The sequence below is a fragment of the Oncorhynchus mykiss genome, chromosome 20 (assembly GCF_057628025.1).
Source record: "Oncorhynchus mykiss isolate SJ-2025 chromosome 20, ASM5762802v1, whole genome shotgun sequence".
In the NCBI taxonomy this organism is placed as follows: domain Eukaryota; kingdom Metazoa; phylum Chordata; class Actinopteri; order Salmoniformes; family Salmonidae; genus Oncorhynchus; species Oncorhynchus mykiss.
The window spans coordinates 22,431,219-22,503,307 of record NC_143041.1 but is presented as its reverse complement, the minus strand read 5'-3'; positions in this window follow the sequence as shown (position 1 = coordinate 22,503,307).

Genomic DNA, 72,089 nt, shown 5'->3' with positions numbered 1-72,089 from the left:
TGACCTCTCTGCAGGTTGCCGATGGCCTCGTTGTAGTTCTCCAGCTCCAGGTGACACTGGCACAGGAAGAAGTGGGCTTTGACAGAATGGGGGTCCAGTTCCAGCGCGTGCTTGCAGTCCGCCAGGGCTTTGTCGTTCTGCTTGCAGCTTCACTTGGCACAGAGTACGGTTGGTGTAGTACACCGCCACTGAGGGGTTACGGTTCTGTTGGCAAGATGTATACACACACACAGGTGCAACCACGCACGTTAGGCCTACATATTGCACAAGCTATTTTTGTAAGAGTGCATCAGACCAAGCTACTTCTATTCTGACATCTATTCAGAGTAGGTGAATAGGACAGTGTCAATATCTCATATCATATAGACTTTCAGTCATCTGAAAAGGTGTAGACATTTTACATCATCATTCCCCTTAAGAGCAGTAGCTTGCTACTCACTATGGTTTTGCTGTAGCAGGTGGCAGCTTCCTGGTACTTGCGGCAGAGGAACAGTCGGTTGCCCTGCTCCTTCAGCTCCTGTGCTGTGGAACTCTTCTCTGGGCTGCTAGCCATCTTCTCTGGTGGCTCTGCAGCGCCCGCTGCGCACTGTTTCCCTATCCTGTTCCCCGTCTCTCCGGCTGGCTAGCTGTCAGGTGAAAGAATGGCCCTGTTCTTTGTCTTCTCACAAACTAGAAAAGAAAGATAGGCAGCATCAGCAACAGTTGCTGCTGCGTGTGGTGAGGTGCTGTTGCAACTCATACATTGAGCCCTCACATTTCACTGGCTAGCTAGTTATGCATCAACATATGGTTGTGCAACTAAGATGCTGAAGTCAATGGTTGAGACTCATTATCGGGCACACCACCTGGCCATGACCACACTGAAAGGACTGTATGTCAAAACTACGCTAACTAGCTAATGGCTGACGTTGCGCCCTCCCTCAGTCCCTGTGTCACTACACAAAACAAGGTAGCTAGCTAGCTAGTTGCGTTGGTAAAGACCGTGGACTTTCCCCATTGGTTTGCTGATATGGTTTACTGAGTCAAACGTCTGCTACAATGCAACGTCCAAATCCCACAGCTAAGCAACGATGCTAACGCTAGCCCAATAGTGGAGTAAACTTAGCCTAGCGTTACTCCTTTGTCCAATGACCTTAGGTACATGTTATATTTAAAGGGAGAATTAGCTCTGGAAGCCATCTAAACGTGAATCGATTCTCAGTTGCAGTAACGTTACGGTTCTTGAAATAAATCCCTCTAGGTTCATATCACATCAAAATAATTTCACTAATGCAAACGGTCTTAACCGGTTAACACAGAACAGTATTTTTCAGTAACAACACGTTTGTGGCGTCTGTCTTCACACAGCAGGCGTATTCGGAGAAACAGATTGCTAATTAGCTCAGGTAGTCCACTCTGTCTTCCGTAAATAAGCGCTGTGAGATGGAAATATGGTCGTGTGGGAACCCCAGCCCTATAAAGCTGTGTATCAATTAAAATTTTAGTTTTTTGAAAATGGGTTATCACGGATATGAAAGATAAGGTCATCACGCCTCCAAAAACATATCGCTAGCGATGCTTGTTTAATGTTCAGAACTCCCCCTCCAGAATACGCCTCTTCACCCAATGATTTAGCCACATGTATGTCTAATGTAACGTTATCTCATGATGACAAAGTCAAGCGTTAGCTAACAGCTAGCCTAGCTCAAATTTTGGTTATTAAACTAACGTTACCTAGCTACCGATTAGTGGTGAACTACACACAAAAACAAACATCTTTAACCTCACCCTTTCAAATGAATTTCATATACAGACGATTGATGTGCCAGTATATTTCAATTTCAAGTCTTAATTGATTTGCTTTTCCCATTGAACTGTAACTATACTATAACAGAGAGCTAAGAGCTAGCTAGTTTGTTGTCATGCTGACGTCGGATATACGACGGAGCACCGCGAGGTAAGATTCAATAACAAAAAAGTTACCAATACCCCAAAACCAATCCTTACCATTAGTAGTTTTGTGGTAGAAATTGCCTCAAGGTCATATTACATCATGTTAACAAGTGTTTGAAATATTTTGGAAATGATGTTTTGCTGATAAAATACTGTAACGACCTTGCGTTTATAAGCGCGGAAATCGACTCTGCCGCACGATCACCTCGGCGCGCTATCCAAACATGCAATTTCACTAGAGGCACGCATTTCCCAAAGTGTTTGAAATATTTTGGAAATGATGCTTTGCCTGTTAAAATACGTAAAATTGATTTCCTCAAATATTATAAAATATCTCCGAGGTTGAAATTCTCCAAATGGCACTTCATTTCTGTTGTGTTGTAATTTTATGATAGAAATTGCCTAATGTTAATCACCAATGTCACTGACTAAAATGCATACAATTATTTCTATTATTATTGAAAAAGATCTCATGGTTGAAATTCTACAAATTATACCTCCATTCTGTCCTTTAGTAGTGTTTCTGTAGAAATTGCCACAAAAGTCATATTAAATCATGTTAATCACCAATGTTGGAAATCTGACTAAAAGGATATTTTCTGAGTAAAGTACACAAAATCGTGTAGTAGTTTTATGGTAGAAATATTCTCATGTTCACGAAAAGTGGTTGAAAACCTTTGGAAGTTATGTTGTTTTTTACCCCCCTTTTCCCCCATGAACTGTAAATCAGTCATTTCTCCCAACAGATGTCAAAGAAAAGCTCTCTCTCACACACACACACACACAGCAAGGATGGAGTGACAAAGTGCGGTGCTTAAAGACACACACAGCCTGCAATGTCATTTCCATATTCTCTAGGCCGTTCCGAGTTCAAGGAGATGCCCCGCTTGACCGTAGCTCGCTCTGAGTGCAGCGACCGTGAAAAAAGTAGGCCCAAAATGAAGCCTGGCCCTAAATGTCATTTGCTTTTGGGTGACAGTGAGAGAACCGTTAGGGTGAGAAGCACAATTCGACCTCAGGTACGTTCCTGAGGTCCTCCCGATCTGTGCAAGCCTAACCTTGACCGCGTGGCATTAACCCTTAACAGTAAAACAGTTTTTTTTTTTGATCTCACAGATTACAATGACATCTCTCCCCATAGGAATACATTGCCTGCTCCTCTAAAGTCAACCTGAAGCCTATGTGGGTTATGAATGCCTTATGAACCTGTCTTCAATGACAGTCCATCAGGATACTATGAGGTCTACCTGTGTCGATTCTAAGCTTCCTGAAGCAACCGGAAGTGGTTAAAATCACCCTAAACGTGTTTTTCCATACCCAACCAGCAGCTTGTGATAAATAGTGCATTCAACCCTGTGTAAATCGGTCAGTTCTTAACATAAACACTTAAAACTCAGGATTCTGTAAAGGCATACCCCAATGAGGATATGTGTTTACCTATAGCTTCCTGTGCCAACCGGAAGTGCCATAATTGGTGTCACAGGGGATGTTTCAAAGGGTTAAAAAAGTCAGATCTTTCCAAAACTTCATGTGTGTGATTAGGCAACCCCCATGAACTGTAAATCAGTCATTTTTCCCATAAAATTTCAAAGAAAAACTAAATCACACACAAGCACAGCTTGGAAGGAGGGACACATTGGGGTGCGTAGAGACATACACTGAGATATACATTAGTTAGCTTTGTTCGAGCTAAAAAAGAACCGTCAGAACTAGAGTTACGAAACTTTAGAAACCTGTTCTAGACCCCAGGTCGATAGTGCGTGGTGAGGTACGTGGCTCTAGAAGGTTCTCGGACCGAAAAAGTTGTGGGAAAATGGCGTAAGGACAACAAAGTCAAGGTATTGGAGTTGTCATCACAGAGCCCTGACCTCAATCCTATAGAAAATGTGTGGGCAGAACTGAAAAAGCGTGTGCGAGCAAAGAGGCCGACAAACCTGACTCCGTTACACCAGCTGTCAGGTGGAATGGGCCAAAATGTAGGAATATCAGTGCAGACATTTTGCCCAAAAGCCTAGCTCCCGGTCCCTCCCTCACCTCTCCTTCTCTGCTAGGATAAGTTTGGTGAGATATGCATGCAGCTTGTTCTCCTGGTTGATGCGCTTCTCCTCAATGCTATTCCAGCGCTTCTTCTTAGCGACCCGCAGGGCACTCGGGATGTCGTCTCCAAAGTTCAGTCTCTGCTCCTTGACCAGATTGTAAGCTGCCGACAGAAAAGGTCCAGACATGAATGTAATACTGCCTCAGAGATGCCTAGTACTGGGTATAGTTAGAATGTTGACAGCATTATAAATTGCACTCGACCCAATACTGCACATCTACAGTGCATTCAGAAAGTATTCAGACCCCTTCACTTTTTCCACATTGTTATGTTACAGCGTAACTAACAATATATTAATACATTTTTCCCCTCAATCTACACACAACACCCCATAATGACACAACAAAAACAGGTTTAGAAATGTTTGCAAAAACAGAAATACCTTATTTACATAAGTATTCAGACCATTTGCTATGATACTGGAAATTGAGCTGTGCATCATGTTTCCATTGATCATCCTTGAGGTAGTTCTACAACTTGAAGGCCTCTCAGACATGAGAAACAATATTTTCTGGGCTGATGAAACCAAGATTACACACTGGGACATGCCGTGCCATTATGCAGAATTTTATTGTACGGCCTTTTAACTTGCAGGGATGGACACTCCTGAATGTCTTAATTATAGGCTACCCCGACTTTGTCTCCTATTTCTATCATGTTAAATATTAACCACTATCAGTATCGACTGTGAGTAGGCATAATAATAACACTTATTCAACTGCCAATTTACTATTAGTTCCCTTCAATAACCTAACCTAAGTTTGGTTTACCTTTATTTGCTTCCTCTGTAAACGCCGTCACGGCCATGTGGCTATTGCTAAGGATCATTAGTAACAATTGATAACATAATAAAAGGCTAATTAAATCGTTTATGGAGCGGAACACTGATTAAGACAGCAGTTTGAACCCGATGTATGGCACCATACTTGGCTGTGTCATCACCCAGTTCCATGGTTGGTGCAGGCAATAGATGTTGTACACTATTCTCTATGTACACAAATATTCCAACATTACCACAGGTTAAATAAGTGAGTGTGGCAATTTTTAGAATGAATCAAACCACTGTTTACTTTCTTTCATGCCGAAAGGTTCTCCAAGTTATTTTTTTATGATTCATAAATACTTTCCTAACCCTAAATTTAAAAAAAATACTCTGATCTTGTAGGTTACAAGATCAGAGTATTTAAAAAAAATCTAAATCAAATCAAATTTTATTTGTCACATACACATGGTTAGCAGATGTTAATGCGAGTGTAGCGAAATGCTTGTGCTTCTAGTTCCGACAATGCAGTAATAACAAGTAATCTAACTAACAATTCCAAAACTACTGTCTTGTACACAGTGTAAGGGGATAAAGAATATGTACATAAGGATATATGAATTGATGGTACAGAGCAGCATAGGCAAGATACAGTAGATGGTATCGAGTACAGTATGTACAAATGAGATGAGTATGTAAACAAAGTGGCATAGTTTAAAGTGGCTAGTGATACATGTATTACATAAGGATACAGTCGATGATATAGAGTACAGTATATACGTATGCATATGAGATGAATAATGTAGGGTAAGTAACATTATATAAGGTAGCATTGTTTAAAGTGGCTAGTGATATATTTACATAATTTCCCATCAATTCCCATTATTAAAGTGGCTGGAGTTGAGTCAGTGTCAGTGTGTTGGCAGCAGCCACTCAGTGTTAGTGGTGGCTGTTTAACAGTCTGATGGCCTTGAGATAGAAGCTGTTTTTCAGTCTCTCGGTCCCAGCTTTGATGCACCTGTACTGACCTCGCCTTCTGGATGATAGCGGGGTGAACAGGCAGTGGCTCGGGTGGTTGATGTCCTTGATGATCTTTATGGCCTTCCTGTGACATCGGGTGGTGTAGGTGTCCTGGAGGGCAGGTAGTTTGCCCCCGGTGATGCGTTGTGCAGACCTCACTACCCTCTGGAGAGCCTTACGGTTGAGGGCGGTGCAGTTGCCATACCAGGCGGTGATACAGCCTGCCAGGATGCTCTCGATTGTGCATCTGTAGAAGTTTGTGAGTGCTTTTGGTGACAAGCCGAATTTCTTCAGCCTCCTGAGGTTGAAGAGGCGCTGCTGCGCCTTCTTCACGATGCTGTCTGTGTGAGCGGACCAATTCAGTTTGTCTGTGATGTGTATGCCGAGGAACTTAAAACTTGCTACCCTCTCCACTACTGTTCCATCGATGTGGATAGGGGGGTGTTCCCTCTGTTGTTTCCTGAAGTCCACAATCATCTCCTTAGTTTTGTTGACGTTGAGTGTGAGGTTATTTTCCTGACACCACACTCCGAGGGCCCTCACCTCCTCCCTGTAGGCCGTCTCGTCGTTGTTGGTAATCAAGCCTACCACTGTTGTGTCGTCCGCAAACTTGATGATTGAGTTGGAGGCGTGCGTGGCCACGCAGTCGTGGGTGAACAGGGAGTACAGGAGAGGGCTCAGAACGCACCCTTGTGGGGCCCCAGTGTTGAGGATCAGCGGGGAGGAGATGTTGTTGCCTACCCTCACCACCTGGGGGCGGCCCGTCAGGAAGTCCAGTACCCAGTTGCACAGGGCGGGGTCGAGACCCAGGGTCTCGAGCTTGATGACGAGCTTGGAGGGTACTATGGTGTTGAATGCCGAGCTGTAGTCGATGAACAGCATTCTCACATAGGTATTCCTCTTGTCCAGATGGGTTAGGGCAGTGTGCAGTATGGTTGAGATTGTATCGTCTGTGGACCTATTTGGGCGGTAAGCAAATTGGAGTGGGTCTAGGGTGTCAGGTAGGGTGGAGGTGATATGGTCCTTGACTAGTCTCTCCAAGCACTTCATGATGACGGATGTGAGTGCTACGGGGCGGTAGTCGTTTAGCTCAGTTACCTTAGCTTTCTTGGGAACAGGAACAATGGTGGCCCTCTTGAAGCATGTGGGAACAGCAGACTGGTATAGGGATTGATTGAATATGTCCGTAAACACACCGGCCAGCTGGTCTGCGCATGCTCTGAGGGCGCGGCTGGGGATGCCGTCTGGGCCTGCAGCCTTGCGAGGGTTAACACGTTTAAATGTCTTACTCACCTCGGCTGCAGTGAAGGAGAGACCGCATGTTTTCGTAGCAGGCCGTGTCAGTGGCACTGTATTGTCCTCAAAGCGGGCAAAAAAGTCATTTAGTCTGCCTGGGAGCAAGACATCCAACTGGTGTTGAAACGGAGACAAATATGCATATATTTAGATATCTTTCCTTCATTGATCCATAATATTCTGAACCCGTTCTCTCAATATATTCTATTGAGTCTGTTGACAAAAACCAAAGTGAAAAGGTGTACTGTATTTAAAGGGATGACTTATTAAGACAAATGTACTGAAAACCCTATTGAATAAAAACTCCACGAGAACATCTGTTGGCCAGCCAGTGGGAAGGTTTCTAGCAGTTCAATTACACTTATTTGGCGTGCGCAAGTGAACCACGCCTACAAAGCCTGTTACGCACCTTAATAAGGTTACTCTGAATACCAACTACTAAAAAGTATATAGGAAAGGCGTAATTTCCTAAATCGGACCCTTAGTGAATACAGGCCCAAACTTAATCTGTGTCTAGGAAACTGGCCTTGAGGGTTGGTCCTGACCTCTCTGCAGGTTGCCGATGGCCTCGTTGTAGTTCTCCAGCTCCAGGTGACACTGGCACAGGAAGAAGTGGGCTTTGACAGAATGGAGGTCCAGTTCCAGCGCGTGCTTGCAGTCCGCCAGGGCTTTGTCGTTCTGCTTGCAGCTTCACTTGGCACAGAGTACGGTTGGTGTAGTACACCGCCACTGAGGGGTTACGGTTCTGTTGGCAAGATGTATACACACACACAGGTGCAACCACGCATGTTAGGCCTACATATTGCACAAGCTATTTTTGTAAGAGTGCATCAGACCAAGCTACTTCTATTCTGACATCTATTCAGAGTAGGTGAATAGGACAGTGTCAATATCTCATATCATATAGACTTTCAGTCATCTGAAAAGGTGTAGACATTTTACATCATCATTCCCCTTAAGAGCAGTAGCTTGCTACTCACTATGGTTTTGCTGTAGCAGGTGGCAGCTTCCTGGTACTTGCGGCAGAGGAACAGTCGGTTGCCCTGCTCCTTCAGCTCCTGTGCTGTGGAACTCTTCTCTGGGCTGCTAGCCATCTTCTCTGGTGGCTCTGCAGCGCCCGCTGCGCACTGTTTCCCTATCCTGTTCCCCGTCTCTCCGGCTGGCTAGCTGTCAGGTGAAAGAATGGCCCTGTTCTTTGTCTTCTCACAAACTAGAAAAGAAAGATAGGCAGCATCAGCAACAGTTGCTGCTGCGTGTGGTGAGGTGCTGTTGCAACTCATACATTGAGCCCTCACATTTCACTGGCTAGCTAGTTATGCATCAACATATGGTTGTGCAACTAAGATGCTGAAGTCAATGGTTGAGACGGATTAAAACCAGTCATTATCGGGCACACCACCTGGCCATGACCACACTGAAAGGACTGTATGTCAAAACTACGCTAACTAGCTAATGGCTGAAGTTGCGCCCTCCCTCAGTCCCTGTGTCACTACACAAAACAAGGTAGCTAGCTAGCTAGTTGCGTTGGTAAAGACCGTGGACTTTCCCCATTGGTTTGCTGATATGGTTTACTGAGTCAAACGTCTGCTACAATGCAACGTCCAAATCCCACAGCTAAGCAACGATGCTAACGTTAGCCCAATAGTGGAATTAAACTTAGCCTAGCGTTACTCCTTTGTCCAATGACCTTAGGTACATGTTATATTTAAAGGGAGAATTAGCTCTGGAAGCCATCTAAACGTGAATCGATTCTCAGTTGCAGTAACGTTACGGTTCTTGAAATAAATCCCTCTAGGTTCATATCACATCAAAATAATTTCACTAATGCAAACGGTCTTAACCGGTTAACACAGAACAGTATTTTTCAGTAACAACACGTTTGTGGCGTCTGTCTTCACACAGCAGGCGTATTCGGAGAAACAGATTGCTAATTAGCTCAGGTAGTCCACTCTGTCTTCCGTAAATAAGCGCTGTGAGATGGAAATATGGTCGTGTGGGAACCCCAGCCCTATAAAGCTGTGTATCAATTAAAATTTTAGTTTTTTGAAAATGGGTTATCACGGATATGAAAGATAAGGTCATCACGCCTCCAAAAACATATCGCTAGCGATGCTTGTTTAATGTTCAGAACTCCCCCTCCAGAATACGCCTCTTCACCCAATGATTTAGCCACATGTATGTCTAATGTAACGTTATCTCATGATGACAAAGTCAAGCGTTAGCTAACAGCTAGCCTAGCTCAAATTTTGGTTATTAAACTAACGTTACCTAGCTACCGATTAGTGGTGAACTACACACAAAAACAAACATCTTTAACCTCACCCTTTCAAATGAATTTCATATACAGACGATTGATGTGCCAGTATATTTCAATTTCAAGTCTTAATTGATTTGCTTTTCCCATTGAACTGTAACTATACTATAACAGAGAGCTAAGAGCTAGCTAGTTTGTTGTCATGCTGACGTCGGATATACGACGGAGCACCGCGAGGTAAGATTCAATAACAAAAAAGTTACCAATACCCCAAAACCAATCCTTACCATTAGTAGTTTTGTGGTAGAAATTGCCTCAAGGTCATATTACATCATGTTAACAAGTGTTTGAAATATTTTGGAAATGATGTTTTGCTGATAAAATACTGTAACGACCTTGCGTTTATAAGCGCGGAAATCGACTCTGCCGCACGATCACCTCGGCGCGCTATCCAAACATGCAATTTCACTAGAGGCACGCATTTCCCAAAGTGTTTGAAATATTTTGGAAATGATGCTTTGCCTGTTAAAATACGTAAAATTGATTTCCTCAAATATTATAAAATATCTCCGAGGTTGAAATTCTCCAAATGGCACTTCATTTCTGTTGTGTTGTAATTTTATGATAGAAATTGCCTAATGTTAATCACCAATGTCACTGACTAAAATGCATACAATTATTTCTATTATTATTGAAAAAGATCTCATGGTTGAAATTCTACAAATTATACCTCCATTCTGTCCTTTAGTAGTGTTTCTGTAGAAATTGCCACAAAAGTCATATTAAATCATGTTAATCACCAATGTTGGAAATCTGACTAAAAGGATATTTTCTGAGTAAAGTACACAAAATCGTGTAGTAGTTTTATGGTAGAAATATTCTCATGTTCACGAAAAGTGGTTGAAAACCTTTGGAAGTTGTGTTGTTTTTTACCCCCCTTTTCCCCCATGAACTGTAAATCAGTCATTTCTCCCAACAGATGTCAAAGAAAAGCTCTCTCTCACACACACACACACACAGCAAGGATGGAGTGACAAAGTGCGGTGCTTAAAGACACACACAGCCTGCAATGTCATTTCCATATTCTCTAGGCCGTTCCGAGTTCAAGGAGATGCCCCGCTTGACCGTAGCTCGCTCTGAGTGCAGCGACCGTGAAAAAAGTAGGCCCAAAATGAAGCCTGGCCCTAAATGTCATTTGCTTTTGGGTGACAGTGAGAGAACCGTTAGGGTGAGAAGCACAATTCGACCTCAGGTACGTTCCTGAGGTCCTCCCGATCTGTGCAAGCCTAACCTTGACCGCGTGGCATTAACCCTTAACAGTAAAACAGTTTTTTTTTTTGATCTCACAGATTACAATGACATCTCTCCCCATAGGAATACATTGCCTGCTCCTCTAAAGTCAACCTGAAGCCTATGTGGGTTATGAATGCCTTATGAACCTGTCTTCAATGACAGTCCATCAGGATACTATGAGGTCTACCTGTGTCGATTCTAAGCTTCCTGAAGCAACCGGAAGTGGTTAAAATCACCCTAAACGTGTTTTTCCATACCCAACCAGCAGCTTGTGATAAATAGTGCATTCAACCCTGTGTAAATCGGTCAGTTCTTAACATAAACACTTAAAACTCAGGATTCTGTAAAGGCATACCCCAATGAGGATATGTGTTTACCTATAGCTTCCTGTGCCAACCGGAAGTGCCATAATTGGTGTCACAGGGGATGTTTCAAAGGGTTAAAAAAGTCAGATCTTTCCAAAACTTCATGTGTGTGATTAGGCAACCCCCATGAACTGTAAATCAGTCATTTTTCCCATAAAATTTCAAAGAAAAACTAAATCACACACAAGCACAGCTTGGAAGGAGGGACACATTGGGGTGCGTAGAGACATACACTGAGATATACATTAGTTAGCTTTGTTCGAGCTAAAAAAGAACCGTCAGAACTAGAGTTACGAAACTTTAGAAACCTGTTCTAGACCCCAGGTCGATAGTGCGTGGTGAGGTACGTGGCTCTAGAAGGTTCTCGGACCGAAAAAGTTGTGGGAAAATGGCGTAAGGACAACAAAGTCAAGGTATTGGAGTTGTCATCACAGAGCCCTGACCTCAATCCTATAGAAAATGTGTGGGCAGAACTGAAAAAGCGTGTGCGAGCAAAGAGGCCGACAAACCTGACTCCGTTACACCAGCTGTCAGGTGGAATGGGCCAAAATGTAGGAATATCAGTGCAGACATTTTGCCCAAAAGCCTAGCTCCCGGTCCCTCCCTCACCTCTCCTTCTCTGCTAGGATAAGTTTGGTGAGATATGCATGCAGCTTGTTCTCCTGGTTGATGCGCTTCTCCTCAATGCTATTCCAGCGCTTCTTCTTAGCGACCCGCAGGGCACTCGGGATGTCGTCTCCAAAGTTCAGTCTCTGCTCCTTGACCAGATTGTAAGCTGCCGACAGAAAAGGTCCAGACATGAATGTAATACTGCCTCAGAGATGCCTAGTACTGGGTATAGTTAGAATGTTGACAGCATTATAAATTGCACTCGACCCAATACTGCACATCTACAGTGCATTCAGAAAGTATTCAGACCCCTTCACTTTTTCCACATTGTTATGTTACAGCGTAACTAACAATATATTAATACATTTTTCCCCTCAATCTACACACAACACCCCATAATGACACAACAAAAACAGGTTTAGAAATGTTTGCAAAAACAGAAATACCTTATTTACATAAGTATTCAGACCATTTGCTATGATACTGGAAATTGAGCTGTGCATCATGTTTCCATTGATCATCCTTGAGGTAGTTCTACAACTTGAAGGCCTCTCAGACATGAGAAACAATATTTTCTGGGCTGATGAAACCAAGATTACACACTGGGACATGCCGTGCCATTATGCAGAATTTTATTGTACGGCCTTTTAACTTGCAGGGATGGACACTCCTGAATGTCTTAATTATAGGCTACCCCGACTTTGTCTCCTATTTCTATCATGTTAAATATTAACCACTATCAGTATCGACTGTGAGTAGGCATAATAATAACACTTATTCAACTGCCAATTTACTATTAGTTCCCTTCAATAACCTAACCTAAGTTTGGTTTACCTTTATTTGCTTCCTCTGTAAACGCCGTCACGGCCATGTGGCTATTGCTAAGGATCATTAGTAACAATTGATAACATAATAAAAGGCTAATTAAATCGTTTATGGAGCGGAACACTGATTAAGACAGCAGTTTGAACCCGATGTATGGCACCATACTTGGCTGTGTCATCACCCAGTTCCATGGTTGGTGCAGGCAATAGATGTTGTACACTATTCTCTATGTACACAAATATTCCAACATTACCACAGGTTAAATAAGTGAGTGTGGCAATTTTTAGAATGAATCAAACCACTGTTTACTTTCTTTCATGCCGAAAGGTTCTCCAAGTTATTTTTTTATGATTCATAAATACTTTCCTAACCCTAAATTTAAAAAAAATACTCTGATCTTGTAGGTTACAAGATCAGAGTATTTAAAAAAAATCTAAATCAAATCAAATTTTATTTGTCACATACACATGGTTAGCAGATGTTAATGCGAGTGTAGCGAAATGCTTGTGCTTCTAGTTCCGACAATGCAGTAATAACAAGTAATCTAACTAACAATTCCAAAACTACTGTCTTGTACACAGTGTAAGGGGATAAAGAATATGTACATAAGGATATATGAATTGATGGTACAGAGCAGCATAGGCAAGATACAGTAGATGGTATCGAGTACAGTATGTACAAATGAGATGAGTATGTAAACAAAGTGGCATAGTTTAAAGTGGCTAGTGATACATGTATTACATAAGGATACAGTCGATGATATAGAGTACAGTATATACGTATGCATATGAGATGAATAATGTAGGGTAAGTAACATTATATAAGGTAGCATTGTTTAAAGTGGCTAGTGATATATTTACATAATTTCCCATCAATTCCCATTATTAAAGTGGCTGGAGTTGAGTCAGTGTCAGTGTGTTGGCAGCAGCCACTCAGTGTTAGTGGTGGCTGTTTAACAGTCTGATGGCCTTGAGATAGAAGCTGTTTTTCAGTCTCTCGGTCCCAGCTTTGATGCACCTGTACTGACCTCGCCTTCTGGATGATAGCGGGGTGAACAGGCAGTGGCTCGGGTGGTTGATGTCCTTGATGATCTTTATGGCCTTCCTGTGACATCGGGTGGTGTAGGTGTCCTGGAGGGCAGGTAGTTTGCCCCCGGTGATGCGTTGTGCAGACCTCACTACCCTCTGGAGAGCCTTACGGTTGAGGGCGGTGCAGTTGCCATACCAGGCGGTGATACAGCCTGCCAGGATGCTCTCGATTGTGCATCTGTAGAAGTTTGTGAGTGCTTTTGGTGACAAGCCGAATTTCTTCAGCCTCCTGAGGTTGAAGAGGCGCTGCTGCGCCTTCTTCACGATGCTGTCTGTGTGAGCGGACCAATTCAGTTTGTCTGTGATGTGTATGCCGAGGAACTTAAAACTTGCTACCCTCTCCACTACTGTTCCATCGATGTGGATAGGGGGGTGTTCCCTCTGTTGTTTCCTGAAGTCCACAATCATCTCCTTAGTTTTGTTGACGTTGAGTGTGAGGTTATTTTCCTGACACCACACTCCGAGGGCCCTCACCTCCTCCCTGTAGGCCGTCTCGTCGTTGTTGGTAATCAAGCCTACCACTGTTGTGTCGTCCGCAAACTTGATGATTGAGTTGGAGGCGTGCGTGGCCACGCAGTCGTGGGTGAACAGGGAGTACAGGAGAGGGCTCAGAACGCACCCTTGTGGGGCCCCAGTGTTGAGGATCAGCGGGGAGGAGATGTTGTTGCCTACCCTCACCACCTGGGGGCGGCCCGTCAGGAAGTCCAGTACCCAGTTGCACAGGGCGGGGTCGAGACCCAGGGTCTCGAGCTTGATGACGAGCTTGGAGGGTACTATGGTGTTGAATGCCGAGCTGTAGTCGATGAACAGCATTCTCACATAGGTATTCCTCTTGTCCAGATGGGTTAGGGCAGTGTGCAGTATGGTTGAGATTGTATCGTCTGTGGACCTATTTGGGCGGTAAGCAAATTGGAGTGGGTCTAGGGTGTCAGGTAGGGTGGAGGTGATATGGTCCTTGACTAGTCTCTCCAAGCACTTCATGATGACGGATGTGAGTGCTACGGGGCGGTAGTCGTTTAGCTCAGTTACCTTAGCTTTCTTGGGAACAGGAACAATGGTGGCCCTCTTGAAGCATGTGGGAACAGCAGACTGGTATAGGGATTGATTGAATATGTCCGTAAACACACCGGCCAGCTGGTCTGCGCATGCTCTGAGGGCGCGGCTGGGGATGCCGTCTGGGCCTGCAGCCTTGCGAGGGTTAACACGTTTAAATGTCTTACTCACCTCGGCTGCAGTGAAGGAGAGACCGCATGTTTTCGTAGCAGGCCGTGTCAGTGGCACTGTATTGTCCTCAAAGCGGGCAAAAAAGTCATTTAGTCTGCCTGGGAGCAAGACATCCAACTGGTGTTGAAACGGAGACAAATATGCATATATTTAGATATCTTTCCTTCATTGATCCATAATATTCTGAACCCGTTCTCTCAATATATTCTATTGAGTCTGTTGACAAAAACCAAAGTGAAAAGGTGTACTGTATTTAAAGGGATGACTTATTAAGACAAATGTACTGAAAACCCTATTGAATAAAAACTCCACGAGAACATCTGTTGGCCAGCCAGTGGGAAGGTTTCTAGCAGTTCAATTACACTTATTTGGCGTGCGCAAGTGAACCACGCCTACAAAGCCTGTTACGCACCTTAATAAGGTTACTCTGAATACCAACTACTAAAAAGTATATAGGAAAGGCGTAATTTCCTAAATCGGACCCTTAGTGAATACAGGCCCAAACTTAATCTGTGTCTAGGAAACTGGCCTTGAGGGTTGGTCCTGACCTCTCTGCAGGTTGCCGATGGCCTCGTTGTAGTTCTCCAGCTCCAGGTGACACTGGCACAGGAAGAAGTGGGCTTTGACAGAATGGAGGTCCAGTTCCAGCGCGTGCTTGCAGTCCGCCAGGGCTTTGTCGTTCTGCTTGCAGCTTCACTTGGCACAGAGTACGGTTGGTGTAGTACACCGCCACTGAGGGGTTACGGTTCTGTTGGCAAGATGTATACACACACACAGGTGCAACCACGCATGTTAGGCCTACATATTGCACAAGCTATTTTTGTAAGAGTGCATCAGACCAAGCTACTTCTATTCTGACATCTATTCAGAGTAGGTGAATAGGACAGTGTCAATATCTCATATCATATAGACTTTCAGTCATCTGAAAAGGTGTAGACATTTTACATCATCATTCCCCTTAAGAGCAGTAGCTTGCTACTCACTATGGTTTTGCTGTAGCAGGTGGCAGCTTCCTGGTACTTGCGGCAGAGGAACAGTCGGTTGCCCTGCTCCTTCAGCTCCTGTGCTGTGGAACTCTTCTCTGGGCTGCTAGCCATCTTCTCTGGTGGCTCTGCAGCGCCCGCTGCGCACTGTTTCCCTATCCTGTTCCCCGTCTCTCCGGCTGGCTAGCTGTCAGGTGAAAGAATGGCCCTGTTCTTTGTCTTCTCACAAACTAGAAAAGAAAGATAGGCAGCATCAGCAACAGTTGCTGCTGCGTGTGGTGAGGTGCTGTTGCAACTCATACATTGAGCCCTCACATTTCACTGGCTAGCTAGTTATGCATCAACATATGGTTGTGCAACTAAGATGCTGAAGTCAATGGTTGAGACGGATTAAAACCAGTCATTATCGGGCACACCACCTGGCCATGACCACACTGAAAGGACTGTATGTCAAAACTACGCTAACTAGCTAATGGCTGAAGTTGCGCCCTCCCTCAGTCCCTGTGTCACTACACAAAACAAGGTAGCTAGCTAGCTAGTTGCGTTGGTAAAGACCGTGGACTTTCCCCATTGGTTTGCTGATATGGTTTACTGAGTCAAACGTCTGCTACAATGCAACGTCCAAATCCCACAGCTAAGCAACGATGCTAACGTTAGCCCAATAGTGGAATTAAACTTAGCCTAGCGTTACTCCTTTGTCCAATGACCTTAGGTACATGTTATATTTAAAGGGAGAATTAGCTCTGGAAGCCATCTAAACGTGAATCGATTCTCAGTTGCAGTAACGTTACGGTTCTTGAAATAAATCCCTCTAGGTTCATATCACATCAAAATAATTTCACTAATGCAAACGGTCTTAACCGGTTAACACAGAACAGTATTTTTCAGTAACAACACGTTTGTGGCGTCTGTCTTCACACAGCAGGCGTATTCGGAGAAACAGATTGCTAATTAGCTCAGGTAGTCCACTCTGTCTTCCGTAAATAAGCGCTGTGAGATGGAAATATGGTCGTGTGGGAACCCCAGCCCTATAAAGCTGTGTATCAATTAAAATTTTAGTTTTTTGAAAATGGGTTATCACGGATATGAAAGATAAGGTCATCACGCCTCCAAAAACATATCGCTAGCGATGCTTGTTTAATGTTCAGAACTCCCCCTCCAGAATACGCCTCTTCACCCAATGATTTAGCCACATGTATGTCTAATGTAACGTTATCTCATGATGACAAAGTCAAGCGTTAGCTAACAGCTAGCCTAGCTCAAATTTTGGTTATTAAACTAACGTTACCTAGCTACCGATTAGTGGTGAACTACACACAAAAACAAACATCTTTAACCTCACCCTTTCAAATGAATTTCATATACAGACGATTGATGTGCCAGTATATTTCAATTTCAAGTCTTAATTGATTTGCTTTTCCCATTGAACTGTAACTATACTATAACAGAGAGCTAAGAGCTAGCTAGTTTGTTGTCATGCTGACGTCGGATATACGACGGAGCACCGCGAGGTAAGATTCAATAACAAAAAAGTTACCAATACCCCAAAACCAATCCTTACCATTAGTAGTTTTGTGGTAGAAATTGCCTCAAGGTCATATTACATCATGTTAACAAGTGTTTGAAATATTTTGGAAATGATGTTTTGCTGATAAAATACTGTAACGACCTTGCGTTTATAAGCGCGGAATCGACTCTGCCGCACGATCACCTCGGCGCGCTATCCAAACATGCAATTTCACTAGAGGCACGCATTTCCCAAAGTGTTTGAAATCTTTTGGAAATGATGCTTTGCCTGTTAAAATACGTAAAATTGATTTCCTCAAATATTATAAAATATCTCCGAGGTTGAAATTCTCCAAATGGCACTTCATTTCTGTTGTGTTGTAATTTTATGATAGAAATTGCCTAATGTTAATCACCAATGTCACTGACTAAAATGCATACAATTATTTATATTATTATTGAAAAAGATCTCATGGTTGAAATTCTACAAATTATACCTCCATTCTGTCCTTTAGTAGTGTTTCTGTAGAAATTGCCACAAAAGTCATATTAAATCATGTTAATCACCAATGTTGGAAATCTGACTAAAAGGATATTTTCTGAGTAAAGTACACAAAATCGTGTAGTAGTTTTATGGTAGAAATATTCTCATGTTCACGAAAAGTGGTTGAAAACCTTTGGAAGTTATGTTGTTTTTTACCCCCCTTTTCCCCCATGAACTGTAAATCAGTCATTTCTCCCAACAGATGTCAAAGAAAAGCTCTCTCACACACACACACACACACAGCAAGGATGGAGTGACAAAGTGCGGTGCTTAAAGACACACACAGCCTGCAATGTCATTTCCATATTCTCTAGGCCGTTCCGAGTTCAAGGAGATGCCCCGCTTGACCGTAGCTCGCTCTGAGTGCAGCGACCGTGAAAAAAGTAGGCCCAAAATGAAGCCTGGCCCTAAATGTCATTTGCTTTTGGGTGACAGTGAGAGAACCGTTAGGGTGAGAAGCACAATTCGACCTCAGGTACGTTCCTGAGGTCCTCCCGATCTGTGCAAGCCTAACCTTGACCGCGTGGCATTAACCCTTAACAGTAAAACAGTTTTTTTTTGATCTCACAGATTACAATGACATCTCTCCCCATAGGAATACATTGCCTGCTCCTCTAAAGTCAACCTGAAGCCTATGTGGGTTATGAATGCCTTATGAACCTGTCTTCAATGACAGTCCATCAGGATACTATGTGGTCTACCTGTGTCGATTCTAAGCTTCCTGAAGCAACCGGAAGTGGTTAAAATCACCCTAAACGTGTTTTTCCATACCCAACCAGCAGCTTGTGATAAATAGTGCATTCAACCCTGTGTAAATCGGTCAGTTCTTAACATAAACACTTAAAACTCAGGATTCTGTAAAGGCATACCCCAATGAGGATATGTGTTTACCTATAGCTTCCTGTGCCAACCGGAAGTGCCATAATTGGTGTCACAGGGGATGTTTCAAAGGGTTAAAAAAGTCAGATCTTTCCAAAACTTCATGTGTGTGATTAGGCAACCCCCATGAACTGTAAATCAGTCATTTTTCCCATAAAATTTCAAAGAAAAACTAAATCACACACAAGCACAGCTTGGAAGGAGGGACACATTGGGGTGCGTAGAGACATACACTGAGATATACATTAGTTAGCTTTGTTCGAGCTAAAAAAGAACCGTCAGAACTAGAGTTACGAAACTTTAGAAACCTGTTCTAGACCCCAGGTCGATAGTGCGTGGTGAGGTACGTGGCTCTAGAAGGTTCTCGGACCGAAAAAGTTGTGGGAAAATGGCGTAAGGACAACAAAGTCAAGGTATTGGAGTTGTCATCACAGAGCCCTGACCTCAATCCTATAGAAAATGTGTGGGCAGAACTGAAAAAGCGTGTGCGAGCAAAGAGGCCGACAAACCTGACTCCGTTACACCAGCTGTCAGGTGGAATGGGCCAAAATGTAGGAATATCAGTGCAGACATTTTGCTCATACACTAGTATGACTATCTGCCCAAAAGCCTAGCTCCCGGTCCCTCCCTCACCTCTCCTTCTCTGCTAGGATAAGTTTGGTGAGATATGCATGCAGCTTGTTCTCCTGGTTGATGCGCTTCTCCTCAATGCTATTCCAGCGCTTCTTCTTAGCGACCCGCAGGGCACTCGGGATGTCGTCTCCAAAGTTCAGTCTCTGCTCCTTGACCAGATTGTAAGCTGCCGACAGAAAAGGTCCAGACATGAATGTAATACTGCCTCAGAGATGCCTAGTACTGGGTATAGTTAGAATGTTGACAGCATTATAAATTGCACTCGACCCAATACTGCACATCTACAGTGCATTCAGAAAGTATTCAGACCCCTTCACTTTTTCCACATTGTTATGTTACAGCGTAACTAACAATATATTAATACATTTTTCCCCTCAATCTACACACAACACCCCATAATGACACAACAAAAACAGGTTTAGAAATGTTTGCAAAAACAGAAATACCTTATTTACATAAGTATTCAGACCATTTGCTATGATACTGGAAATTGAGCTGAGGTGCATCATGTTTCCATTGATCATCCTTGAGGTAGTTCTACAACTTGAAGGCCTCTCAGACATGAGAAACAATATTTTCTGGGCTGATGAAACCAAGATTACACACTGGGACATGCCGTGCCATTATGCAGAATTTTATTGTACGGCCTTTTAACTTGCAGGGATGGACACTCCTGAATGTCTTAATTATAGGCTACCCCGACTTTGTCTCCTATTTCTATCATGTTAAATATTAACCACTATCAGTATCGACTGTGAGTAGGCATAATAATAACACTTATTCAACTGCCAATTTACTATTAGTTCCCTTCAATAACCTAACCTAAGTTTGGTTTACCTTTATTTGCTTCCTCTGTAAACGCCGTCACGGCCATGTGGCTATTGCTAAGGATCATTAGTAACAATTGATAACATAATAAAAGGCTAATTAAATCGTTTATGGAGCGGAACACTGATTAAGACAGCAGTTTGAACCCGATGTATGGCACCATACTTGGCTGTGTCATCACCCAGTTCCATGGTTGGTGCAGGCAATAGATGTTGTACACTATTCTCTATGTACACAAATATTCCAACATTACCACAGGTTAAATAAGTGAGTGTGGCAATTTTTAGAATGAATCAAACCACTGTTTACTTTCTTTCATGCCGAAAGGTTCTCCAAGTTATTTTTTTATGATTCATAAATACTTTCCTAACCCTAAATTTAAAAAAAATACTCTGATCTTGTAGGTTACAAGATCAGAGTATTTAAAAAAAATCTAAATCAAATCAAATTTTATTTGTCACATACACATGGTTAGCAGATGTTAATGCGAGTGTAGCGAAATGCTTGTGCTTCTAGTTCCGACAATGCAGTAATAACAAGTAATCTAACTAACAATTCCAAAACTACTGTCTTGTACACAGTGTAAGGGGATAAAGAATATGTACATAAGGATATATGAATTGATGGTACAGAGCAGCATAGGCAAGATACAGTAGATGGTATCGAGTACAGTATGTACAAATGAGATGAGTATGTAAACAAAGTGGCATAGTTTAAAGTGGCTAGTGATACATGTATTACATAAGGATACAGTCGATGATATAGAGTACAGTATATACGTATGCATATGAGATGAATAATGTAGGGTAAGTAACATTATATAAGGTAGCATTGTTTAAAGTGGCTAGTGATATATTTACATAATTTCCCATCAATTCCCATTATTAAAGTGGCTGGAGTTGAGTCAGTGTCAGTGTGTTGGCAGCAGCCACTCAGTGTTAGTGGTGGCTGTTTAACAGTCTGATGGCCTTGAGATAGAAGCTGTTTTTCAGTCTCTCGGTCCCAGCTTTGATGCACCTGTACTGACCTCGCCTTCTGGATGATAGCGGGGTGAACAGGCAGTGGCTCGGGTGGTTGATGTCCTTGATGATCTTTATGGCCTTCCTGTGACATCGGGTGGTGTAGGTGTCCTGGAGGGCAGGTAGTTTGCCCCCGGTGATGCGTTGTGCAGACCTCACTACCCTCTGGAGAGCCTTACGGTTGAGGGCGGTGCAGTTGCCATACCAGGCGGTGATACAGCCCGCCAGGATGCTCTCGATTGTGCATCTGTAGAAGTTTGTGAGTGCTTTTGGTGACAAGCCGAATTTCTTCAGCCTCCTGAGGTTGAAGAGGCGCTGCTGCGCCTTCTTCACGATGCTGTCTGTGTGAGCGGACCAATTCAGTTTGTCTGTGATGTGTATGCCGAGGAACTTAAAACTTGCTACCCTCTCCACTACTGTTCCATCGATGTGGATAGGGGGGTGTTCCCTCTGTTGTTTCCTGAAGTCCACAATCATCTCCTTAGTTTTGTTGACGTTGAGTGTGAGGTTATTTTCCTGACACCACACTCCGAGGGCCCTCACCTCCTCCCTGTAGGCCGTCTCGTCGTTGTTGGTAATCAAGCCTACCACTGTTGTGTCGTCCGCAAACTTGATGATTGAGTTGGAGGCGTGCGTGGCCACGCAGTCGTGGGTGAACAGGGAGTACAGGAGAGGGCTCAGAACGCACCCTTGTGGGGCCCCAGTGTTGAGGATCAGCGGGGAGGAGATGTTGTTGCCTACCCTCACCACCTGGGGGCGGCCCGTCAGGAAGTCCAGTACCCAGTTGCACAGGGCGGGGTCGAGACCCAGGGTCTCGAGCTTGATGACGAGCTTGGAGGGTACTATGGTGTTGAATGCCGAGCTGTAGTCGATGAACAGCATTCTCACATAGGTATTCCTCTTGTCCAGATGGGTTAGGGCAGTGTGCAGTATGGTTGAGATTGCATCGTCTGTGGACCTATTTGGGCGGTAAGCAAATTGGAGTGGGTCTAGGGTGTCAGGTAGGGTGGAGGTGATATGGTCCTTGACTAGTCTCTCCAAGCACTTCATGATGACGGATGTGAGTGCTACGGGGCGGTAGTCGTTTAGCTCAGTTACCTTAGCTTTCTTGGGAACAGGAACAATGGTGGCCCTCTTGAAGCATGTGGGAACAGCAGACTGGTATAGGGATTGATTGAATATGTCCGTAAACACACCGGCCAGCTGGTCTGCGCATGCTCTGAGGGCGCGGCTGGGGATGCCGTCTGGGCCTGCAGCCTTGCGAGGGTTAACACGTTTAAATGTCTTACTCACCTCGGCTGCAGTGAAGGAGAGACCGCATGTTTTCGTAGCAGGCCGTGTCAGTGGCACTGTATTGTCCTCAAAGCGGGCAAAAAAGTCATTTAGTCTGCCTGGGAGCAAGACATCCAACTGGTGTTGAAACGGAGACAAATATGCATATATTTAGATATCTTTCCTTCATTGATCCATAATATTCTGAACCCGTTCTCTCAATATATTCTATTGAGTCTGTTGACAAAAACCAAAGTGAAAAGGTGTACTGTATTTAAAGGGATGACTTATTAAGACAAATGTACTGAAAACCCTATTGAATAAAAACTCCACGAGAACATCTGTTGGCCAGCCAGTGGGAAGGTTTCTAGCAGTTCAATTACACTTATTTGGCGTGCGCAAGTGAACCACGCCTACAAAGCCTGTTACGCACCTTAATAAGGTTACTCTGAATACCAACTACTAAAAAGTATATAGGAAAGGCGTAATTTCCTAAATCGGACCCTTAGTGAATACAGGCCCAAACTTAATCTGTGTCTAGGAAACTGGCCTTGAGGGTTGGTCCTGACCTCTCTGCAGGTTGCCGATGGCCTCGTTGTAGTTCTCCAGCTCCAGGTGACACTGGCACAGGAAGAAGTGGGCTTTGACAGAATGGAGGTCCAGTTCCAGCGCGTGCTTGCAGTCCGCCAGGGCTTTGTCGTTCTGCTTGCAGCTTCACTTGGCACAGAGTACGGTTGGTGTAGTACACCGCCACTGAGGGGTTACGGTTCTGTTGGCAAGATGTATACACACACACAGGTGCAACCACGCATGTTAGGCCTACATATTGCACAAGCTATTTTTGTAAGAGTGCATCAGACCAAGCTACTTCTATTCTGCCATCTATTCAGAGTAGGTGAATAGGACAGTGTCAATATCTCATATCATATAGACTTTCAGTCATCTGAAAAGGTGTAGACATTTTACATCATCATTCCCCTTAAGAGCAGTAGCTTGCTACTCACTATGGTTTTGCTGTAGCAGGTGGCAGCTTCCTGGTACTTGCGGCAGAGGAACAGTCGGTTGCCCTGCTCCTTCAGCTCCTGTGCTGTGGAACTCTTCTCTGGGCTGCTAGCCATCTTCTCTGGTGGCTCTGCAGCGCCCGCTGCGCACTGTTTCCCTATCCTGTTCCCCGTCTCTCCGGCTGGCTAGCTGTCAGGTGAAAGAATGGCCCTGTTCTTTGTCTTCTCACAAACTAGAAAAGAAAGATAGGCAGCATCAGCAACAGTTGCTGCTGCGTGTGGTGAGGTGCTGTTGCAACTCATACATTGAGCCCTCACATTTCACTGGCTAGCTAGTTATGCATCAACATATGGTTGTGCAACTAAGATGCTGAAGTCAATGGTTGAGACGGATTAAAACCAGTCATTATCGGGCACACCACCTGGCCATGACCACACTGAAAGGACTGTATGTCAAAACTACGCTAACTAGCTAATGGCTGAAGTTGCGCCCTCCCTCAGTCCCTGTGTCACTACACAAAACAAGGTAGCTAGCTAGCTAGTTGCGTTGGTAAAGACCGTGGACTTTCCCCATTGGTTTGCTGATATGGTTTACTGAGTCAAACGTCTGCTACAATGCAACGTCCAAATCCCACAGCTAAGCAACGATGCTAACGTTAGCCCAATAGTGGAATTAAACTTAGCCTAGCGTTACTCCTTTGTCCAATGACCTTAGGTACATGTTATATTTAAAGGGAGAATTAGCTCTGGAAGCCATCTAAACGTGAATCGATTCTCAGTTGCAGTAACGTTACGGTTCTTGAAAAAAATCCCTCTAGGTTCATATCACATCAAAATAATTTCACTAATGCAAAAAAATACACACCTACTGTACACGGTCTTAACCGGTTAACACAGAACAGTATTTTTCAGTAACAACACGTTTGTGGCGTCTGTCTTCACACAGCAGGCGTATTCGGAGAAACAGATTGCTAATTAGCTCAGGTAGTCCACTCTGTCTTCCGTAAATAAGTGCTGTGAGATGGAAATATGGTCGTGTGGGAACCCCAGCCCTATAAAGCTGTGTATCAATTTAAATTTTAGTTTTTTGAAAATGGGTTATCACGGATATGAAAGATAAGGTCATTACGCCTCCAAAAACATATCGCTAGCGATGCTTGTTTAATGTTCAGAACGAACGTCACGGCTCCTAACAGAACTCCCCCTCCAGAATACGCCTCTTCACCCAATGATTTAGCCACATGTATGTCTAATGTAACGTTATCTCATGATGACAAAGTCAAGCGTTAGCTAACAGCTAGCCTAGCTCAAATTTCGGTTATTAAACTAACGTTACCTAGCTACCGATTAGTGGTGAACTACACACAAAAACAAACATCTTTAACCTCACCCTTTCAAATGAATTTCATATACAGACGATTGATGTGCCAGTATATTTCAATTTCAAGTCTTAATTGATTTGCTTTTCCCATTGAACTGTAACTATACTATAACTATACTATAACAGAGAGCTAAGAGCTAGCTAGTTTGTTGTCATGCTGACGTCGGATATACGACGGAGCACCGCGAGGTAAGATTCAATAACAAAAAAGTTACCAATACCCCAAAACCAATCCTTACCATTAGTAGTTTTGTGGTAGAAATTGCCTCAAGGTCATATTACATCATGTTAACAAGTGTTTGAAATATTTTGGAAATGATGTTTTGCTGATAAAATACTGTAACGACGTTGCGTTTATAAGCGCGGAAATCGACTCTGCCGCACGATCACCTCCGCGCGCTATGCAAACATGCAATTTCACTAGAGGCACGCATTTCCCAAAGTGTTTGAAATCTTTTGGAAATTATGCTTTGCCTGTTAAAATACGTAAAATTGATTTCCTCAAATATTATAAAATATCTCCGAGGTTGAAATTCTCCAAATGGCACTTCACTTCTGTTGTGTTGTAATTTTATGATAGAAATTGCCTAATGTTAATCACCAATGTCACTGACTAAAATGCATACAATTATTTATATTATTATTGAAAAAGATCTCATGGTTGAAATTCTACAAATTATACCTCCATTCTGTCCTTTAGTAGTGTTTCTGTAGAAATTGCCACAAAAGTCATATTAAATCATGTTAATCACCAATGTTGGAAATCTGACTAAAAGGATATTTTCTGAGTAAAGTACACAAAATCGTGTAGTAGTTTTATGGTAGAAATATTCTCATGTTCACGAAAAGTGGTTAAAAACCTTTGGAAGTTATGTTGTTTTTTCCCCCCTTTTCCCCCATGAACTGTAAATCAGTCATTTCTCCCAACAGATGTCAAAGAAAAGCTCTCTCACACACACACACACACACACACACAGCAAGGATAGAGTGACAAAGTGCGGTGCTTAAAGACACACAGAGCCTGCAATGGCATTTCCATATTCTCTAGGCCGTTCCGAGTTCAAGGAGATGCCCCGCTTGACCGTAGCTCGCTCTGAGTGCAGCGACCGTGAAAAAAGTAGGCCCAAAATGAAGCCTGGCCCTAAATGTCATTTGCTTTTGGGTGACAGTGAGAGAACCGTTAGGGTGAGAAGCACAATTCGACCTCAGGTACGTTCCTGAGGTCCTCCCGATCTGTGCAAGCCTAACCTTGACCGCGTGGCTTTAACCCTTAACAGTAAAACAGTTTTTTTTTGATCTCACAGATTACAACGACATCTCTCCCCATAGGAATACATTGCCTGCTCCTCTAAAGTCAACCTGAAGCCTATGTGGGTTATGAATGCCTTATGAACCTGTCTTCAATGGCAGTCCATCAGGACACTATGAGGTCTACCTGTGTCGATTCTAAGCTTCCTGAAGCAACCGGAAGTGGTTAAAATCACCCTAAACGTGTTTTTCCATACCCAACCAGCAGTTTGTGATAAATAGTGCATTCAACCCTGTGTAAATCGGTCAGTTCTTAACATAAACACTTAAAACTCAGGATTCTGTAAAGGCATACCCCAATGAGGATATGTGTTTACCTATAGCTTCCTGTGCCAACCGGAAGTGCCATAATTGGTGTCAGAGGGGCTGTTTCAAAGGGTTAAAAAAAGTCAGATCTTTCCAAAACTTCATTTGTGTGATTAGGCAACCCCCATGAACTGTAAATCAGTCATTTCTCCCAACAGATGTCAAAGAAAAGCTCTCACACACACAGATTACGACACCTCTCCCCTCATTCCTGAGGTCCTCCCGATCTGTGCAAGCCTAACCTTGACCGTGTGGCATTAACCCTTAACAGTAAAACAGTTTTTTTTGATCTCACAGATTACAACGACATCTCTCCCCATAGGAATACATTGCCTGCTCCTCTAAAGTCAGAGGACGCATGGCTTTCGACCTTCGTCTCTCCCGAGCCCGTATGGGAGTTGTAGCGATGAGACAAGATAGTAACTACTAACAATTGGATACCATGAAATTGGGGGAAAAAAGGGGGGAAAAAACAACATAACTTCCAAAGGTTTTCAACCACTTTTCGTGAACATGAGAATATTTTTACCATAAAACTACTACACGATTTTGTGTACTTTACTCAGAAAATATCCTTTTAGTCAGATTTCCAACATTGGTGATTAACATGATTTAATATGACTTTTGTGGCAATTTCTACAGAAACACTACTAAAGGACAGAATGGAGGTATAATTTGTAGAATTTCAACCATGAGATCTTTTTCAATAATAATATAAATAATTGTATGCATTTTAGTCAGTGACATTGGTGATTAACATTAGGCAATTTCTATCATAAAATTACAACACAACAGAAATGAAGTGCCATTTGGAGAATTTCAACCTCGGAGATATTTTATAATATTTGAGGAAATCAATTTTACGTATTTTAACAGGCAAAGCAGGCAAAGCATAACAGGCAAAGCATAATTTCCAAAAGATTTCAAACACTTTGGGAAATGCGTGCCTCTAGTGAAATTGCATGTTTGGATAGCGCGCCGAGGTGATCGTGCGGCAGAGTCGATTTCCGCGCTTATAAACGCAGGGTCGTTACAGTATTTTATCAGCAAAACATAATTTCCTAAATATTTCAAACACTTGATGTTAACATGATGTAATATGACCTTGAGGCAATTTCTACCATAAAACTACTAATGGTAAGGATTGGTTTTGGGGTATTGGTAACTTTTTTGTTATTGAATCTTACCTCGCGGTGCTCCGTCGTATATCCGACGTCAGCATGACAACAAACTAGCTAGCTCTTAGCTCTCTGTTATAGTATAGTTACAGTTCAATGGGAAAAGCAAATCAATTAAGACTTGAAATTGAAATATACTGGCACATCAATCGTCTGTATATGAAATTCTTTCGAACGGGTGAGGTTAAAGATGTTTGTTTTTGTGTGTAGTTCACCACTAATCGGTAGCTAGGTAACGTTAGTTTAATAACCGACATTTGAGCTAGGCTAGCTGTTAGCTAACGCTTGACTTTGTCATCATGAGATAACGTTACATTAGACATACATGTGGCTAAATCATTGGGTGAAGAGGCGTATTCTGGAGGGGGAGTTCTGAACATTAAACAAGCATCGCTAGCGATATGTTTTTGGAGGCGTAATGACCTTTCATATCCGTGAGAACCCATTTTCAAAAAACTAAAATTTAAATTGATACACAGCTTTATAGGGCTGGGGTTCCCACACGACCATATTTCCATCTCACAGCGCTTATTTACGGAAGACAGAGTGGACTACCTGAGCTAATTAGCAATCTGTTTCTCCGAATACGCCTGCTGTGTGAAGACAGACGCCACAAACGTGTTGTTACTGAAAAATACTGTTCTGTGTTAACCGGTTAAGACCGTGTACAGTAGGTGTATTTTTTTGCATTAGTGAAATTATTTTGATGTGATATGAACCTAGAGGGATTTATTTCAAGAACCGTAACGTTACTGCAACTGAGAATCGATTCACGTTTAGATGGCTTCCAGAGCTAATTCTCCCTTTAAATATAACATGTACCTAAGGTCATTGGACAAAGGAGTAACGCTAGGCTAAGTTTAATTCCACTATTGGGCTAACGTTAGCATCGTTGCTTAGCTGTGGGATTTGGACGTTGCATTGTAGCAGACGTTTGACTCAGTAAACCATATCAGCAAACCAATGGGGAAAGTCCACGGTCTTTACCAACGCAACTAGCTAGCTAGCTACCTTGTTTTGTGTAGTGACACAGGGACTGAGGGAGGGCGCAACTTCAGCCATTAGCTAGTTAGCGTAGTTTTGACATACAGTCCTTTCAGTGTGGTCATGGCCAGGTGGTGTGCCCGATAATGACTGGTTTTAATCCGTCTCAACCATTGACTTCAGCATCTTAGTTGCACAACCATATGTTGATGCATAACTAGCTAGCCAGTGAAATGTGAGGGCTCAATGTATGAGTTGCAACAGCACCTCACCACACGCAGCAGCAACTGTTGCTGATGCTGCCTATCTTTCTTTTCTAGTTTGTGAGAAGACAAAGAACAGGGCCATTCTTTCACCTGACAGCTAGCCAGCCGGAGAGACGGGGAACAGGATAGGGAAACAGTGCGCTGCAGAGCCACCAGAGAAGATGGCTAGCAGCCCAGAGAAGAGTTCCACAGCACAGGAGCTGAAGGAGCAGGGCAACCAACTGTTCCTCTGCCGCAAGTACCAGGAAGCTGCCACCTGCTACAGCAAAACCATAGTGAGTAGCAAGCTACTGCTCTTAAGGGGAATGATGATGTAAAATGTCTACACCTTTTCAGATGACTGAAAGTCTATATGATATGAGATATTGACACTGTCCTATTCACCTACTCTGAATAGATGTCAGAATAGAAGTAGCTTGGTCTGATGCACTCTTACAAAAATAGCTTGTGCAATATGTAACGTGCGTGGTTGCACCTGTGTGTGTGTGTATACATCTTGCCAACAGAACCGTAACCCCTCAGTGGCGGTGTACTACACCAACCGTACTCTGTGCCAAGTGAAGCTGCAAGCAGAACGACAAAGCCCTGGCGGACTGCAAGCACGCGCTGGAACTGGACCCCCATTCTGTCAAAGCCCACTTCTTCCTGTGCCAGTGTCACCTGGAGCTGGAGAACTACAACGAGGCCATCGGCAACCTGCAGAGAGGTCAGGACCAACCCTCAAGGCCAGTTTCCTAGACACAGATTAAGTTTGGGCCTGTATTCACTAAGGGTCCGATTTAGGAAATTACGCCTTTCCTATATACTTTTTAGTAGTTGGTATTCAGAGTAACCTTATTAAGGTGCGTAACAGGCTTTGTAGGCGTGGTTCACTTGCGCACGCCAAATAAGTGTAATTGAACTGCTAGAAACCTTCCCACTGGCTGGCCAACAGATGTTCTCGTGGAGTTTTTATTCAATAGGGTTTTCAGTACATTTGTCTTAATAAGTCATCCCTTTAAATACAGTACACCTTTTCACTTTGGTTTTTGTCAACAGACTCAATAGAATATATTGAGAGAACGGGTTCAGAATATTATGGATCAATGAAGGAAAGATATCTAAATATATGCATATTTGTCTCCGTTTCAACACCAGTTGGATGTCTTGCTCCCAGGCAGACTAAATGACTTTTTTGCCCGCTTTGAGGACAATACAGTGCCACTGACACGGCCTGCTACGAAAACATGCGGTCTCTCCTTCACTGCAGCCGAGGTGAGTAAGACATTTAAACGTGTTAACCCTCGCAAGGCTGCAGGCCCAGACGGCATCCCCAGCCGCGCCCTCAGAGCATGCGCAGACCAGCTGGCCGGTGTGTTTACGGACATATTCAATCAATCCCTATACCAGTCTGCTGTTCCCACATGCTTCAAGAGGGCCACCATTGTTCCTGTTCCCAAGAAAGCTAAGGTAACTGAGCTAAACGACTACCGCCCCGTAGCACTCACATCCGTCATCATGAAGTGCTTGGAGAGACTAGTCAAGGACCATATCACTTCCACCCTACCTGACACCCTAGACCCACTCCAATTTGCTTACCGCCCAAATAGGTCCACAGACGATACAATCTCAACCATACTGCACACTGCCCTAACCCATCTGGACAAGAGGAATACCTATGTGAGAATGCTGTTCATCGACTACAGCTCGGCATTCAACACCATAGTACCCTCCAAGCTCGTCATCAAGCTCGAGACCCTGGGTCTCGACCCCGCCCTGTGCAACTGGGTACTGGACTTCCTGACGGGCCGCCCCCAGGTGGTGAGGGTAGGCAACAACATCTCCTCCCCGCTGATCCTCAACACTGGGGCCCCACAAGGGTGCGTTCTGAGCCCTCTCCTGTACTCCCTGTTCACCCACGACTGCGTGGCCACGCACGCCTCCAACTCAATCATCAAGTTTGCGGACGACACAACAGTGGTAGGCTTGATTACCAACAACGACGAGACGGCCTACAGGGAGGAGGTGAGGGCCCTCGGAGTGTGGTGTCAGGAAAATAACCTCACACTCAACGTCAACAAAACTAAGGAGATGATTGTGGACTTCAGGAAACAACAGAGGGAACACCCCCCTATCCACATCGATGGAACAGTAGTGGAGAGGGTAGCAAGTTTTAAGTTCCTCGGCATACACATCACAGACAAACTGAATTGGTCCGCTCACACAGACAGCATCGTGAAGAAGGCGCAGCAGCGCCTCTTCAACCTCAGGAGGCTGAAGAAATTCGGCTTGTCACCAAAAGCACTCACAAACTTCTACAGATGCACAATCGAGAGCATCCTGGCGGGCTGTATCACCGCCTGGTATGGCAACTGCACCGCCCTCAACCGTAAGGCTGTCCAGAGGGTAGTGAGGTCTGCACAACGCATCACCGGGGGCAAACTACCTGCCCTCCAGGACACCTACACCACCCGATGTCACAGGAAGGCCATAAAGATCATCAAGGACATCAACCACCCGAGCCACTGCCTGTTCACCCCGCTATCATCCAGAAGGCGAGGTCAGTACAGGTGCATCAAAGCTGGGACCGAGAGACTGAAAAACAGCTTCTATCTCAAGGCCATCAGACTGTTAAACAGCCACCACTAACACTGAGTGGCTGCTGCCAACACACTGACACTGACTCAACTCCAGCCACTTTAATAATGGGAATTGATGGGAAATTATGTAAATATATCACTAGCCACTTTAAACAATGCTACCTTATATAATGTTACTTACCCTACATTATTCATCTCATATGCATACGTATATACTGTACTCTATATCATCGACTGTATCCTTATGTAATACATGTATCACTAGCCACTTTAAACTATGCCACTTTGTTTACATACTCATCTAATTTGTACATACTGTACTCGATACCATCTACTGTATCTTGCCTATGCTGCTCTGTACCATCAATTCATATATCCTTATGTACATATTCTTTATCCCCTTACACTGTGTACAAGACAGTAGTTTTGGAATTGTTAGTTAGATTACTTGTTATTACTGCATTGTCGGAACTAGAAGCACAAGCATTTCGCTACACTCGCATTAACATCTGCTAACCATGTGTATGTGACAAATAAAATTTGATTTGATTTAGATTTTTTTTAAATACTCTGATCTTGTAACCTACAAGATCAGAGTATTTTTTTTAAATTTAGGGTTAGGAAAGTATTTATGAATCATAAAAAAATAACTTGGAGAACCTTTCGGCATGAAAGAAAGTAAACAGTGGTTTGATTCATTCTAAAAATTGCCACACTCACTTATTTAACCTGTGGTAATGTTGGAATATTTGTGTACATAGAGAATAGTGTACAACATCTATTGCCTGCACCAACCATGGAACTGGGTGATGACACAGCCAAGTATGGTGCCATACATCGGGTTCAAACTGCTGTCTTAATCAGTGTTCCGCTCCATAAACGATTTAATTAGCCTTTTATTATGTTATCAATTGTTACTAATGATCCTTAGCAATAGCCACATGGCCGTGACGGCGTTTACAGAGGAAGCAAATAAAGGTAAACCAAACTTAGGTTAGGTTATTGAAGGGAACTAATAGTAAATTGGCAGTTGAATAAGTGTTATTATTATGCCTACTCACAGTCGATACTGATAGTGGTTAATATTTAACATGATAGAAATAGGAGAAAGTCGGGGTAGCCTATAATTAAGACATTCAGGAGTGTCCATCCCTGCAAGTTAAAAGGCCGTACAATAAAATTCTGCATAATGGCACGGCATGTCCCAGTGTGTAATCTTGGTTTCATCAGCCCAGAAAATATTGTTTCTCATGTCTGAGAGGCCTTCAAGTTGTAGAACTACCTCAAGGATGATCAATGGAAACAGGATGCACCTCAGCTCAATTTCGAGTATCATAGCAAATGGTCTGAATACTTATGTAAATAAGGTATTTCTGTTTTTGCAAACATTTCTAAACCTGTTTTTGTTGTGTCATTATGGGGTGTTGTGTGTAGATTGAGGGGAAAAATGTATTAATATATTGTTAGTTACGCTGTAACATAACAATGTGGAAAAAGTGAAGGGGTCTGAATACTTTCTGAATGCACTGTAGATGTGCAGTATTGGGTCGAGTGCAATTTATAATGCTGTCAACATTCTAACTATACCCAGTACTAGGCATCTCTGAGGCAGTATTACATTCATGTCTGGACCTTTTCTGTCGGCAGCTTACAATCTGGTCAAGGAGCAGAGACTGAACTTTGGAGACGACATCCCGAGTGCCCTGCGGGTCACTAAGAAGAAGCGCTGGAATAGCATTGAGGAGAAGCGCATCAACCAGGAGAACAAGCTGCATGCATATCTCACCAAACTTATCCTAGCAGAGAAGGAGAGGTGAGGGAGGGACCGGGAGCTAGGCTTTTGGGCAGATAATCATACTAGTGTATGAGCAAAATGTCTGCACTGATATTCCTACATTTTGGCCCATTCCACCTGACAGCTGGTATAACGGAGTCAGGTTTGTCGGCCTCTTTGCTCGCACACGCTTTTTCAGTTCTGCCCACACATTTTCTATAGGATTGAGGTCAGGGCTCTGTGATGACAACTCCAATACCTTGACTTTGTTGTCCTTACGCCATTTTCCCACAACTTTTTCGGTCCGAGAACCTTCTAGAGCCACGTACCTCACCACGCACTATCGACCTGGGGTCTAGAACAGGTTTCTAAAGTTTCGTAACTCTAGTTCTGACGGTTCTTTTTTAGCTCGAACAAAGCTAACTAATGTATATCTCAGTGTATGTCTCTACGCACCCCAATGTGTCCCTCCTTCCAAGCTGTGCTTGTGTGTGATTTAGTTTTTCTTTGAAATTTTATGGGAAAAATGACTGATTTACAGTTCATGGGGGTTGCCTAATCACACACATGAAGTTTTGGAAAGATCTGACTTTTTTAACCCTTTGAAACATCCCCTGTGACACCAATTATGGCACTTCCGGTTGGCACAGGAAGCTATAGGTAAACACATATCCTCATTGGGGTATGCCTTTACAGAATCCTGAGTTTTAAGTGTTTATGTTAAGAACTGACCGTTTTACACAGGGTTGAATGCACTATTTATCACAAGCTGCTGGTTGGGTATGGAAAAACACGTTTAGGGTGATTTTAACCACTTCCGGTTGCTTCAGGAAGCTTAGAATCGACACAGGTAGACCTCATAGTATCCTGATGGACTGTCATTGAAGACAGGTTCATAAGGCATTCATAACCCACATAGGCTTCAGGTTGACTTTAGAGGAGCAGGCAATGTATTCCTATGGGGAGAGATGTCATTGTAATCTGTGAGATAAAAAAAAAACTGTTTTACTGTTAAGGGTTAATGCCACGCGGTCAAGGTTAGGCTTGCACAGATCGGGAGGACCTCAGGAACGTACCTGAGGTCGAATTGTGCTTCTCACCCTAACGGTTCTCTCACTGTCACCCAAAAGCAAATGACATTTAGGGCCAGGCTTCATTTTGGGCCTACTTTTTTCACGGTCGCTGCACTCAGAGCGAGCTACGGTCAAGCGGGGCATCTCCTTGAACTCGGAACGGCCTAGAGAATATGGAAATGACATTGCAGGCTGTGTGTGTCTTTAAGCACCGCACTTTGTCACTCCATCCTTGCTGTGTGTGTGTGTGTGTGTGTGTGTGAGAGAGCTTTTCTTTGACATCTGTTGGGAGAAATGACTGATTTACAGTTCATGGGGGAAAAGGGGGGGAAAAAACAACATAACTTCCAAAGGTTTTCAACCACTTTTCGTGAACATGAGAATATTTCTACCATAAAACTACTACACGATTTTGTGTACTTTACTCAGAAAATATCCTTTTAGTCAGATTTCCAACATTGGTGATTAACATGATTTAATATGACTTTTGTGGCAATTTCTACAGAAACACTACTAAAGGACAGAATGGAGGTATAATTTGTAGAATTTCAACCATGAGATCTTTTTCAATAATAATATAAATAATTGTATGCATTTTAGTCAGTGACATTGGTGATTAACATTAGGCAATTTCTATCATAAAATTACAACACAACAGAAATGAAGTGCCATTTGGAGAATTTCAACCTCGGAGATATTTTATAATATTTGAGGAAATCAATGTTACGTATTTTAACAGGCAAAGCAGGCAAAGCATAACAGGCAAAGCATAATTTCCAAAAGATTTCAAACACTTTGGGAAATGCGTGCCTCTAGTGAAATTGCATGTTTGGATAGCGCGCCGAGGTGATCGTGCGGCAGAGTCGATTTCCGCGCTTATAAACGCAGGGTCGTTACAGTATTTTATCAGCAAAACATAATTTCCTAAATATTTCAAACACTTGATGTTAACATGATGTAATATGACCTTGAGGCAATTTCTACCATAAAACTACTAATGGTAAGGATTGGTTTTGGGGTATTGGTAACTTTTTTGTTATTGAATCTTACCTCGCGGTGCTCCGTCGTATATCCGACGTCAGCATGACAACAAACTAGCTAGCTCTTAGCTCTCTGTTATAGTATAGTTACAGTTCAATGGGAAAAGCAAATCAATTAAGACTTGAAATTGAAATATACTGGCACATCAATCGTCTGTATATGAAATTCTTTCGAACGGGTGAGGTTAAAGATGTTTGTTTTTGTGTGTAGTTCACCACTAATCGGTAGCTAGGTAACGTTAGTTTAATAACCGACATTTGAGCTAGGCTAGCTGTTAGCTAACGCTTGACTTTGTCATCATGAGATAACGTTACATTAGACATACATGTGGCTAAATCATTGGGTGAAGAGGCGTATTCTGGAGGGGGAGTTCTGAACATTAAACAAGCATCGCTAGCGATATGTTTTTGGAGGCGTAATGACCTTATCTTTCATATCCGTGAGAACCCATTTTCAAAAAACTAAAATTTAAATTGATACACAGCTTTATAGGGCTGGGGTTCCCACACGACCATATTTCCATCTCACAGCGCTTATTTACGGAAGACAGAGTGGACTACCTGAGCTAATTAGCAATCTGTTTCTGCGAATACGCCTGCTGTGTGAAGACAGACGCCACAAACGTGTTGTTACTGAAAAATACTGTTCTGTGTTAACCGGTTAAGACCGTGTACAGTAGGTGTGTATTTTTATGCATTAGTGAAATTATTTTGATGTGATATGAACCTAGAGGGATTTATTTCAAGAACCGTAACGTTACTGCAACTGAGAATCGATTCACGTTTAGATGGCTTCCAGAGCTAATTCTCCCTTTAAATATAACATGTACCTAAGGTCATTGTACAAAGGAGTAACGCTAGGCTAAGTTTACTCCACTATTGGGCTAGCGTTAGCATCGTTGCTTAGCTGTGGGATGTGGGATTGTAGCAGACGTTTGACTCAGTAAACCATATCAGCAAACCAATGGGGAAAGTCCACGGTCTTTACCAACGCAACTAGCTAGCTAGCTACCTTGTTTTGTGTAGTGACACAGGGACTGAGGGAGGGCGCAACGTCAGCCATTAGCTAGTTAGCGTAGTTTTGACATACAGTCCTTTCAGTGTGGTCATGGCCAGGTGGTGTGCCCGATAATGACTGGTTTTAATGCGTCTCAACCATTGACTTCAGCATCTTAGTTGCACAACCATATGTTGATGCATAACTAGCTAGCCAGTGAAATGTGAGGGCTCAATGTATGAGTTGCAACAGCACCTCACCACACGCAGCAGCAACGCATCGACTGTTGCTGATGCTGCCTATCTTTCTTTTCTAGTTTGTGAGAAGACAAAGAACAGGGCCATTCTTTCACCTGACAGCTAGCCAGCCGGAGAGACGGGGAACAGGATAGGGAAACAGTGCGCAGCGGGCGCTGCAGAGCCACCAGAGAAGATGGCTAGCAGCCCAGAGAAGAGTTCCACAGCACAGGAGCTGAAGGAGCAGGGCAAGCGACTGTTCCTCTGCCGCAAGTACCAGGAAGCTGCCACCTGCTACAGCAAAACCATAGTGAGTAGCAAGCTACTGCTCTTAAGGGGAATGATGATGTAAAATGTCTACACCTTTTCAGATGACTGAAAGTCTATATGATATGAGATATTGACACTGTCCTATTCACCTACTCTGAATAGATGTCAGAATAGAAGTAGCTTGGTCTGATGCACTCTTACAAAAATAGCTTGTGCAATATGTAGGCCTAACGTGCGTGGTTGCACCTGTGTGTGTATACATCTTGCCAACAGAACCGTAACCCCTCAGTGGCGGTGTACTACACCAACCGTACTCTGTGCCAAGTGAAGCTGCAAGCAGAACGACAAAGCCCTGGCGCTGGAACTGGACCCCCATTCTGTCAAAGCCCACTTCTTCCTGTGCCAGTGTGTGTCACCTGGAGCTGGAGAACTTCAACGAGGCCATCGGCAACCTGCAGAGAGGTCAGGACCAACCCTCAAGGCCAGTTTCCTAGACACAGATTAAGTTTGGGCCTGTATTCACTAAGGGTCCTATTTAGGAAATGACGCCTTTCCTATATACTTTTTAGTAGTTGGTATTCAGAGTAACCTTATTAAGGTGCGTAACAGGCTTTGTAGGCGTGGTTCACTTGCGCACGCCAAATAAGTGTAATTGAACTGCTAGAAACCTTCCCACTGGCTGGCCAACAGATGTTCTCGTGGAGTTTTTATTCAATAGGGTTTTCAGTACATTTGTCTTAATAAGTCTTCCCTTTAAATACAGTACACCTTTTCACTTTGGTTTTTGAGTTTATTTTTAATTTTTACAGTGCACATTAATCAACGTTTCAGTAAAAGTGCCGGTTTTAGCCAGCCGGCTAATTTTCAACCGCAGTCCCTGGGCAGGTTATTAAAAACAATTACAATATAGACAATAGCAGCATAGAACAAGCAAGACATAGTATACAGACAGAGCAACATAGGACAAGCAAGACGCAGCATACAGACAGAGCAACATAAAACAAAATTCATAAAAGCAACAAAGTGTTTCCACACCTCACAAGCTACAGACAACAGACAACATGGAAAGCGGCAACACACAGCTAGGGACCATGTTCACAAATCTGATTGACCTTTAGCCATGTCTTCAAGCATTTTGTGAAAGTGTGATATGTGGTGCAGTTATGTGTGCCTGATGGCAGTGTATTCCAGACATGGGAAGCTCTCACAGAGAATGCAGATTTACTAAAGGTGCTTTTCCTTAGGGGAACTATACAGTCACCTCTCATGACAGACCTTGTGGATCTGCTGCCATATGTCTGGGTTTTCTGTTTAACAAAAATATTGAGTGGAGGGGGAGCCAGGCCATTAAGGATCTTGAATACAAGACATGCGTCGGTGTATTGCACAAGATTTTCCCAACTCAAGAGCTCATGCTTTCTAAGGATGTGACAATGATGATGGCTATTGGGCTTCCTATCAAGCACTTTGAGAGCCTGTTTGTAGACAGACTGAATAGGTTTTAATGTTGTACAGCAAGCATGGGCCCAACTAGTCAAGCAGTATCATAGATTTGAATTACAGTTTTGCTACCTCTGTAGTCAAACAATTTCGTATAAATCGGAAATTAGCTAGGTTGAATTTGGTTATTTTAATTACCTTTTTCACATGCTTTTTTTTTTTTGTCAACAGACTCAATAGAATATATTGAGAGAACGGGTTCAGAATATTATGGATCAATGAAGGAAAGATATCTAAATATGCATATTTGTCTCCGTTTCAACACCAGTTGGTAGATTTAAAAAAAATACTCCGATCTTGTAGGTTATTTAGGGTTAGGAAAGTATTTATGAATCATAAAAAAATAGCTTGGAGAGCCTTTCGGCATGAAAGAAAGTAAACAGTGGTTTGATTCATTCTAAAAATTGCCACACTCACTTATTTAACCTGTGGTAATGTTGGAATATTTGTGTACATAGAGAATAGTGTACAATAGCTATACCCACATCTATTGCCTGCACCAACCATGGAACTGGGTGATGACACAGCCAAGTATGGTGCCATACATCGGGTTCAAACTGCTGTCTTAATCAGTGTTCCGCTCCATAAACGATTTAATTAGCCTTTTATTTTTTTATGTTATCAATTGTTACTAATGATCCTTAGCAATAGCCACATGGCCGTGACGGCGTTTACAGAGGAAGCAAATAAAGGTAAACCAAACTTAGGTTAGGTTATACCTACTGAAGGGAACTAATAGTAAATTGGCAGTTGAATAAGTGTTATTATTATGCCTACTCACAGTGGTTAATATTTAACATGATAGAAATAGGAGACAAAGTCGGGGTAGCCTATAATTAAGACATTCAAGAGTGTCCATCCCTGCAAGTTAAAAGGCCGTACAATTGAAATTCTGCATAATGGCACGGCATTTCATAAACATAAGTTGATATGCTTTAGTTTTCTGCCATATGACTGGCACCTTTGTCTCAAGCGACTATAAGGTCAAATATATTTACAATTTACATTTAAACAATTTATATTTACAATTTTCTTATCCAAAAAAATATTACTAATTTACCTAGCTATTATCAAGCTGCAAATTATGGTGCTTGGACAATGGTGTTATTGCAATCGGAAAAAATAAAGTAGATGATTTTTCCACTTGGAGTCGATAGATTTGCTGGACCATATTCATGGTTTCCTCATGCGTGAAGGTGGTGGAATTAGAGAATTAAGGCATGGTCAGAATACGGCTTTTCATTAGACATCTCTGCCACACATTAATTTATTCAATCTCCTCCCAAAATGATTAGCAGGCGAATAGCATGCTATTCATGCTTAAATTCGTCACAATAGGCATGGAGAGTAGTGCATAGAAAGGGAATTGCGTTCCAAATACGCATGCTTAACTCGAGCCGGAATCAGGCACAAAGTGTCCCAGTGTGTAATGAATACGATTATATGAACAGTCTTTTTATGCCTCCTTCATTAGGAAAGTTCAGACTTTTTCAAAATTGTATTACTTTACAGCCTTATTCTAAAATGGATTAAAAAATTCAAACTCAATCTACACACAATACCCCATAATGTCACACCTTTTTAAAATATATATTTTTTTGTAAATATATCACATTTATTTAAGTGTTCAGACCCTTTACTCAGTACTTTGTTGAAGTACCTTTGGCAGTGATTACATCCTTCTTGCGTATGACACTACAAGCTTGGCACACCTGTATTTGGGGGACTTTATCCCATTTTTCTCTGCAGATCCTCTCAAGGTCTCAGGTTGGATGGGGTGCATTGCTGGACAGCTGTTTTCAGGTCTCTCCAGAGATGTTTGATCGAGTTCAAATCCGGGCTGGGCCACTCAAGGACATTGAGACTTGTCCCGAAGCCACCCCTGCGTTTTCTTGGCTGTGTGCGTAGGGTCGTTGTCCTGTTGGAAGGTGAACCTTTGCCCCAGTTTGAGGCCCGGAGCGCTCTGGAGTAGGTTTTCATCAAGGATCTCTCTGTACTTTGCTCCATTCATCTTTCTCTCGATCCTGACTAGTCTCCCAGTCCCTGCTTTTGAAAAACCTCTCCACAGAACGATGCTGCCATCACCACGCTTCACTGTAGGGATGATTTTGGCTAGGCGATGAGCAGTGCCTGGTTTCCTCCAGACATGACACTTGGCATTCAGGCCAAATAGTTCAATCTTGGTTTCATCAGCCCAGAAAATATTGTTTCTCATGTCTGAGAGGCCTTCAAGTTGTAGAACTACCTCAAGGATGATCAATGGAAACAGGATGCACCTCAGCTCAATTTCGAGTATCATAGCAAATGGTCTGAATACTTATGTAAATAAGGTATTTCTGTTTTTGCAAACATTTCTAAACCTGTTTTTGTTGTGTCATTATGGGGTGTTGTGTGTAGATTGAGGGGAAAAATGTATTAATATATTGTTAGTTACGCTGTAACATAACAATGTGGAAAAAGTGAAGGGGTCTGAATACTTTCTGAATGCACTGTAGATGTGCAGTATTGGGTCGAGTGCAATTTATAATGCTGTCAACATTCTAACTATACCCAGTACTAGGCATCTCTGAGGCAGTATTACATTCATGTCTGGACCTTTTCTGTCGGCAGCTTACAATCTGGCCAAGGAGCAGAGACTGAACTTTGGAGACGACATCCCGAGTGCCCTGCGGGTCGCTGAGGAGAAGCGAATCAACCAGGAGAACAAGCTGCATGCATATCTCACCAAACTTATCCTAGCAGAGAAGGAGAGGTGAGGGAGGGACCGGGAGCTAGGCTTTTGGGCAGATAATCATACTAGTGTATGAGCAAAATGTCTGCACTGATATTCCTACATTTTGGCCCATTCCACCTGACAGCTGGTGTAACTGAGTCAGGTTTGTCGGCCTCTTTGCTCGCACACGCTTTTTCAGTTCTGCCCACACATTTTCTATAGGATTGAGGTCAGGGCTCTGTGATGACAACTCCAATACCTTGACTTTGTTGTCCTTACGCCATTTTCCCACAACTTTTTCGGTCCGAGAACCTTCTAGAGCCACGTACCTCACCACGCACTATCGACCTGGGGTCTAGAACAGGTTTCTAAAGTTTCGTAACTCTAGTTCTGACGGTTCTTTTTTAGCTCGAACAAAGCTAACTAATGTATATCTCAGTGTATGTCTCTACGCACCCCAATGTGTCCCTCCTTCCAAGCTGTGCTTGTGTGTGATTTAGTTTTTCTTTGAAATGTTATGGGAAAAATGACTGATTTACAGTTCATGGGGGTTGCCTAATCACACACATGAAGTTTTGGAAAGATCTGACTTTTTTAACCCTTTGAAACATCCCCTGTGACACCAATTATGGCACTTCCGGTTGGCACAGGAAGCTATAGGTAAACACATATCCTCATTGGGGTATGCCTTTACAGAATCCTGAGTTTTAAGTGTTTATGTTAAGAACTGACCGATTTACACAGGGTTGAATGCACTATTTAAATGTGAGGGCTCAATGTATGAGTTGCAACAGCACCTCACCACACGCAGCAGCAACTGTTGCTGATGCTGCCTATCTTTCTTTTCTAGTTTGTGAGAAGACAAAGAACAGGGCCATTCTTTCACCTGACAGCTAGCCAGCCGGAGAGACGGGGAACAGGATAGGGAAACAGTGCGCAGCGGGCGCTGCAGAGCCACCAGAGAAGATGGCTAGCAGCCCAGAGAAGAGTTCCACAGCACAGGAGCTGAAGGAGCAGGGCAACCAACTGTTCCTCTGCCGCAAGTACCAGGAAGCTGCCACCTGCTACAGCAAAACCATAGTGAGTAGCAAGCTACTGCTCTTAAGGGGAATGATGATGTAAAATGTCTACACCTTTTCAGATGACTGAAAGTCTATATGATATGAGATATTGACACTGTCCTATTCACCTACTCTGAATAGATGTCAGAATAGAAGTAGCTTGGTCTGATGCACTCTTACAAAAATAGCTTGTGCAATATGTAACGTGCGTGGTTGCACCTGTGTGTGTGTGTATACATCTTGCCAACAGAACCGTAACCCCTCAGTGGCGGTGTACTACACCAACCGTACTCTGTGCCAAGTGAAGCTGCAAGCAGAACGACAAAGCCCTGGCGGACTGCAAGCACACGCTGGAACTGGACCCCCATTCTGTCAAAGCCCACTTCTTCCTGTGCCAGTGTCACCTGGAGCTGGAGAACTACAACGAGGCCATCGGCAACCTGCAGAGAGGTCAGGACCAACCCTCAAGGCCAGTTTCCTAGACACAGATTAAGTTTGGGCCTGTATTCACTAAGGGTCCGATTTAGGAAATTACGCCTTTCCTATATACTTTTTAGTAGTTGGTATTCAGAGTAACCTTATTAAGGTGCGTAACAGGCTTTGTAGGCGTGGTTCACTTGCGCACGCCAAATAAGTGTAATTGAACTGCTAGAAACCTTCCCACTGGCTGGCCAACAGATGTTCTCGTGGAGTTTTTATTCAATAGGGTTTTCAGTACATTTGTCTTAATAAGTCATCCCTTTAAATACAGTACACCTTTTCACTTTGGTTTTTGTCAACAGACTCAATAGAATATATTGAGAGAACGGGTTCAGAATATTATGGATCAATGAAGGAAAGATATCTAAATATATGCATATTTGTCTCCGTTTCAACACCAGTTGGATGTCTTGCTCCCAGGCAGACTAAATGACTTTTTTGCCCGCTTTGAGGACAATACAGTGCCACTGACACGGCCTGCTACGAAAACATGCGGTCTCTCCTTCACTGCAGCCGAGGTGAGTAAGACATTTAAACGTGTTAACCCTCGCAAGGCTGCAGGCCCAGACGGCATCCCCAGCCGCGCCCTCAGAGCATGCGCAGACCAGCTGGCCGGTGTGTTTACGGACATATTCAATCAATCCCTATACCAGTCTGCTGTTCCCACATGCTTCAAGAGGGCCACCATTGTTCCTGTTCCCAAGAAAGCTAAGGTAACTGAGCTAAACGACTACCGCCCCGTAGCACTCACATCCGTCATCATGAAGTGCTTGGAGAGACTAGTCAAGGACCATATCACCTCCACCCTACCTGACACCCTAGACCCACTCCAATTTGCTTACCGCCCAAATAGGTCCACAGACGATGCAATCTCAACCATACTGCACACTGCCCTAACCCATCTGGACAAGAGGAATACCTATGTGAGAATGCTGTTCATCGACTACAGCTCGGCATTCAACACCATAGTACCCTCCAAGCTCGTCATCAAGCTCGAGACCCTGGGTCTCGACCCCGCCCTGTGCAACTGGGTACTGGACTTCCTGACGGGCCGCCCCCAGGTGGTGAGGGTAGGCAACAACATCTCCTCCCCGCTGATCCTCAACACTGGGGCCCCACAAGGGTGCGTTCTGAGCCCTCTCCTGTACTCCCTGTTCACCCACGACTGCGTGGCCACGCACGCCTCCAACTCAATCATCAAGTTTGCGGACGACACAACAGTGGTAGGCTTGATTACCAACAACGACGAGACGGCCTACAGGGAGGAGGTGAGGGCCCTCGGAGTGTGGTGTCAGGAAAATAACCTCACACTCAACGTCAACAAAACTAAGGAGATGATTGTGGACTTCAGGAAACAACAGAGGGAACACACCCCTATCCACATCGATGGAACAGTAGTGGAGAGGGTAGCAAGTTTTAAGTTCCTCGGCATACACATCACAGACAAACTGAATTGGTCCGCTCACACAGACAGCATCGTGAAGAAGGCGCAGCAGCGCCTCTTCAACCTCAGGAGGCTGAAGAAATTCGGCTTGTCACCAAAAGCACTCACAAACTTCTACAGATGCACAATCGAGAGCATCCTGGCGGGCTGTAATCACCGCCTGGTATGGCAACTGCACCGCCCTCAACCGTAAGGCTCTCCAGAGGGTAGTGAGGTCTGCACAACGCATCACCGGGGGCAAACTACCTGCCCTCCAGGACACCTACACCACCCGATGTCACAGGAAGGCCATAAAGATCATCAAGGACATCAACCACCCGAGCCACTGCCTGTTCACCCCGCTATCATCCAGAAGGCGAGGTCAGTACAGGTGCATCAAAGCTGGGACCGAGAGACTGAAAAACAGCTTCTATCTCAAGGCCATCAGACTGTTAAACAGCCACCACTAACACTGAGTGGCTGCTGCCAACACACTGACACTGACTCAACTCCAGCCACTTTAATAATGGGAATTGATGGGAAATTATGTAAATATATCACTAGCCACTTTAAACAATGCTACCTTATATAATGTTACTTACCCTACATTATTCATCTCATATGCATACGTATATACTGTACTCTATATCATCGACTGTATCCTTATGTAATACATGTATCACTAGCCACTTTAAACTATGCCACTTTGTTTACATACTCATCTCATTTGTACATACTGTACTCGATACCATCTACTGTATCTTGCCTATGCTGCTCTGTACCATCAATTCATATATCCTTATGTACATATTCTTTATCCCCTTACACTGTGTACAAGACAGTAGTTTTGGAATTGTTAGTTAGATTACTTGTTATTACTGCATTGTCGGAACTAGAAGCACAAGCATTTCGCTACACTCGCATTAACATCTGCTAACCATGTGTATGTGACAAATAAAATTTGATTTGATTTAGATTTTTTTTAAATACTCTGATCTTGTAACCTACAAGATCAGAGTATTTTTTTTAAATTTAGGGTTAGGAAAGTATTTATGAATCATAAAAAAATAACTTGGAGAACCTTTCGGCATGAAAGAAAGTAAACAGTGGTTTGATTCATTCTAAAAATTGCCACACTCACTTATTTAACCTGTGGTAATGTTGGAATATTTGTGTACATAGAGAATAGTGTACAACATCTATTGCCTGCACCAACCATGGAACTGGGTGATGACACAGCCAAGTATGGTGCCATACATCGGGTTCAAACTGCTGTCTTAATCAGTGTTCCGCTCCATAAACGATTTAATTAGCCTTTTATTATGTTATCAATTGTTACTAATGATCCTTAGCAATAGCCACATGGCCGTGACGGCGTTTACAGAGGAAGCAAATAAAGGTAAACCAAACTTAGGTTAGGTTATTGAAGGGAACTAATAGTAAATTGGCAGTTGAATAAGTGTTATTATTATGCCTACTCACAGTCGATACTGATAGTGGTTAATATTTAACATGATAGAAATAGGAGACAAAGTCGGGGTAGCCTATAATTAAGACATTCAGGAGTGTCCATCCCTGCAAGTTAAAAGGCCGTACAATAAAATTCTGCATAATGGCACGGCATGTCCCAGTGTGTAATCTTGGTTTCATCAGCCCAGAAAATATTGTTTCTCATGTCTGAGAGGCCTTCAAGTTGTAGAACTACCTCAAGGATGATCAATGGAAACATGATGCACAGCTCAATTTCCAGTATCATAGCAAATGGTCTGAATACTTATGTAAATAAGGTATTTCTGTTTTTGCAAACATTTCTAAACCTGTTTTTGTTGTGTCATTATGGGGTGTTGTGTGTAGATTGAGGGGAAAAATGTATTAATATATTGTTAGTTACGCTGTAACATAACAATGTGGAAAAAGTGAAGGGGTCTGAATACTTTCTGAATGCACTGTAGATGTGCAGTATTGGGTCGAGTGCAATTTATAATGCTGTCAACATTCTAACTATACCCAGTACTAGGCATCTCTGAGGCAGTATTACATTCATGTCTGGACCTTTTCTGTCGGCAGCTTACAATCTGGTCAAGGAGCAGAGACTGAACTTTGGAGACGACATCCCGAGTGCCCTGCGGGTCGCTAAGAAGAAGCGCTGGAATAGCATTGAGGAGAAGCGCATCAACCAGGAGAACAAGCTGCATGCATATCTCACCAAACTTATCCTAGCAGAGAAGGAGAGGTGAGGGAGGGACCGGGAGCTAGGCTTTTGGGCAAAATATGAGCAAAATGTCTGCACTGATATTCCTACATTTTGGCCCATTCCACCTGACAGCTGGTGTAACGGAGTCAGGTTTGTCGGCCTCTTTGCTCGCACACGCTTTTTCAGTTCTGCCCACACATTTTCTATAGGATTGAGGTCAGGGCTCTGTGATGACAACTCCAATACCTTGACTTTGTTGTCCTTACGCCATTTTCCCACAACTTTTTCGGTCCGAGAACCTTCTAGAGCCACGTACCTCACCACGCACTATCGACCTGGGGTCTAGAACAGGTTTCTAAAGTTTCGTAACTCTAGTTCTGACGGTTCTTTTTTAGCTCGAACAAAGCTAACTAATGTATATCTCAGTGTATGTCTCTACGCACCCCAATGTGTCCCTCCTTCCAAGCTGTGCTTGTGTGTGATTTAGTTTTTCTTTGAAATGTTATGGGAAAAATGACTGATTTACAGTTCATGGGGGTTGCCTAATCACACACATGAAGTTTTGGAAAGATCTGACTTTTTTAACCCTTTGAAACATCCCCTGTGACACCAATTATGGCACTTCCGGTTGGCACAGGAAGCTATAGGTAAACACATATCCTCATTGGGGTATGCCTTTACAGAATCCTGAGTTTTAAGTGTTTATGTTAAGAACTGACCGATTTACACAGGGTTGAATGCACTATTTAAATGTGAGGGCTCAATGTATGAGTTGCAACAGCACCTCACCACACGCAGCAGCAACTGTTGCTGATGCTGCCTATCTTTCTTTTCTAGTTTGTGAGAAGACAAAGAACAGGGCCATTCTTTCACCTGACAGCTAGCCAGCCGGAGAGACGGGGAACAGGATAGGGAAACAGTGCGCAGCGGGCGCTGCAGAGCCACCAGAGAAGATGGCTAGCAGCCCAGAGAAGAGTTCCACAGCACAGGAGCTGAAGGAGCAGGGCAACCAACTGTTCCTCTGCCGCAAGTACCAGGAAGCTGCCACCTGCTACAGCAAAACCATAGTGAGTAGCAAGCTACTGCTCTTAAGGGGAATGATGATGTAAAATGTCTACACCTTTTCAGATGACTGAAAGTCTATATGATATGAGATATTGACACTGTCCTATTCACCTACTCTGAATAGATGTCAGAATAGAAGTAGCTTGGTCTGATGCACTCTTACAAAAATAGCTTGTGCAATATGTAACGTGCGTGGTTGCACCTGTGTGTGTGTGTATACATCTTGCCAACAGAACCGTAACCCCTCAGTGGCGGTGTACTACACCAACCGTACTCTGTGCCAAGTGAAGCTGCAAGCAGAACGACAAAGCCCTGGCGGACTGCAAGCACACGCTGGAACTGGACCCCCATTCTGTCAAAGCCCACTTCTTCCTGTGCCAGTGTCACCTGGAGCTGGAGAACTACAACGAGGCCATCGGCAACCTGCAGAGAGGTCAGGACCAACCCTCAAGGCCAGTTTCCTAGACACAGATTAAGTTTGGGCCTGTATTCACTAAGGGTCCGATTTAGGAAATTACGCCTTTCCTATATACTTTTTAGTAGTTGGTATTCAGAGTAACCTTATTAAGGTGCGTAACAGGCTTTGTAGGCGTGGTTCACTTGCGCACGCCAAATAAGTGTAATTGAACTGCTAGAAACCTTCCCACTGGCTGGCCAACAGATGTTCTCGTGGAGTTTTTATTCAATAGGGTTTTCAGTACATTTGTCTTAATAAGTCATCCCTTTAAATACAGTACACCTTTTCACTTTGGTTTTTGTCAACAGACTCAATAGAATATATTGAGAGAACGGGTTCAGAATATTATGGATCAATGAAGGAAAGATATCTAAATATATGCATATTTGTCTCCGTTTCAACACCAGTTGGATGTCTTGCTCCCAGGCAGACTAAATGACTTTTTTGCCCGCTTTGAGGACAATACAGTGCCACTGACACGGCCTGCTACGAAAACATGCGGTCTCTCCTTCACTGCAGCCGAGGTGAGTAAGACATTTAAACGTGTTAACCCTCGCAAGGCTGCAGGCCCAGACGGCATCCCCAGCCGCGCCCTCAGAGCATGCGCAGACCAGCTGGCCGGTGTGTTTACGGACATATTCAATCAATCCCTATACCAGTCTGCTGTTCCCACATGCTTCAAGAGGGCCACCATTGTTCCTGTTCCCAAGAAAGCTAAGGTAACTGAGCTAAACGACTACCGCCCCGTAGCACTCACATCCGTCATCATGAAGTGCTTGGAGAGACTAGTCAAGGACCATATCACCTCCACCCTACCTGACACCCTAGACCCACTCCAATTTGCTTACCGCCCAAATAGGTCCACAGACGATGCAATCTCAACCATACTGCACACTGCCCTAACCCATCTGGACAAGAGGAATACCTATGTGAGAATGCTGTTCATCGACTACAGCTCGGCATTCAACACCATAGTACCCTCCAAGCTCGTCATCAAGCTCGAGACCCTGGGTCTCGACCCCGCCCTGTGCAACTGGGTACTGGACTTCCTGACGGGCCGCCCCCAGGTGGTGAGGGTAGGCAACAACATCTCCTCCCCGCTGATCCTCAACACTGGGGCCCCACAAGGGTGCGTTCTGAGCCCTCTCCTGTACTCCCTGTTCACCCACGACTGCGTGGCCACGCACGCCTCCAACTCAATCATCAAGTTTGCGGACGACACAACAGTGGTAGGCTTGATTACCAACAACGACGAGACGGCCTACAGGGAGGAGGTGAGGGCCCTCGGAGTGTGGTGTCAGGAAAATAACCTCACACTCAACGTCAACAAAACTAAGGAGATGATTGTGGACTTCAGGAAACAACAGAGGGAACACCCCCCTATCCACATCGATGGAACAGTAGTGGAGAGGGTAGCAAGTTTTAAGTTCCTCGGCATACACATCACAGACAAACTGAATTGGTCCGCTCACACAGACAGCATCGTGAAGAAGGCGCAGCAGCGCCTCTTCAACCTCAGGAGGCTGAAGAAATTCGGCTTGTCACCAAAAGCACTCACAAACTTCTACAGATGCACAATCGAGAGCATCCTGGCAGGCTGTATCACCGCCTGGTATGGCAACTGCACCGCCCTCAACCGTAAGGCTCTCCAGAGGGTAGTGAGGTCTGCACAACGCATCACCGGGGGCAAACTACCTGCCCTCCAGGACACCTACACCACCCGATGTCACAGGAAGGCCATAAAGATCATCAAGGACATCAACCACCCGAGCCACTGCCTGTTCACCCCGCTATCATCCAGAAGGCGAGGTCAGTACAGGTGCATCAAAGCTGGGACCGAGAGACTGAAAAACAGCTTCTATCTCAAGGCCATCAGACTGTTAAACAGCCACCACTAACACTGAGTGGCTGCTGCCAACACACTGACACTGACTCAACTCCAGCCACTTTAATAATGGGAATTGATGGGAAATTATGTAAATATATCACTAGCCACTTTAAACAATGCTACCTTATATAATGTTACTTACCCTACATTATTCATCTCATATGCATACGTATATACTGTACTCTATATCATCGACTGTATCCTTATGTAATACATGTATCACTAGCCACTTTAAACTATGCCACTTTGTTTACATACTCATCTCATTTGTACATACTGTACTCGATACCATCTACTGTATCTTGCCTATGCTGCTCTGTACCATCAATTCATATATCCTTATGTACATATTCTTTATCCCCTTACACTGTGTACAAGACAGTAGTTTTGGAATTGTTAGTTAGATTACTTGTTATTACTGCATTGTCGGAACTAGAAGCACAAGCATTTCGCTACACTCGCATTAACATCTGCTAACCATGTGTATGTGACAAATAAAATTTGATTTGATTTAGATTTTTTTTAAATACTCTGATCTTGTAACCTACAAGATCAGAGTATTTTTTTTAAATTTAGGGTTAGGAAAGTATTTATGAATCATAAAAAAATAACTTGGAGAACCTTTCGGCATGAAAGAAAGTAAACAGTGGTTTGATTCATTCTAAAAATTGCCACACTCACTTATTTAACCTGTGGTAATGTTGGAATATTTGTGTACATAGAGAATAGTGTACAACATCTATTGCCTGCACCAACCATGGAACTGGGTGATGACACAGCCAAGTATGGTGCCATACATCGGGTTCAAACTGCTGTCTTAATCAGTGTTCCGCTCCATAAACGATTTAGTTAGCCTTTTATTATGTTATCAATTGTTACTAATGATCCTTAGCAATAGCCACATGGCCGTGACGGCGTTTACAGAGGAAGCAAATAAAGGTAAACCAAACTTAGGTTAGGTTATTGAAGGGAACTAATAGTAAATTGGCAGTTGAATAAGTGTTATTATTATGCCTACTCACAGTCGATACTGATAGTGGTTAATATTTAACATGATAGAAATAGGAGACAAAGTCGGGGTAGCCTATAATTAAGACATTCAGGAGTGTCCATCCCTGCAAGTTAAAAGGCCGTACAATAAAATTCTGCATAATGGCACGGCATGTCCCAGTGTGTAATCTTGGTTTCATCAGCCCAGAAAATATTGTTTCTCATGTCTGAGAGGCCTTCAAGTTGTAGAACTACCTCAAGGATGATCAATGGAAACATGATGCACAGCTCAATTTCCAGTATCATAGCAAATGGTCTGAATACTTATGTAAATAAGGTATTTCTGTTTTTGCAAACATTTCTAAACCTGTTTTTGTTGTGTCATTATGGGGTGTTGTGTGTAGATTGAGGGGAAAAATGTATTAATATATTGTTAGTTACGCTGTAACATAACAATGTGGAAAAAGTGAAGGGGTCTGAATACTTTCTGAATGCACTGTAGATGTGCAGTATTGGGTCGAGTGCAATTTATAATGCTGTCAACATTCTAACTATACCCAGTACTAGGCATCTCTGAGGCAGTATTACATTCATGTCTGGACCTTTTCTGTCGGCAGCTTACAATCTGGCCAAGGAGCAGAGACTGAACTTTGGAGACGACATCCCGAGTGCCCTGCGGGTCACTAAGAAGAAGCGCTGGAATAGCATTGAGGAGAAGCGCATCAACCAGGAGAACAAGCTGCATGCATATCTCACCAAACTTATCCTAGCAGAGAAGGAGAGGTGAGGGAGGGACCGGGAGCTAGGCTTTTGGGCAGATAATCATACTAGTGTATGAGCAAAATGTCTGCACTGATATTCCTACATTTTGGCCCATTCCACCTGACAGCTGGTGTAACTGAGTCAGGTTTGTCGGCCTCTTTGCTCGCACACGCTTTTTCAGTTCTGCCCACACATTTTCTATAGGATTGAGGTCAGGGCTCTGTGATGACAACTCCAATACCTTGACTCTGTTGTCCTTACGCCATTTTCCCACAACTTTTTCGGTCCGAGAACCTTCTAGAGCCACGTACCTCACCACGCACTATCGACCTGGGGTCTAGAACAGGTTTCTAAAGTTTCGTAACTCTAGTTCTGACGGTTCTTTTTTAGCTCGAACAAAGCTAACTAATGTATATCTCAGTGTATGTCTCTACGCACCCCAATGTGTCCCTCCTTCCAAGCTGTGCTTGTGTGTGATTTAGTTTTTCTTTGAAATTTTATGGGAAAAATGACTGATTTACAGTTCATGGGGGTTGCCTAATCACACACATGAAGTTTTGGAAAGATCTGACTTTTTTAACCCTTTGAAACATCCCCTGTGACACCAATTATGGCACTTCCGGTTGGCACAGGAAGCTATAGGTAAACACATATCCTCATTGGGGTATGCCTTTACAGAATCCTGAGTTTTAAGTGTTTATGTTAAGAACTGACTGATTTACACAGGGTTGAATGCACTATTTAAATGTGAGGGCTCAATGTATGAGTTGCAACAGCACCTCACCACACGCAGCAGCAACTGTTGCTGATGCTGTCTATCTTTCTTTTCTAGTTTGTGAGAAGACAAAGAACAGGGCCATTCTTTCACCTGACAGCTAGCCAGCCGGAGAGACGGGGAACAGGATAGGGAAACAGTGCGCAGCGGGCGCTGCAGAGCCACCAGAGAAGATGGCTAGCAGCCCAGAGAAGAGTTCCACAGCACAGGAGCTGAAGGAGCAGGGCAACCGACTGTTCCTCTGCCGCAAGTACCAGGAAGCTGCCACCTGCTACAGCAAAACCATAGTGAGTAGCAAGCTACTGCTCTTAAGGGGAATGATGATGTAAAATGTCTACACCTTTTCAGATGACTGAAAGTCTATATGATATGAGATATTGACACTGTCCTATTCACCTACTCTGAATAGATGTCAGAATAGAAGTAGCTTGGTCTGATGCACTCTTACAAAAATAGCTTGTGCAATATGTAGGCCTAACGTGCGTGGTTGCACCTGTGTGTGTGTATACATCTTGCCAACAGAACCGTAACCCCTCAGTGGCGGTGTACTACACCAACCGTACTCTGTGCCAAGTGAAGCTGCAAGCAGAACGACAAAGCCCTGGCGGACTGCAAGCACGCGCTGGAACTGGACCCCCATTCTGTCAAAGCCCACTTCTTCCTGTGCCAGTGTCACCTGGAGCTGGAGAACTACAACGAGGCCATCGGCAACCTGCAGAGAGGTCAGGACCAACCCTCAAGGCCAGTTTCCTAGACACAGATTAAGTTTGGGCCTGTATTCACTAAGGGTCCGATTTAGGAAATTACGCCTTTCCTATATACTTTTTAGTAGTTGGTATTCAGAGTAACCTTATTAAGGTGCGTAACAGGCTTTGTAGGCGTGGTTCACTTGCGCACGCCAAATAAGTGTAATTGAACTGCTAGAAACCTTCCCACTGGCTGGCCAACAGATGTTCTCGTGGAGTTTTTATTCAATAGGGTTTTCAGTACATTTGTCTTAATAAGTCATCCCTTTAAATACAGTACACCTTTTCACTTTGGTTTTTGTCAACAGACTCAATAGAATATATTGAGAGAACGGGTTCAGAATATTATGGATCAATGAAGGAAAGATATCTAAATATATGCATATTTGTCTCCGTTTCAACACCAGTTGGATGTCTTGCTCCCAGGCAGACTAAATGACTTTTTTGCCCGCTTTGAGGACAATACAGTGCCACTGACACGGCCTGCTACGAAAACATGCGGTCTCTCCTTCACTGCAGCCGAGGTGAGTAAGACATTTAAACGTGTTAACCCTCGCAGGGCTGCAGGCCCAGACGGCATCCCCAGCCGCGCCCTCAGAGCATGCGCAGACCAGCTGGCCGGTGTGTTTACGGACATATTCAATCAATCCCTATACCAGTCTGCTGTTCCCACATGCTTCAAGAGGGCCACCATTGTTCCTGTTCCCAAGAAAGCTAAGGTAACTGAGCTAAACGACTACCGCCCCGTAGCACTCACATCCGTCATCATGAAGTGCTTGGAGAGACTAGTCAAGGACCATATCACCTCCACCCTACCTGACACCCTAGACCCACTCCAATTTGCTTACCGCCCAAATAGGTCCACAGACGATGCAATCTCAACCATACTGCACACTGCCCTAACCCATCTGGACAAGAGGAATACCTATGTGAGAATGCTGTTCATCGACTACAGCTCGGCATTCAACACCATAGTACCCTCCAAGCTCGTCATCAAGCTCGAGACCCTGGGTCTCGACCCCGCCCTGTGCAACTGGGTACTGGACTTCCTGACGGGCCGCCCCCAGGTGGTGAGGGTAGGCAACAACATCTCCTCCCCGCTGATCCTCAACACTGGGGCCCCACAAGGGTGCGTTCTGAGCCCTCTCCTGTACTCCCTGTTCACCCACGACTGCGTGGCCACGCACGCCTCCAACTCAATCATCAAGTTTGCGGACGACACAACAGTGGTAGGCTTGATTACCAACAACGACGAGACGGCCTACAGGGAGGAGGTGAGGGCCCTCGGAGTGTGGTGTCAGGAAAATAACCTCACACTCAACGTCAACAAAACTAAGGAGATGATTGTGGACTTCAGGAAACAACAGAGGGAACACCCCCCTATCCACATCGATGGAACAGTAGTGGAGAGGGTAGCAAGTTTTAAGTTCCTCGGCATACACATCACAGACAAACTGAATTGGTCCGCTCACACAGACAGCATCGTGAAGAAGGCGCAGCAGCGCCTCTTCAACCTCAGGAGGCTGAAGAAATTCGGCTTGTCACCAAAAGCACTCACAAACTTCTACAGATGCACAATCGAGAGCATCCTGGCGGGCTGTATCACCGCCTGGTATGGCAACTGCACCGCCCTCAACCGTAAGGCTCTCCAGAGGGTAGTGAGGTCTGCACAACGCATCACCGGGGGCAAACTACCTGCCCTCCAGGACACCTACACCACCCGATGTCACAGGAAGGCCATAAAGATCATCAAGGACATCAACCACCCGAGCCACTGCCTGTTCACCCCGCTATCATCCAGAAGGCGAGGTCAGTACAGGTGCATCAAAGCTGGGACCGAGAGACTGAAAAACAGCTTCTATCTCAAGGCCATCAGACTGTTAAACAGCCACCACTAACACTGAGTGGCTGCTGCCAACACACTGACACTGACTCAACTCCAGCCACTTTAATAATGGGAATTGATGGGAAATTATGTAAATATATCACTAGCCACTTTAAACAATGCTACCTTATATAATGTTACTTACCCTACATTATTCATCTCATATGCATACGTATATACTGTACTCTATATCATCGACTGTATCCTTATGTAATACATGTATCACTAGCCACTTTAAACTATGCCACTTTGTTTACATACTCATCTCATTTGTACATACTGTACTCGATACCATCTACTGTATCTTGCCTATGCTGCTCTGTACCATCAATTCATATATCCTTATGTACATATTCTTTATCCCCTTACACTGTGTACAAGACAGTAGTTTTGGAATTGTTAGTTAGATTACTTGTTATTACTGCATTGTCGGAACTAGAAGCACAAGCATTTCGCTACACTCGCATTAACATCTGCTAACCATGTGTATGTGACAAATAAAATTTGATTTGATTTAGATTTTTTTTAAATACTCTGATCTTGTAACCTACAAGATCAGAGTATTTTTTTAAAATTTAGGGTTAGGAAAGTATTTATGAATCATAAAAAAATAACTTGGAGAACCTTTCGGCATGAAAGAAAGTAAACAGTGGTTTGATTCATTCTAAAAATTGCCACACTCACTTATTTAACCTGTGGTAATGTTGGAATATTTGTGTACATAGAGAATAGTGTACAACATCTATTGCCTGCACCAACCATGGAACTGGGTGATGACACAGCCAAGTATGGTGCCATACATCGGGTTCAAACTGCTGTCTTAATCAGTGTTCCGCTCCATAAACGATTTAATTAGCCTTTTATTATGTTATCAATTGTTACTAATGATCCTTAGCAATAGCCACATGGCCGTGACGGCGTTTACAGAGGAAGCAAATAAAGGTAAACCAAACTTAGGTTAGGTTATTGAAGGGAACTAATAGTAAATTGGCAGTTGAATAAGTGTTATTATTATGCCTACTCACAGTCGATACTGATAGTGGTTAATATTTAACATGATAGAAATAGGAGAAAGTCGGGGTAGCCTATAATTAAGACATTCAGGAGTGTCCATCCCTGCAAGTTAAAAGGCCGTACAATAAAATTCTGCATAATGGCACGGCATGTCCCAGTGTGTAATCTTGGTTTCATCAGCCCAGAAAATATTGTTTCTCATGTCTGAGAGGCCTTCAAGTTGTAGAACTACCTCAAGGATGATCAATGGAAACAGGATGCACCTCAGCTCAATTTCGAGTATCATAGCAAATGGTCTGAATACTTATGTAAATAAGGTATTTCTGTTTTTGCAAACATTTCTAAACCTGTTTTTGTTGTGTCATTATGGGGTGTTGTGTGTAGATTGAGGGGAAAAATGTATTAATATATTGTTAGTTACGCTGTAACATAACAATGTGGAAAAAGTGAAGGGGTCTGAATACTTTCTGAATGCACTGTAGATGTGCAGTATTGGGTCGAGTGCAATTTATAATGCTGTCAACATTCTAACTATACCCAGTACTAGGCATCTCTGAGGCAGTATTACATTCATGTCTGGACCTTTTCTGTCGGCAGCTTACAATCTGGTCAAGGAGCAGAGACTGAACTTTGGAGACGACATCCCGAGTGCCCTGCGGGTCACTAAGAAGAAGCGCTGGAATAGCATTGAGGAGAAGCGCATCAACCAGGAGAACAAGCTGCATGCATATCTCACCAAACTTATCCTAGCAGAGAAGGAGAGGTGAGGGAGGGACCGGGAGCTAGGCTTTTGGGCAGATAATCATACTAGTGTATGAGCAAAATGTCTGCACTGATATTCCTACATTTTGGCCCATTCCACCTGACAGCTGGTATAACGGAGTCAGGTTTGTCGGCCTCTTTGCTCGCACACGCTTTTTCAGTTCTGCCCACACATTTTCTATAGGATTGAGGTCAGGGCTCTGTGATGACAACTCCAATACCTTGACTTTGTTGTCCTTACGCCATTTTCCCACAACTTTTTCGGTCCGAGAACCTTCTAGAGCCACGTACCTCACCACGCACTATCGACCTGGGGTCTAGAACAGGTTTCTAAAGTTTCGTAACTCTAGTTCTGACGGTTCTTTTTTAGCTCGAACAAAGCTAACTAATGTATATCTCAGTGTATGTCTCTACGCACCCCAATGTGTCCCTCCTTCCAAGCTGTGCTTGTGTGTGATTTAGTTTTTCTTTGAAATTTTATGGGAAAAATGACTGATTTACAGTTCATGGGGGTTGCCTAATCACACACATGAAGTTTTGGAAAGATCTGACTTTTTTAACCCTTTGAAACATCCCCTGTGACACCAATTATGGCACTTCCGGTTGGCACAGGAAGCTATAGGTAAACACATATCCTCATTGGGGTATGCCTTTACAGAATCCTGAGTTTTAAGTGTTTATGTTAAGAACTGACCGTTTTACACAGGGTTGAATGCACTATTTATCACAAGCTGCTGGTTGGGTATGGAAAAACACGTTTAGGGTGATTTTAACCACTTCCGGTTGCTTCAGGAAGCTTAGAATCGACACAGGTAGACCTCATAGTATCCTGATGGACTGTCATTGAAGACAGGTTCATAAGGCATTCATAACCCACATAGGCTTCAGGTTGACTTTAGAGGAGCAGGCAATGTATTCCTATGGGGAGAGATGTCATTGTAATCTGTGAGATAAAAAAAAAACTGTTTTACTGTTAAGGGTTAATGCCACGCGGTCAAGGTTAGGCTTGCACAGATCGGGAGGACCTCAGGAACGTACCTGAGGTCGAATTGTGCTTCTCACCCTAACGGTTCTCTCACTGTCACCCAAAAGCAAATGACATTTAGGGCCAGGCTTCATTTTGGGCCTACTTTTTTCACGGTCGCTGCACTCAGAGCGAGCTACGGTCAAGCGGGGCATCTCCTTGAACTCGGAACGGCCTAGAGAATATGGAAATGACATTGCAGGCTGTGTGTGTCTTTAAGCACCGCACTTTGTCAGTCCATCCTTGCTGTGTGTGTGTGTGTGTGTGTGTGAGAGAGCTTTTCTTTGACATCTGTTGGGAGAAATGACTGATTTACAGTTCATGGGGGAAAAGGGGGGTAAAAAACAACATAACTTCCAAAGGTTTTCAACCACTTTTCGTGAACATGAGAATATTTCTACCATAAAACTACTACACGATTTTGTGTACTTTACTCAGAAAATATCCTTTTAGTCAGATTTCCAACATTGGTGATTAACATGATTTAATATGACTTTTGTGGCAATTTCTACAGAAACACTACTAAAGGACAGAATGGAGGTATAATTTGTAGAATTTCAACCATGAGATCTTTTTCAATAATAATAGAAATAATTGTATGCATTTTAGTCAGTGACATTGGTGATTAACATTAGGCAATTTCTATCATAAAATTACAACACAACAGAAATGAAGTGCCATTTGGAGAATTTCAACCTCGGAGATATTTTATAATATTTGAGGAAATCAATTTTACGTATTTTAACAGGCAAAGCAGGCAAAGCATAACAGGCAAAGCATAATTTCCAAAAGATTTCAAACACTTTGGGAAATGCGTGCCTCTAGTGAAATTGCATGTTTGGATAGCGCGCCGAGGTGATCGTGCGGCAGAGTCGATTTCCGCGCTTATAAACGCAGGGTCGTTACAGTATTTTATCAGCAAAACATAATTTCCTAAATATTTCAAACACTTGATGTTAACATGATGTAATATGACCTTGAGGCAATTTCTACCATAAAACTACTAATGGTAAGGATTGGTTTTGGGGTATTGGTAACTTTTTTGTTATTGAATCTTACCTCGCGGTGCTCCGTCGTATATCCGACGTCAGCATGACAACAAACTAGCTAGCTCTTAGCTCTCTGTTATAGTATAGTTACAGTTCAATGGGAAAAGCAAATCAATTAAGACTTGAAATTGAAATATACTGGCACATCAATCGTCTGTATATGAAATTCTTTCGAACGGGTGAGGTTAAAGATGTTTGTTTTTGTGTGTAGTTCACCACTAATCGGTAGCTAGGTAACGTTAGTTTAATAACCGACATTTGAGCTAGGCTAGCTGTTAGCTAACGCTTGACTTTGTCATCATGAGATAACGTTACATTAGACATACATGTGGCTAAATCATTGGGTGAAGAGGCGTATTCTGGAGGGGGAGTTCTGAACATTAAACAAGCATCGCTAGCGATATGTTTTTGGAGGCGTAATGACCTTATCTTTCATATCCGTGAGAACCCATTTTCAAAAAACTAAAATTTAAATTGATACACAGCTTTATAGGGCTGGGGTTCCCACACGACCATATTTCCATCTCACAGCGCTTATTTACGGAAGACAGAGTGGACTACCTGAGCTAATTAGCAATCTGTTTCTGCGAATACGCCTGCTGTGTGAAGACAGACGCCACAAACGTGTTGTTACTGAAAAATACTGTTCTGTGTTAACCGGTTAAGACCGTGTACAGTAGGTGTGTATTTTTATGCATTAGTGAAATTATTTTGATGTGATATGAACCTAGAGGGATTTATTTCAAGAACCGTAACGTTACTGCAACTGAGAATCGATTCACGTTTAGATGGCTTCCAGAGCTAATTCTCCCTTTAAATATAACATGTACCTAAGGTCATTGTACAAAGGAGTAACGCTAGGCTAAGTTTACTCCACTATTGGGCTAGCGTTAGCATCGTTGCTTAGCTGTGGGATTTGGACGTTGCATTGTAGCAGAAGTTTGACTCAGTAAACCATATCAGCAAACCAATGGGGAAAGTCCACGGTCTTTACCAACGCAACTAGCTAGCTAGCTACCTTGTTTTGTGTAGTGACACAGGGACTGAGGGAGGGCGCAACGTCAGCCATTAGCTAGTTAGCGTAGTTTTGACATACAGTCCTTTCAGTGTGGTCATGGCCAGGTGGTGTGCCCGATAATGACTGGTTTTAATGCGTCTCAACCATTGACTTCAGCATCTTAGTTGCACAACCATATGTTAATGCATAACTAGCTAGCCAGTGAAATGTGAGGGCTCAATGTATGAGTTGCAACAGCACCTCACCACACGCAGCAGCAACTGTTGCTGATGCTGCCTATCTTTCTTTTCTAGTTTGTGAGAAGACAAAGAACAGGGCCATTCTTTCACCTGACAGCTAGCCAGCCGGAGAGACGGGGAACAGGATAGGGAAACAGTGCGCAGCGGGCGCTGCAGAGCCACCAGAGAAGATGGCTAGCAGCCCAGAGAAGAGTTCCACAGCACAGGAGCTGAAGGAGCAGGGCAACCAACTGTTCCTCTGCCGCAAGTACCAGGAAGCTGCCACCTGCTACAGCAAAACCATAGTGAGTAGCAAGCTACTGCTCTTAAGGGGAATGATGATGTAAAATGTCTACACCTTTTCAGATGACTGAAAGTCTATATGATATGAGATATTGACACTGTCCTATTCACCTACTCTGAATAGATGTCAGAATAGAAGTAGCTTGGTCTGATGCACTCTTACAAAAATAGCTTGTGCAATATGTAACGTGCGTGGTTGCACCTGTGTGTGTGTGTATACATCTTGCCAACAGAACCGTAACCCCTCAGTGGCGGTGTACTACACCAACCGTACTCTGTGCCAAGTGAAGCTGCAAGCAGAACGACAAAGCCCTGGCGGACTGCAAGCACGCGCTGGAACTGGACCCCCATTCTGTCAAAGCCCACTTCTTCCTGTGCCAGTGTCACCTGGAGCTGGAGAACTACAACGAGGCCATCGGCAACCTGCAGAGAGGTCAGGACCAACCCTCAAGGCCAGTTTCCTAGACACAGATTAAGTTTGGGCCTGTATTCACTAAGGGTCCGATTTAGGAAATTACGCCTTTCCTATATACTTTTTAGTAGTTGGTATTCAGAGTAACCTTATTAAGGTGCGTAACAGGCTTTGTAGGCGTGGTTCACTTGCGCACGCCAAATAAGTGTAATTGAACTGCTAGAAACCTTCCCACTGGCTGGCCAACAGATGTTCTCGTGGAGTTTTTATTCAATAGGGTTTTCAGTACATTTGTCTTAATAAGTCATCCCTTTAAATACAGTACACCTTTTCACTTTGGTTTTTGTCAACAGACTCAATAGAATATATTGAGAGAACGGGTTCAGAATATTATGGATCAATGAAGGAAAGATATCTAAATATATGCATATTTGTCTCCGTTTCAACACCAGTTGGATGTCTTGCTCCCAGGCAGACTAAATGACTTTTTTGCCCGCTTTGAGGACAATACAGTGCCACTGACACGGCCTGCTACGAAAACATGCGGTCTCTCCTTCACTGCAGCCGAGGTGAGTAAGACATTTAAACGTGTTAACCCTCGCAAGGCTGCAGGCCCAGACGGCATCCCCAGCCGCGCCCTCAGAGCATGCGCAGACCAGCTGGCCGGTGTGTTTACGGACATATTCAATCAATCCCTATACCAGTCTGCTGTTCCCACATGCTTCAAGAGGGCCACCATTGTTCCTGTTCCCAAGAAAGCTAAGGTAACTGAGCTAAACGACTACCGCCCCGTAGCACTCACATCCGTCATCATGAAGTGCTTGGAGAGACTAGTCAAGGACCATATCACCTCCACCCTACCTGACACCCTAGACCCACTCCAATTTGCTTACCGCCCAAATAGGTCCACAGACGATGCAATCTCAACCATACTGCACACTGCCCTAACCCATCTGGACAAGAGGAATACCTATGTGAGAATGCTGTTCATCGACTACAGCTCGGCATTCAACACCATAGTACCCTCCAAGCTCGTCATCAAGCTCGAGACCCTGGGTCTCGACCCCGCCCTGTGCAACTGGGTACTGGACTTCCTGACGGGCCGCCCCCAGGTGGTGAGGGTAGGCAACAACATCTCCTCCCCGCTGATCCTCAACACTGGGGCCCCACAAGGGTGCGTTCTGAGCCCTCTCCTGTACTCCCTGTTCACCCACGACTGCGTGGCCACGCACGCCTCCAACTCAATCATCAAGTTTGCGGACGACACAACAGTGGTAGGCTTGATTACCAACAACGACGAGACGGCCTACAGGGAGGAGGTGAGGGCCCTCGGAGTGTGGTGTCAGGAAAATAACCTCACACTCAACGTCAACAAAACTAAGGAGATGATTGTGGACTTCAGGAAACAACAGAGGGAACACCCCCCTATCCACATCGATGGAACAGTAGTGGAGAGGGTAGCAAGTTTTAAGTTCCTCGGCATACACATCACAGACAAACTGAATTGGTCCGCTCACACAGACAGCATCGTGAAGAAGGCGCAGCAGCGCCTCTTCAACCTCAGGAGGCTGAAGAAATTCGGCTTGTCACCAAAAGCACTCACAAACTTCTACAGATGCACAATCGAGAGCATCCTGGCGGGCTGTATCACCGCCTGGTATGGCAACTGCACCGCCCTCAACCGTAAGGCTCTCCAGAGGGTAGTGAGGTCTGCACAACGCATCACCGGGGGCAAACTACCTGCCCTCCAGGACACCTACACCACCCGATGTCACAGGAAGGCCATAAAGATCATCAAGGACATCAACCACCCGAGCCACTGCCTGTTCACCCCGCTATCATCCAGAAGGCGAGGTCAGTACAGGTGCCTCAAAGCTGGGACCGAGAGACTGAAAAACAGCTTCTATCTCAAGGCCATCAGACTGTTAAACAGCCACCACTAACACTGAGTGGCTGCTGCCAACACACTGACACTGACTCAACTCCAGCCACTTTAATAATGGGAATTGATGGGAAATTATGTAAATATATCACTAGCCACTTTAAACAATGCTACCTTATATAATGTTACTTACCCTACATTATTCATCTCATATGCATACGTATATACTGTACTCTATATCATCGACTGTATCCTTATGTAATACATGTATCACTAGCCACTTTAAACTATGCCACTTTGTTTACATACTCATCTCATTTGTACATACTGTACTCGATACCATCTACTGTATCTTGCCTATGCTGCTCTGTACCATCAATTCATATATCCTTATGTACATATTCTTTATCCCCTTACACTGTGTACAAGACAGTAGTTTTGGAATTGTTAGTTAGATTACTTGTTATTACTGCATTGTCGGAACTAGAAGCACAAGCATTTCGCTACACTCGCATTAACATCTGCTAACCATGTGTATGTGACAAATAAAATTTGATTTGATTTAGATTTTTTTTAAATACTCTGATCTTGTAACCTACAAGATCAGAGTATTTTTTTTAAATTTAGGGTTAGGAAAGTATTTATGAATCATAAAAAAATAACTTGGAGAACCTTTCGGCATGAAAGAAAGTAAACAGTGGTTTGATTCATTCTAAAAATTGCCACACTCACTTATTTAACCTGTGGTAATGTTGGAATATTTGTGTACATAGAGAATAGTGTACAACATCTATTGCCTGCACCAACCATGGAACTGGGTGATGACACAGCCAAGTATGGTGCCATACATCGGGTTCAAACTGCTGTCTTAATCAGTGTTCCGCTCCATAAACGATTTAATTAGCCTTTTATTATGTTATCAATTGTTACTAATGATCCTTAGCAATAGCCACATGGCCGTGACGGCGTTTACAGAGGAAGCAAATAAAGGTAAACCAAACTTAGGTTAGGTTATTGAAGGGAACTAATAGTAAATTGGCAGTTGAATAAGTGTTATTATTATGCCTACTCACAGTCGATACTGATAGTGGTTAATATTTAACATGATAGAAATAGGAGACAAAGTCGGGGTAGCCTATAATTAAGACATTCAGGAGTGTCCATCCCTGCAAGTTAAAAGGCCGTACAATAAAATTCTGCATAATGGCACGGCATGTCCCAGTGTGTAATCTTGGTTTCATCAGCCCAGAAAATATTGTTTCTCATGTCTGAGAGGCCTTCAAGTTGTAGAACTACCTCAAGGATGATCAATGGAAACATGATGCACAGCTCAATTTCCAGTATCATAGCAAATGGTCTGAATACTTATGTAAATAAGGTATTTCTGTTTTTGCAAACATTTCTAAACCTGTTTTTGTTGTGTCATTATGGGGTGTTGTGTGTAGATTGAGGGGAAAAATGTATTAATATATTGTTAGTTACGCTGTAACATAACAATGTGGAAAAAGTGAAGGGGTCTGAATACTTTCTGAATGCACTGTAGATGTGCAGTATTGGGTCGAGTGCAATTTATAATGCTGTCAACATTCTAACTATACCCAGTACTAGGCATCTCTGAGGCAGTATTACATTCATGTCTGGACCTTTTCTGTCGGCAGCTTACAATCTGGTCAAGGAGCAGAGACTGAACTTTGGAGACGACATCCCGAGTGCCCTGCGGGTCGCTAAGAAGAAGCGCTGGAATAGCATTGAGGAGAAGCGCATCAACCAGGAGAACAAGCTGCATGCATATCTCACCAAACTTATCCTAGCAGAGAAGGAGAGGTGAGGGAGGGACCGGGAGCTAGGCTTTTGGGCAGATAATCATACTAGTGTATGAGCAAAATGTCTGCACTGATATTCCTACATTTTGGCCCATTCCACCTGACAGCTGGTGTAACGGAGTCAGGTTTGTCGGCCTCTTTGCTCGCACACGCTTTTTCAGTTCTGCCCACACATTTTCTATAGGATTGAGGTCAGGGCTCTGTGATGACAACTCCAATACCTTGACTTTGTTGTCCTTACGCCATTTTCCCACAACTTTTTCGGTCCGAGAACCTTCTAGAGCCACGTACCTCACCACGCACTATCGACCTGGGGTCTAGAACAGGTTTCTAAAGTTTCGTAACTCTAGTTCTGACGGTTCTTTTTTAGCTCGAACAAAGCTAACTAATGTATATCTCAGTGTATGTCTCTACGCACCCCAATGTGTCCCTCCTTCCAAGCTGTGCTTGTGTGTGATTTAGTTTTTCTTTGAAATTTTATGGGAAAAATGACTGATTTACAGTTCATGGGGGTTGCCTAATCACACACATGAAGTTTTGGAAAGATCTGACTTTTTTAACCCTTTGAAACATCCCCTGTGACACCAATTATGACACTTCCGGTTGGCACAGGAAGCTATAGGTAAACACATATCCTCATTGGGGTATGCCTTTACAGAATCCTGAGTTGTAAGTGTTTATGTTAAGAACTGACCGTTTTACACAGGGTTGAATGCACTATTTATCACAAGCTGCTGGTTGGGTATGGAAAAACACGTTTAGGGTGATTTTAACCACTTCCGGTTGCTTCAGGAAGCTTAGAATCGACACAGGTAGACCTCATAGTATCCTGATGGACTGTCATTGAAGACAGGTTCATAAGGCATTCATAACCCACATAGGCTTCAGGTTGACTTTAGAGGAGCAGGCAATGTATTCCTATGGGGAGAGATGTCATTGTAATCTGTGAGATAAAAAAAAACTGTTTTACTGTTAAGGGTTAATGCCACGCGGTCAAGGTTAGGCTTGCACAGATCGGGAGGACCTCAGGAACGTACCTGAGGTCGAATTGTGCTTCTCACCCTAACGGTTCTCTCACTGTCACCCAAAAGCAAATGACATTTAGGGCCAGGCTTCATTTTGGGCCTACTTTTTTCACGGTCGCTGCACTCAGAGCGAGCTACGGTCAAGCGGGGCATCTCCTTGAACTCGGAACGGCCTAGAGAATATGGAAATGACATTGCAGGCTGTGTGTGTCTTTAAGCACCGCACTTTGTCACTCCATCCTTGCTGTGTGTGTGTGTGTGTGTGTGTGAGAGAGCTTTTCTTTGACATCTGTTGGGAGAAATGACTGATTTACAGTTCATGGGGGAAAAGGGGGGTAAAAAACAACATAACTTCCAAAGGTTTTCAACCACTTTTCGTGAACATGAGAATATTTCTACCATAAAACTACTACACGATTTTGTGTACTTTACTCAGAAAATATCCTTTTAGTCAGATTTCCAACATTGGTGATTAACATGATTTAATATGACTTTTGTGGCAATTTCTACAGAAACACTACTAAAGGACAGAATGGAGGTATAATTTGTAGAATTTCAACCATGAGATCTTTTTCAATAATAATATAAATAATTGTATGCATTTTAGTCAGTGACATTGGTGATTAACATTAGGCAATTTCTATCATAAAATTACAACACAACAGAAATGAAGTGCCATTTGGAGAATTTCAACCTCGGAGATATTTTATAATATTTGAGGAAATCAATTTTACGTATTTTAACAGGCAAAGCAGGCAAAGCATAACAGGCAAAGCATAATTTCCAAAAGATTTCAAACACTTTGGGAAATGCGTGCCTCTAGTGAAATTGCATGTTTGGATAGCGCGCCGAGGTGATCGTGCGGCAGAGTCGATTTCCGCGCTTATAAACGCAGGGTCGTTACAGTATTTTATCAGCAAAACATAATTTCCTAAATATTTCAAACACTTGATGTTAACATGATGTAATATGACCTTGAGGCAATTTCTACCATAAAACTACTAATGGTAAGGATTGGTTTTGGGGTATTGGTAACTTTTTTGTTATTGAATCTTACCTCGCGGTGCTCCGTCGTATATCCGACGTCAGCATGACAACAAACTAGCTAGCTCTTAGCTCTCTGTTATAGTATAGTTACAGTTCAATGGGAAAAGCAAATCAATTAAGACTTGAAATTGAAATATACTGGCACATCAATCGTCTGTATATGAAATTCTTTCGAACGGGTGAGGTTAAAGATGTTTGTTTTTGTGTGTAGTTCACCACTAATCGGTAGCTAGGTAACGTTAGTTTAATAACCGACATTTGAGCTAGGCTAGCTGTTAGCTAACGCTTGACTTTGTCATCATGAGATAACGTTACATTAGACATACATGTGGCTAAATCATTGGGTGAAGAGGCGTATTCTGGAGGGGGAGTTCTGAACATTAAACAAGCATCGCTAGCGATATGTTTTTGGAGGCGTAATGACCTTATCTTTCATATCCGTGAGAACCCATTTTCAAAAAACTAAAATTTAAATTGATACACAGCTTTATAGGGCTGGGGTTCCCACACGACCATATTTCCATCTCACAGCGCTTATTTACGGAAGACAGAGGGGACTACCTGAGCTAATTAGCAATCTGTTTCTGCGAATACGCCTGCTGTGTGAAGACAAACGTGTTGTTACTGAAAAATACTGTTCTGTGTTAACCGGTTAAGACCGTGTACAGTAGGTGTGTATTTTTATGCATTAGTGAAATTATTTTGATGTGATATGAACCTAGAGGGATTTATTTCAAGAACCGTAACGTTACTGCAACTGAGAATCGATTCACGTTTAGATGGCTTCCAGAGCTAATTCTCCCTTTAAATATAACATGTACCTAAGGTCATTGTACAAAGGAGTAACGCTAGGCTAAGTTTACTCCACTATTGGGCTAGCGTTAGCATCGTTGCTTAGCTGTGGGATTTGGACGTTGCATTGTAGCAGAAGTTTGACTCAGTAAACCATATCAGCAAACCAATGGGGAAAGTCCACGGTCTTTACCAACGCAACTAGCTAGCTAGCTACCTTGTTTTGTGTAGTGACACAGGGACTGAGGGAGGGCGCAACGTCAGCCATTAGCTAGTTAGCGTAGTTTTGACATACAGTCCTTTCAGTGTGGTCATGGCCAGGCGGTGTGCCCGATAATGACTGGTTTTAATGCGTCTCAACCATTGACTTCAGCATCTTAGTTGCACAACCATATGTTGATGCATAACTAGCTAGCCAGTGAAATGTGAGGGCTCAATGTATGAGTTGCAACAGCACCTCACCACACGCAGCAGCAACTGTTGCTGATGCTGCCTATCTTTCTTTTCTAGTTTGTGAGAAGACAAAGAACAGGGCCATTCTTTCACCTGACAGCTAGCCAGCCGGAGAGACGGGGAACAGGATAGGGAAACAGTGCGCAGCGGGCGCTGCAGAGCCACCAGAGAAGATGGCTAGCAGCCCAGAGAAGAGTTCCACAGCACAGGAGCTGAAGGAGCAGGGCAACCAACTGTTCCTCTGCCGCAAGTACCAGGAAGCTGCCACCTGCTACAGCAAAACCATAGTGAGTAGCAAGCTACTGCTCTTAAGGGGAATGATGATGTAAAATGTCTACACCTTTTCAGATGACTGAAAGTCTATATGATATGAGATATTGACACTGTCCTATTCACCTACTCTGAATAGATGTCAGAATAGAAGTAGCTTGGTCTGATGCACTCTTACAAAAATAGCTTGTGCAATATGTAACGTGCGTGGTTGCACCTGTGTGTGTGTGTGTATACATCTTGCCAACAGAACCGTAACCCCTCAGTGGCGGTGTACTACACCAACCGTACTCTGTGCCAAGTGAAGCTGCAAGCAGAACGACAAAGCCCTGGCGGACTGCAAGCACGCGCTGGAACTGGACCCCCATTCTGTCAAAGCCCACTTCTTCCTGTGCCAGTGTCACCTGGAGCTGGAGAACTACAACGAGGCCATCGGCAACCTGCAGAGAGGTCAGGACCAACCCTCAAGGCCAGTTTCCTAGACACAGATTAAGTTTGGGCCTGTATTCACTAAGGGTCCGATTTAGGAAATTACGCCTTTCCTATATACTTTTTAGTAGTTGGTATTCAGAGTAACCTTATTAAGGTGCGTAACAGGCTTTGTAGGCGTGGTTCACTTGCGCACGCCAAATAAGTGTAATTGAACTGCTAGAAACCTTCCCACTGGCTGGCCAACAGATGTTCTCGTGGAGTTTTTATTCAATAGGGTTTTCAGTACATTTGTCTTAATAAGTCATCCCTTTAAATACAGTACACCTTTTCACTTTGGTTTTTGTCAACAGACTCAATAGAATATATTGAGAGAACGGGTTCAGAATATTATGGATCAATGAAGGAAAGATATCTAAATATATGCATATTTGTCTCCGTTTCAACACCAGTTGGATGTCTTGCTCCCAGGCAGACTAAATGACTTTTTTGCCCGCTTTGAGGACAATACAGTGCCACTGACACGGCCTGCTACGAAAACATGCGGTCTCTCCTTCACTGCAGCCGAGGTGAGTAAGACATTTAAACGTGTTAACCCTCGCAAGGCTGCAGGCCCAGACGGCATCCCCAGCCGCGCCCTCAGAGCATGCGCAGACCAGCTGGCCGGTGTGTTTACGGACATATTCAATCAATCCCTATACCAGTCTGCTGTTCCCACATGCTTCAAGAGGGCCACCATTGTTCCTGTTCCCAAGAAAGCTAAGGTAACTGAGCTAAACGACTACCGCCCCGTAGCACTCACATCCGTCATCATGAAGTGCTTGGAGAGACTAGTCAAGGACCATATCACCTCCACCCTACCTGACACCCTAGACCCACTCCAATTTGCTTACCGCCCAAATAGGTCCACAGACGATGCAATCTCAACCATACTGCACACTGCCCTAACCCATCTGGACAAGAGGAATACCTATGTGAGAATGCTGTTCATCGACTACAGCTCGGCATTCAACACCATAGTACCCTCCAAGCTCGTCATCAAGCTCGAGACCCTGGGTCTCGACCCCGCCCTGTGCAACTGGGTACTGGACTTCCTGACGGGCCGCCCCCAGGTGGTGAGGGTAGGCAACAACATCTCCTCCCCGCTGATCCTCAACACTGGGGCCCCACAAGGGTGCGTTCTGAGCCCTCTCCTGTACTCCCTGTTCACCCACGACTGCGTGGCCACGCACGCCTCCAACTCAATCATCAAGTTTGCGGACGACACAACAGTGGTAGGCTTGATTACCAACAACGACGAGACGGCCTACAGGGAGGAGGTGAGGGCCCTCGGAGTGTGGTGTCAGGAAAATAACCTCACACTCAACGTCAACAAAACTAAGGAGATGATTGTGGACTTCAGGAAACAACAGAGGGAACACCCCCCTATCCACATCGATGGAACAGTAGTGGAGAGGGTAGCAAGTTTTAAGTTCCTCGGCATACACATCACAGACAAACTGAATTGGTCCGCTCACACAGACAGCATCGTGAAGAAGGCGCAGCAGCGCCTCTTCAACCTCAGGAGGCTGAAGAAATTCGGCTTGTCACCAAAAGCACTCACAAACTTCTACAGATGCACAATCGAGAGCATCCTGGCGGGCTGTATCACCGCCTGGTATGGCAACTGCACCGCCCTCAACCGTAAGGCTCTCCAGAGGGTAGTGAGGTCTGCACAACGCATCACCGGGGGCAAACTACCTGCCCTCCAGGACACCTACACCACCCGATGTCACAGGAAGGCCATAAAGATCATCAAGGACATCAACCACCCGAGCCACTGCCTGTTCACCCCGCTATCATCCAGAAGGCGAGGTCAGTACAGGTGCATCAAAGCTGGGACCGAGAGACTGAAAAACAGCTTCTATCTCAAGGCCATCAGACTGTTAAACAGCCACCACTAACACTGAGTGGCTGCTGCCAACACACTGACACTGACTCAACTCCAGCCACTTTAATAATGGGAATTGATGGGAAATTATGTAAATATATCACTAGCCACTTTAAACAATGATACCTTATATAATGTTACTTACCCTACATTATTCATCTCATATGCATACGTATATACTGTACTCTATATCATCGACTGTATCCTTATGTAATACATGTATCACTAGCCACTTTAAACTATGCCACTTTGTTTACATACTCATCTCATTTGTACATACTGTACTCGATACCATCTACTGTATCTTGCCTATGCTGCTCTGTACCATCAATTCATATATCCTTATGTACATATTCTTTATCCCCTGTACAAGACAGTAGTTTTGGAATTGTTAGTTAGATTACTTGTTATTACTGCATTGTCGGAACTAGAAGCACAAGCATTTCGCTACACTCGCATTAACATCTGCTAACCATGTGTATGTGACAAATAAAATTTGATTTGATTTAGATTTTTTTTAAATACTCTGATCTTGTAACCTACAAGATCAGAGTATTTTTTTTAAATTTAGGGTTAGGAAAGTATTTATGAATCATAAAAAAATAACTTGGAGAACCTTTCGGCATGAAAGAAAGTAAACAGTGGTTTGATTCATTCTAAAAATTGCCACACTCACTTATTTAACCTGTGGTAATGTTGGAATATTTGTGTACATAGAGAATAGTGTACAACATCTATTGCCTGCACCAACCATGGAACTGGGTGATGACACAGCCAAGTATGGTGCCATACATCGGGTTCAAACTGCTGTCTTAATCAGTGTTCCGCTCCATAAACGATTTAATTAGCCTTTTATTATGTTATCAATTGTTACTAATGATCCTTAGCAATAGCCACATGGCCGTGACGGCGTTTACAGAGGAAGCAAATAAAGGTAAACCAAACTTAGGTTAGGTTATTGAAGGGAACTAATAGTAAATTGGCAGTTGAATAAGTGTTATTATTATGCCTACTCACAGTCGATACTGATAGTGGTTAATATTTAACATGATAGAAATAGGAGACAAAGTCGGGGTAGCCTATAATTAAGACATTCAGGAGTGTCCATCCCTGCAAGTTAAAAGGCCGTACAATAAAATTCTGCATAATGGCACGGCATGTCCCAGTGTGTAATCTTGGTTTCATCAGCCCAGAAAATATTGTTTCTCATGTCTGAGAGGCCTTCAAGTTGTAGAACTACCTCAAGGATGCTCAATTTCCAGTATCATAGCAAATGGTCTGAATACTTATGTAAATAAGGTATTTCTGTTTTTGCAAACATTTCTAAACCTGTTTTTGTTGTGTCATTATGGGGTGTTGTGTGTAGATTGAGGGGAAAAATGTATTAATATATTGTTAGTTACGCTGTAACATAACAATGTGGAAAAAGTGAAGGGGTCTGAATACTTTCTGAATGCACTGTAGATGTGCAGTATTGGGTCGAGTGCAATTTATAATGCTGTCAACATTCTAACTATACCCAGTACTAGGCATCTCTGAGGCAGTATTACATTCATGTCTGGACCTTTTCTGTCGGCAGCTTACAATCTGGTCAAGGAGCAGAGACTGAACTTTGGAGACGACATCCCGAGTGCCCTGCGGGTCGCTAGAATAGCTGGAATAGCATTGAGGAGAAGCGCATCAACCAGGAGAACAAGCTGCATGCATATCTCACCAAACTTATCCTAGCAGAGAAGGAGAGGTGAGGGAGGGACCGGGAGCTAGGCTTTTGGGCAAAATATGAGCAAAATGTCTGCACTGATATTCCTACATTTTGGCCCATTCCACCTGACAGCTGGTGTAACGGAGTCAGGTTTGTCGGCCTCTTTGCTCGCACAC